The following is a 72,089-nucleotide window of genomic DNA, read 5'->3' on the forward strand; positions in this document are numbered from 1 at the left end:
GGATAAGAGAAGGGGGGAAGAGATAGAAGGAAAGGCAGACTAGGGGAAGGGTTATTTCGAATGCATGCCATCTTGGGGTGGGTGGAGGGGCATGATGGGGTGAAAATTTGGAACTCAAAATATTGTGGAAGTAAACGTTGAAAACAAAAATAAATAAATAAATAAAAATTACCATTAAAAAAAAGAATATGTGTCAATCTGTAATATTGTCTCCAGATTCCATTTTTTCATGATTCAGAACATGCCACAAAAATGTAAGATCTGTCCAGGAAATGGTCAGCTCTTCCAGGTGTTCAGAGTGACCTGAGTAAATCCTGATTATTGCTATTCACATTGTGTCTCTACTCAGGAGGACAATGGAAATTGATTACCTTTAAACTGCATGAATCCCAGGCAAACAACTATCACCTTTAAATAATGAGTTTTCTAGTTAATGATACACAGAAGAGATGCTAAAATAACAATGATAATATCATTTTTAAGCACCTAATATGTGCTAGGTACTGTGCTCAGCACCTTTATTTTATTTGATCCTCACAACAGCCCTGAGAAGTAGGGACTATCATCATTCTCATTTTATAGTTGAGGAAATTGAGGCAGACAGAGATTAAGTGATTTACCCAGGGTCACATAACTAGTAATCTGAGGTCAGATTTGAACTCAGGTCTTCCTTACTCCAGCACTCTATCCACTGTGCCCAAGGTCATACAGCTAGAAAAAGTCTGAGGATGGATTTAATACCTTGTCTTCCTGACTCTAAGTCTAGTACTTGAGCTACCACTGTGCCACATACTCCAGTGATTTTATCTGAATTCATTAGTCATTTCAGCTGACATATCTATTTGAGTCAATATAGATGGCTGGAGGCTGGATGAAGGGGAGAGACAAATAGATAGATAGAGAGAGAGAGAGAGAGAGAGAGAGAGAGAGAGAGAGAGAGAGAGAGAGAGAGAGAGTGAGAGGGAGAGAGAGAGAGAGAAGACAAGAGAATAAAGGCCTAGGATACATCCAGGGGTGTTCTGGATCCAACTTGTGCCAGCTGAAAAGAACTAATTGTTATAATATCAGTGTGAGTATTTTTAACTTGGAAATCTTTAAAGGCTAAAAATGAGGGCTTGATTTATTGTTTGGTTGACTGCCTAGACTTAAGAAAGCTATAGAGACAATGTTCATAGTGCAGATTAAACTTCGAAGTATGTTATGCATACATTTTTAAGAGAGTTGGTTGTTAATCATGTACCAACACACCCTAGACACACTTATACTGATGAGGCATGATATGGATGAGGATCCAGATAAAGGTATTTTAAGGGTAGGAATAGCATTTTATCTAAGTTTTTAAATCAATCCTCACACTTGACCAAGGTCTCTACAGACAACAAGCTGCTTAGTAAGTGCTTGTTATATCACAGGGATGGGCAGTGATCTTAATTAGTAAGTAAGTAGAATAGTAGAGTAGAAAGAGCACTGGCTCTGGAGACAGAGGACCTGGGTTCAAATTATGCTTCTAATGTGTAATCTACTTACACAAACTTGGGCAAGTCAGTTTTTCTCCACAGGTCTCAGTTTCCTCCTCTGAAAAAAAAAAAGAGGAGGATTGTACTAATTGGCCTATAAGGTCCTATCTAACGGTATATCTTAGATTCTTTGACAATGATATATGTGCTAAATAAAGGCACAGTTGCCATGTGCAAAACCTAATACTAACATGTAATTGGGGGGAATCAAGCAGTTCTGGGGTTTTTTCAGATGATAAGAATTACTGTGTTTCTACCTTGGCTCCATATAAGATAGACAGTGGCCAGTCAAGGGTTCATATATGTATTCTACATTAGTGTGGATTCCCTAATTAAGTCATGGCTCAGCCTCTAGCCTGCTTATAGTTCTTCCTTTTTTACATCATTAACTGAAAGATTTAATCATAGACTTTAGCATTATTCTTTACTCCTAATTTTCCTTTACCCCCAAAACCCAATCAGTTGGCAAATTTTGCTTCTCCTCACCCACTTCTTTTTCATGAGATTTCTTCTCTCTACTCACACAGTCCAGGCCCTCATCAGTTCTTCCCTAGATTATTATAATAGTCCCTGAATTGGTTTTCTTACATCAAGTCTGTCCCTGCTCCAGTGAATTTTTCACATAGATGTCAAAGTTTTTTGTCCTAAGTATAGATTTGATGATGTTACTTCCCTACTCAATAAATTCCAATGGCTTCTTATTGGCTGTACAATCAAATATATATATATACCTTTGTGATGCTCTTGAAGCTCCAATCAACCTAGTCCCAACCTAGCTTTCTAGGTTGACTGAAAATTATTACCCTTACTCAATGCAGCAGTCCTGGCCTCTTCTCTGTTCCCTATAAAGATCACCATTTCCCATCTGCACACCTTGGCACAGGTTATCTTCCCCATGCCTGGAAAGCATTCTCTCCTTCCTTCTGCCATGTAGAATCTCTATCTTCCTTCAAAACATAACTCAAGCACCACCTTCTAAATGAAGCCATAGGTGACTCCCTCAACTGCTTGTGCCTTCCCCTTATTTCACTCGTATATAATAACTTGTTATTTATTATGTATTTATTATCCATATGCTTATTTATGCATTTCTCTCTTGTTAAAATATAGGCTTCTCAAGAATGGGGACTGTTTCATTTCCTCGACAGTAGGTACTGTTTCATTTTTTCTATTTTTCATCTGTGACACCTAGCATTCCTGACATTAATTGGCACTTAATGAATGCTTGTTGATTGAGGATTGATCATAATACTGACTCATAATGAGCATAGAATCCATTGAAAAAACCCAATTTTTTCCTAATCATGTATCACTTATCCTTTACATGTGTTCTCATTGTCTTGCCCTGGTACATGCCAGTTCCTGTAGTAGTGTACTATTTCCTCCCCCAGTTGCAACAGTGGCTAGAACAATGGGCCTGGAGCAAAGAAGTCCTGAGTTCAAATCTTGCCTCAGATACTTACTAGCTGTGTGACCCCACACAAGTCATTAACCTCTGTCTGCCTCCATTTCCTCAACTGTAAAATGGGGATAATGTTAGCACCTACATTTCAGGGTTATTGTAAGGATTAAGTGAGAGAATATTTGTAAAGTGCTTAGCATACTGCCTGGCACACAGTAAGTACTTAACACATGCGTTTCCTTTCTTCCTTTCCCTCCTCACATTCAACTCAGTCTGTCCCTACAGCTTTCTACAGGTCTATAAGAAAGTTCCAGGAAATCACATAATCATCTAAATAGATGCAGAAAAAGCCTTTGACAAAATACAACACCCATTCCTATTAAAAGCACTAGAAAGCATAGGTATAAATGGAGTCTTCCTTAAAATAATAAATAGCAGCTACCTAAAACCTTCAGCAAGCATTATATGTAATGGGGACAAGCTAGAAGCATTTCCATCAAGATCGGGGGTGAAACAAGGATGTCCATTATCACCACTGTTTTCAATATCGTACTGGAAACATTAGCTTTAGCAATAAGAGAAGAAAAAGAAATTGAAGGTATTAGAATAGTCAAAGAAGAAACAAAGCTATCACTCTTTGCATATGATATGATGATATTCTTAAAGTATCCTAGAGAATCAAGTAAAAAACTACCTGAAATAATAAACAACTTTAGCAAAGTTACAGGCTATAAAATAAACACTCGTAAATCATCAGCATTTATATATGTTACCAACAAAGCCCAACAGCAAGAGATAGAAAGAAAAATTCCATTTAAACTTACTGTAGATATTATAAAATATTTAGGATTCTACCTCCTGAAACAAACCCAGGAACTATATGAACACAATTACAAAACACTTTTCACACAAATAAAGTCAGATCTAAATAATTGGAAAAACATCAGTTGCTCATGGGTAGGCCGAGCTAATATAATAAAAATGACAATTCTACCTAAGCTAATTTACTTATTCAGTGCCATACCAATCAAACTACCAAAAACTTATTTTATGGAGTTAGAAAAAATAATAACAAGATTCATTTGGAGTAACAAAAGGTCCAGAATATCAAGGGAACTAATGAAAAGAAATGCAGGGGAAGGTGGCCTAGTCATTCCAGATCTTAAATTGTGTTATAAAGCAGCAATCATCAAAATGACTTGGTACTGGCTGGATCAGTGGAATAGGTTAGGTATGCAAGACACAGTAGTCAATGGCTATAGTAATCTACTATTTGATAAATCCAAAGACCCCAGTTTCTGGAATAAGAACTAACTCTTTGACAAAAACTGCTCGGAAAACTGGAAAAGAGTATGGCAGAAACTAGGCATTGATCAAAATCTCACACCACATACCAAAATAAAGTCAAAATGGGTTCACGATTTAGATATAAAGGCTGATACTATAAGCAAATTGGGAGAGCAAGGGATAGTTTGCCTATCAGATCTATGGAGAACAGAAGAATTCATGACCAAACAGGAGATAGAGAAATGGATAACTTTGATTACATTAAATTGAAAAGTTTTTTCACAAACAAAGCCAATACAACCAAGATTAGAAGGAAGGTAGAAAATTGGGAAAGAATTTTTACAACCAGTCTCTCTGATAAGGTCCTCATTTCTAAAATATGTAGAGAATTAAGTCAAATGTATAAGAACACAAGTCATTCCCCAATTGATAAATGGTCGAGGGATATGAACAGGCAGTTCTCAGATGAAGAAATTAAAGCCATCTATAGTCATATGAAAAAATACTCTAAATCACTATTGATTAGAGAAATGCCAATCAAAACAACTCTGAGGTACCACATCACACCTATCAGATTTGCCAAGATGACAAAATAAGAAAATGTTAAATATTGGAGATGTGGGAAAATTGGAACACTAATGCATTGTTGGTGGAGTTATGAAATGATCCAACCATTTTGGAGAGCAATTTGGAATTATGCCCAAAGGGTTATCAAAATGTGCATACCCTTTGACCCAGCAATAGCACTTCTAGGCCTATATACCAAAGAGATCATGCAAATGGGAAAAGGACCCACATGTACAAAAATATTCATAGCAGCTCTTTTTGTGGTGGCAAAGAATTAAAAATTGAGAGATGCCTATCAATTGGGGAATGTCTGAACAAGTTGTGGTATATGAATGTAATGGAATACTATTGTGCTATAGGAAATGATGAACAGGCTAACTTCAGAAAAACCTGGAAAGACTTGTATGGTCTGATGCTGAGTGAAATGAGCAGAACCAGGAGAACGTTGTACATAGTAACAGCCACATTGTATGATGACTAATATTGATAGACTTAACCCTTCTCAGCAAGACAAGGATCTAAGACATCTCCAAAGGCCTCATGATGGAAAATGCTATCCACAAAGAAGAGAGAACTATGGAGTTTGAATGCAGATCAAAGCACACTATTTGCAATTTTTTTTCTTTGGTTTTGTTTCCTCTTTCTGGTGGGTCCTCCCATTGGTTCTAATTCTTACTTACATTACTAATTTGAAAATATGTTTAATAGGAATGTATATGTATAGCCTGTATCAGATTGTGTGCCGTCTTGGGGAGGGTGGTGGGGAGGAAGTGGGAAAAAAAATTTTAAACTCAAAAGCATATGGAAGTCATTGTTGATAAATCAAAATAAGTTAATTTAAAAAATGTAAAAAAAAGAAAAAAGAAAGAAAGAAAGAAAGAAAGAGAAAGAAAGAAAGAAAGAAAGAAAGAAAGAAAGAAAGAAAGAAAGAAAGCTCCAGGCAATGTTCATATACTGGAAGCTTGAAAGTCACAAATCTAGCACCTTGAACAGGGAAACTGCTGTGGCTAGGATGCTCTCAGTTCCCATTTCTCCTTAGGGCATTTATAATCATTGTTTATGTCAGTGTTTGATCTTTTGGGGAAGGATAGTTCAGGATCTCAGAAGCATCTGCTGGTCGCTTTGGAGGCACTGACTTCTCTCTCCTTGAAAAGCTGCTGAACTGGGAATGTCTCCAGTACAGGCCCTGCTGGCTATTGGGGGTGGGGGAGATTCTACATCATTGCTCTTAAAATTTAAGCCTGGCTGGGGCTGGGGGTGGGGGGAGGGAGGAGTCGGAGACAATTGAGTAATTACCTAATGACTGGTTTTTTATATGAAATGGAGAGGAGTAGTCTACAAGCACTTAGGAAAAAAAAAATCAGTCAATACTCATTTACCCAAAATTCAACCACTAGTCCAGTACAGTGATAATTGATATCAATAATAGTGAACTGATGAGCTTGTAAGATTTTGAAGGAATTGTACAGCCAGACTCTTTAAGTTGTCTCATCCTATTGAAGCCATAAATAGAAATTCTTTCTTACACTAGGGGCAGATGTGATCAGAGGTTTCATTGGATGAAAGGTAGTGTAGAGAATGGTCCTGTAGTCGCATATGATTGGGAGTAGAAAGCATGGATGGCACAAAGGATGGTTCAGCTTACAAGTGAGGCAGCAAGATAATACAATTTTGAAGTTTTGGGCCTGGAGTCAGAAAGATCTGAACCTTTACGTTGATAACATAGGTTACTCAAGGCTTTTCACTCCTTCTCTATTCAGCACTCCAAACCCAATTAAATCCAGTAGATATTTATTTACAGGAATACTATTTACAAGAAGCAAAATGGTAGTTGGTATTAGCCCTATGTCCCACATTCTCATGATGGTCTTTCTCTAACTACTCTCATAGTGGGTTGAAGGTGAAGGGTAATAAAGAAATTGTGACTTCTATTATTTATCTCAAGAAATATAATTGCCCACATGAGTTCAGGAAAGGGTAGGGGAGTAGACTGATAGAGTAATACCAAACTGAACAAAGGTCCGGCAAGATTATTTTTAAGCCTTCTATCATTCTCTCTCCTTCAAATTCTCCCTTAGAAATGCTTCTTTCCAGTCCTCACAACCCTTTCCTCATAACTGTGGCTTTTAACTGACATTCCCATTCCTAAGCACAGAGTCCTTTCCATAATTTCTTCAGGGACATGCCAGAAAGGTTGATGGAAGAAATCTGCACACAACCTTGGCCTCCAGAAACAAATTTTCCTTTGGGTCCTTTCGAACCCTTAAGTGATCACCATTTGTATCACAGTCAAATAATACTTAATCTATATGTAATCATAATCTAAAATTGGACTTGTGCAATGGAATGTACACTCCTTGAAGGCAAGAACCATTTCATTTTTGTCATTATAGTCTGAGGGTCTATCAGAGTGCCCAGCAAATAGTACATGTATGATAAATGCTTTGTGATTTACTGATTGACATCAAATTTAATGTATTATATTTTATTTTTTAAAGATATATTTTTGTAAGGGAGAGCTTGGTCCAATGGGTAGAAGTTATAGGGAGACAGATTTTGACTCAATATAAGGCAAAATTTCAGAATAATTGGAACTCTTCAACAATAAGCTAGGTTTTCATTGAATAATGAATTTTTCACCACTAGCGGCATATAAATAAAGCTTGGGTTGTCACTTTTGGGGTTGCAATTGACAGGCTTAAAAATTGGATATGGATTGAACTATATACATTTTAAGGCCCAACTTCAACATGCAATGGCACATTTAGTGTTTTATCAAAAAATGTTGCAAACCATTGACTCAGAAGTATATGGTACATGTATATGCATGTGTCTATGTATTTCTGTGTATCTGTCTGTATCTATATCCATTTATCCATACCTATACCTTTGCCTCCATATATATTCATGTCATATGCACACACATATGTATGTATGTACATATATATATATGGAGAGAGAGAAACAGAGAGAGAGAGAGAGATGCTCTCAGAATATTTAGGAAAACATTTTACCTCCTTCAACCTCAGTTTAATCATTTGTAAAATAAAGGAGAGGCAGCATGATGATACAATAATCAGAGCACCTGCTGTGGAGTCAGAAGACCTAGGTTTAAATCTTCCCCCTGTTACTTATTAGCTGTGTGACACAGGGCAAGTTACTTAACTTTTCCTGGGTCTCAATTTGCTTATCTGTAAAATGGGGGCCTTGAACATGATGGTCTATGAGGTCCCTTTTCACCTTAGATCAATAATCAAATCACCCTGGATAAATGGAATTTCATTGTACCTAGAACTATTAATAGTGCTATACTTAAAAGAATACACAATTGCACACACAAAAACATGAAAAAAATAAAAATGGTAGAAAAATGCTATAGACTCCACTGTAGCCAAGTTATGGATGGGCACATCACTCACCTCTAGAAAATACCTAAAGAACTGGAATCACTCAAAACAGAAAAAAAGCTTGCATTCAGAATGTATGTGGTAGCCAAATATGGCTCCTTTAAGGAGCAGTTTCTTTTGTGAAAGAGAGATGGTGGTATTATAAAATATATAGGACATAGATGTCTACTTTATAGAAATAGATTCTCCAAACTCACCCAAATTTAATTTCTGGTTTTAATTCTCAGTGGAAAATAAACAGATATCAGAAATATCTAGTGATTGTTTTAATTATATGCAATTTAAAGATTTAGACAAACAGTAGCAGACCTTTGAGAGGTCAAACCTTTCAGATTTTGAGAAAAATAGGTATGGCTTAAGGGAAAAGATTCAGTTCTGTGACAATTTCAATTATTAGATTTTCCATGGTATATGTTATTCGGGGGAATTTATGATTTCATCTGTGTGAGTATCTTCTCCACTGATGTAGTTTCCACAATATCACCTCCAGTGGAACTCTGGTTCATTCTTTACCAGCTAGAAGCCCTCCTCTCAAAGGTACCAATATATTGCTGGGGTTATCCATCTGTTGTCTCCCGTTATGTGATTGGCCCAACTACATTTCTCTCATGTGTATCCTAGTTGACGTCTTTTATTCCTGGAATTTCACACCAGGTCTTCTAATTCCATATTCGAGGATCTTTCCACATTACCATCTGTCTAATGTTCAAGCTTCTCACTAAATTTTTACAAAGACGTGAGGAGTTGTGAGTCAAAATCGACCTGATTTCAAATCCTACCTCTGAAACTTAGTACCAGTGTCACCCCGGCCAAATCATTTAATTCCCTGAAATCTCAATTGCCTCATCTTTAAAATGGTGTTAACAATAGCATTCACTTCATAGGTTTAATAAAACACAATAAGATAAAGTATTAATTGTTTGATATAAATGTGAGATACTCTTATTATTAATGTCTTTGAGTGCTATTAGGGAGATCAGGGACCATCAAATATATGCAAATTGTTATATACAATATGGTGCTCAGTGTAAATTATGAAATTAGAAAATATTGGTCAAGTAAATTGATGAAGGCAAGGACTTGATGTTCTGATGCCAGTGGGAATAAGGCCCCAAGCACCTCAAGGTTAGAGCCCTGTGGTGTTCACCCATTGTTACCTGGAGTCATAAATACAGAATTGGAAGGTACCTCAAAGGGCATCTAGTCCAATCCCCATTATTTCATGTGTTGAAAACTAAGGCCCAAGGTGATAAAGTGATTCTTCTAAGGTCATTCTGGAAGGAAGCATCAGAAGTAGAATTTGATCCTAGGTTCTCTGACTCCAGAGTCAAAGCTTTTTCCATCACCTCTAACAGTGACATTGCTTGTGGCCTAAGGAAAAGAAATATGTATATATATATATACATATATAAACACACACATATATGTATATATACACACATATATATGTGTATATATATATGTATGTGTATATATATATATATATATATATACACATTTTTTCAAAGAAAATTTCTTGAGACCATCTAGTCTGCCTTTATGGGTCCTGTACTAATTTAGTGGGTCTTTCTAACAATGATAAGATTCACCTGGCACAATTTGCTGTTCTTAGTCCCAGAACATCCATTCCTAATTATCTCATTATCCTTTAGATGACTTCTTTTAATATTTATTCAATTACTAGGCTAACAATTGAAATGGGACTTGGTAAAAGTTAATTTAATTGCCTTTATTTCTCTTACCTATTCTGAAGATAGGTATATCTTTTGCTTTGTTTTCTTTCTGGCTTCCTCTAGACCATGGTGAAGGCCCAATATAAAGTGTGCTGCTATGCACTTTTGTCTCTTCTATGCACTGTGGTGGCTCATGTAAGACCTCTTTTTCACCCAAATACAGAAATTCTAAAGATAGTGCTGGCCTACAACATTTTGACATCATGATGGATTTCCCCTGTGATTCTCCTTCCACTGAGACTTTCTCCCATCTGTGCCTTTTAAAAGTCTTAAATAACTTTCAAGACCCACCTCAAATGCAACTTTTCCTACAAACCTTTATGTATTCATTGAAAAGCTAGAAGATTTCACTTTCCTCTGGGAACTTGACTTATGTCTCATATAGTACAAATCACAGTCTGACTTATACCAATGTTATTTGCCTACTTATTTTACCTTATCTGCTAGATTGTTAGCTTCTTCAAAGCAAGGATCTTGTCTTGTTCATAATTACATCCTCCCAAGTACAGAACACAGGGCCTTGAAGATAGTAGATGCTCAATATCTGCTAAATTGATTTATTTCAAACACTAAGAGATGGTATGTTTCTTCTCAATCTATAAGATATATGAAGGTAAAATTACCTATTCCAGTACCTGGCATATTGTAGATCCTTAATACAAGTTTGTTGATTGAAGGTCTATTATACTCGAATTATTTATGATCTCCATTTACCTGATGAGGAACTTGGGGCTCAGAGATGTTAAATGATTTGCCCATGGCCATCCAACTGATAAGTCTGTCAGGTAGGATTGGAGCCCAGGCCTCTCTTGACTTGGCCAGTACTCTTCTATTACATCACAGTGTTTCATTTTTCAGCATCTTCTATTTCTGAAACTGTCCTTGCCTATTATCTTGTTCTCCTCCTTTTCACCAAATAGCCATCCAGTACCTTCATGCTGCTCATATGGCTGGCCATTCCTCTGCTGCCATTCTGTTGTTCTACATTTGCCTTTTTACTACTCATTCTAATACTTCATGTTAGAGATCTTATCCTTATTTTAAAAAAAAACTTTTCTATGTCTCTTCTTTAATAGATAAATGATAGATAGAAAGATAAATGGAGCTAGATAGTAGAGACAGAATGGAGAGAGAGATGGAGGGGGGAAGAAAGAAGGGGGGAAGTGATAGCACATTTCTTATGTTTTTACTACAAATCAGGCACTGTACTAAGTGTTGGGAGTGAAAACACAAGCAAGCAAGACAATCTCTACCCTCAAGGACTTACATTCTAATACTGAAAGACAACATATAAAAAGGAGTTGGAAAAGGGGAGGAGGACACTTGTAAGGGGGAAAGACCATTGGTGAGAAGGGGGAGGAGAATTAAAAAAAAATCCAAATAGTTTGGTCATAAATGAAGGGCAGCATGACTGAAACCCCTTCTGAAATAGTAGTCTTGGAAGACAGTCACCAATCAAGAGAAGAGAGTCTCAGGTTAAAGGTTTTTTTCAGGGGCAGAAGAAGAAAAGGAAGGAAGAGGAGGAAAAGGAAGAGAAGTTCCCGCTTTACTGTAAAGCAATTTGAAGAAATAGCCTATTTTGGGATTAATACCTGGAAAATTTTGAGTGTATTAGCCCTCTAGCCATATTTGCATTTGAGCCGGGGACTACTACTACTGGGGAAAGGCTTGGACCTAAGGAAAGAACTACTCACCATTAATGGAGTACCAGGCAGCAATTCTTAAGAAATCTTATAAGTAGAACCCTCTAGGACTGCATGCCTAAGGTAAGGGGGAGTGGAAAGCTTTTTAGTCCCTCTCAAATTAGATCATGAAAGGAACCAGTTATGACACTTTCTCAATATGTGATCATGGGCAAGTCACTTGCCTTATCTGAACCTCAGTTTCTACAACTATAAAAGTAGAGTAATGCTACTTACCATGCCTACCTTATATGTTTGGAAGGGAGAGTTTATATGGAAATCATACCTTATGACACATACCTTATAAGACTATGTAAAGGCCAATTGTTGTGAATGTTATTAGGTCACCTACACCCCAGCCTAGCCTTGTTTACATCCATACAGGTCTACACACTCTCACATTCCAGATTAATTCAAAATAAAAAAATTTTAAAAATAATTTAAAATATATGTGATGTATATATATATATATATATAATTTTCTAATTATTCCAATTTATTTTCTTTGTCAAAGACAGATTTTTAAAATGTGTTCAGAATATCAACCATTTTGGAGTCATCATTAATGTCATTTGAAAGAATGTCTCATCAGCTTCACACTTTCCCTTTCTCTTATTGCACTTAGAAATACTTTTTAAAAAATTCCTACAATTCTACCAAGGGAGGTCTAGCCCATATTACATATTATTATTTATCCAATTCTAAAAAAAAAAATGGCAAGATGGGAGCATGATTGTTATAGTGACTACAGTTATGAACAAGAAAGCCATGAAGAGGCATTAGAGCTATGGACAACAACCTGTCTCCTTCCTGGTATTGTTCTTCACTAATTCTTTATCAAGAGAATGCTAGTTTCTATCCAGCTTCTTCCATGTTATTCTGTTGGCAATTATTGTTCCACCAATCTGAACCCAACCCAGCTTGCATTTGGGCATTTCAGATCCTGAATGTTACCTCTACTCTGGCACACAGACTCCCCCAATCCCATCTCTTAGCTTTCAAACTATCTGAATTCTTTCAGTACCAACTCCAGAAGCCCAGTGCTCTTCTCTTTGGTTTGCACTTCCAATGCCCTTGTGTATTACAATTATCTATGTATATGTCAACTTTCTCTGGTCAATTATTATTTCCATGAGGGAAGGGACTCTGCCTTATCTAAAACTGATCTTTCCCAGTTCCTAGCATAGCACTCTCTACAGAGTTCACATATAATACATGCTTACTGAATTGGAGACTCAACTCAATTCAATTGAGTAGAGTTGAAATTATCATGGCTAGACATAAACTTCACAGTTAGAATCAACAAATCATAGATTTTTGAGCTGAAAGGGATCTTGGAGGTCATCTAGTTTTCATTATTAGCACTTATATAAGTAAGAAAATCAAGGCTTATAGAAGTGAAGTGACTTGCTGATGGTCACACATCTAGTAGATGTCAGAGGTGACATTTGAACTCGGGTGTTCCTCACCCCAAGTACAGTACTCTATCTGCTGTTCCTTTTTTCTCCCACCCATCATTACTAGGGCACATATTTGGGGTTTTTCACCCTATAGATGGGATTTTATACCAAACACCCCCAGAATCTTAGCCAATCCCATTTATGACCAATGGCATACATTTGAGAAATGAGTATCAGAGATTTAGAGTGCACATCAGAACCAAGTGACCCTTGTGGACATCAAATACATAACTTTTACTTCCTTGGTAGTGTGGCAAGTGAAAAACAAAATGACTGGGGAAACAAAGGTTCGATCTTCCAAGCACATCAATTTATTAAGCAATGCATGTCAATTGCCTAATAGAGTGGGGCCAGATCTCCTCAGCTTAGGGCTGGACCCCAAATATAGAGGGAGACAGATTTTTATGCATTAAAATCAATTAATCAAATAAGACCAATTAATAAAAAAAATTACCCTGGATACAAAATTGGATAATATGATTTCTTATTGGAGGAAAGATTAGGGACTGTCCAAGTTGGGAGGGGGAGAGCAAACAGGTATAAATCCATGACATCAGAAAAAGAAGTGTCTCACTCCCCTCAAGTGACTGTACTCAATCAAAGGAACATGGAAATTATAATTGATTGATCAGTACAGGGCCAGTTGTCAGAAAGATGTATGGGTTTCTTGAAATGTAAATTGTCAGAAAACTCCTTCCATCTTTGCATATGATTGGGTTTCTGGTCAGCATAACCTGGGTCCTTAGTTAAGGGTTTCTAAGCAGCAAGCAGAGGTGGTTCAGCTTCTCAGCTACACCGGGTGAGGTTCAAACAATGAAACAAAGTTTTCTTATAATTCCCATAATTGGATAAAGTTTCCTTACAAGATAGAAATTGGACTAGACCCATAATTGAATAGAAAGGGAACTGAGCTAGCTCCAAATTGAGTCACAAGATAGAATCAGTGTGGTTCTCCCAATTCCCACTGTCACCTGCAGTTCTAATCTTCTCAGTTCCCTCAGCATTAGACACCAAGCAACAGAAAACACTCTATCTAGGCAAACAATATGGAGGTCTCTCTATGTAGATAATGAAACATCTGTCTAAACATTTTTAGGTGAAGAAGCTAGACTAGTTAAGATCTAAAAAGTCATCACTGTCTGAGAATGAATGTTGGATGGACTCCTCATAGTCCTAATCAATATTACTAGACGTAGGAAGTTATTGAGGAAGTATTAATAGGGGGTGATACAAAAAGACTCCAGATAATTTCATGAAAACCACCAGGGTGCAAGAATAATCAAACTAAAATAGAGGCCAAGTTATTGTTGTCTAATTTCATATTTCAGTACATATTCTGGAAGGCCAGAGGTATCCACACTTCCTTATGGATTCCATGGTTTGTTGGGGCTGAAAGAAGAGTATTTCCTAGAGCACGTACACACCCACACACACACACAGACACACGAAGTTATTGAGAAAGGGGACAGCCTCCAGAGCAGGACATGTGCTAAGTCCCTCTCTCCCATTCTCTTGGGGATGCAACAAGTAATCTTTTAATACTTCAGAAAAGCCTGCACACTTTCCTTCCTCTCCTCACCCTTGCTTTTTAACTCATGTACAAAATCAATTGGAACAAAGATTTCCTGGAGGCAGGATTTCAAAGTATAATAAGCACCTCTGATCTCATTCTCCATCATTCCTAGACCTCAGATTATCCCTATTACTTGATCATTAAGGGCTTCTCTCTCCAGGTTCTCATAGTCTTGTAGGTTTTCTATACAAATTATAGTAACCAGTTTTCAAGAAAACTGCAAGGAAGTAATTAGTAATGCAGATCATCGGACAAGTTTTGGTATGAGCTATTCAGTAATTCTCACTATTACTTTTATATTTCATTTTCTTCATTACTGGAGAGTAGCTGTCAAATTTATTCCCATCTTAGGGAAGGACTACGGGGGAGACAGAACATAGCATGGATAAATGTGTATAAGCTCTTTAAGATAAAAGTGCCATGGACATCCTGGTAATTATGCCTTTAATTCAACAAACATGCATTAAGTCCTTTTTTGTATCTGAGAGGCAGGCATAGAGTAGTGGATAGAAAGCTAGACTTGGAACCAGGAGGATCTATGTTCAAGTCCTGCTTTTGATGTATACTGACTGTATTACCCTAGGCAAGTCACTTAACATCTTAATACTCTACAAAATTCTCTAAGACTATAAACTAGTTGGGACAGTGGATAGAGTTCTGAGTCTGAAATCAGGAAGACCTGAGTTCAAATCCAGCTTCAGACACTAATTAGCTATGTGACTCTGCGTAACTCACTTTACCCTTTTCAGATTCAGTTTCCTTATCTGTAAAATGGGAAGGATAGCAGCATGTACCTCCCAGGGTTGTGAGGACAAAATGAGATATTTGTAAAGTATTTTATAAATCTTAAAATGCTATGTAAATGCTAGCTATTTATTAAAAGATGTCAACCTGTATTGGTCAAGGGGGCTTCCTCACCTAGAAGTTCTCTGTACTAATGCACTCAGAGTTTATTTCCTAAACTTTGTAGCTGAAGGTTTGCTTATATACATTTTATTAATCTATAAGCTCTTTAAAGAAGGAGATGGAGCCCCTTAATTCAATTTTTAATCTCACTCCATGCCTAGTATTGGGCATTTAAGCATTTAAGAAAATGTTTACTTCTTGAAGCAAATAATAAAATGTATACTTATTAAAGCATGATATTCCAAGATTTAAATTTAGTCAAACACTCATATTAAGCACCTGTTGTGTGCAATACAATATTCTAGGCACTGGTAGAAATAGAAAGTTTAAAGAGGACACAATGTCTGTTCTTATGGAGTTTTCAGTCTAAGATGAGGATCTTAGATTATCAATTAGAGCCAGAAGAGAATTTAGAGGTTATCCAATCCAGTTCCTGTATTTTCCAGATGAGTTAGCTGAAGCCTAAAGAGATTATGTGATTCATCCAAAGTGAGTAGCTCATCCTAAAACTGGGATCTGCACATGGGTCACCTGGAGTCCAAATACAACAGCTTTTTGTTTTTTGTTTCTACTAAGGCACAGACACAGATGAATAGAATACAAAACAATATTCAATTAAAAAAAGTTGAAAGCTTGAAAAGGTTTTATGTTGTGCTGGCCACACAAGCAAAAAAATAAAACAAATGTGATGAGGAGGGGGAGACACAATTACTCTGATGCTGGAGCTTGGCTTTATTTCTATGCCTCTCCACTCTCCAACTGCTATAGATATTGCTCTCCTGCTCTCAATGGAAAAGTGGAAGGAGTTTTGGAATTGGGAGAATATGGTACCAAACCCCAGAACCTTCTCAGTTTGTTAGGAGGGCAGCCAAAAAGTCTTACAGAGTGTGATTTGGTCTAGTCTAGCCATCAGAGACAAATAGAGAGGTACAGGAAATGTCAGCTCAAAAGATAAACTTGAGTCTAAGAGCATTAGCTATTTAGCTAGACACGATCCTTATCTATCTTCTTGAGAGCCTGATGCCCAGAACAAAGAATCTCCAATGGGATATGAAAAATCTGTTCTAGCTAAGACTTTGAAAGGAAGATCCTGACTTCTCCTTGAGGAATAAAAAGCTAGAAAGTTTATCTACTAGTACCTTCCCCACCCCAGTCAAATGATTTGATAGAGAAGTAGGATAAAACCAGTTAAAAGTGGAATCCTTAGGTCATTGAACTAAAAAAGCATGACAGAGGCCACTCTTCTAATGAGAAGAGAGCACTCTACTTAAGAACTACAGTTGAAATCAAATGTTAGAAGAAGGAAAAAAACTCTACAACTTTGTGTCCAATGGCCTTAGTCCTTGGGACAGCCACTAATGGCCATAGGACTAGTGGGAATGCTACTGTCAGAAATTTATTTAGAAGAGACCACACATATCAATAGCCTATACATCCTGGTGAAAGGTAAAAGGAGAAAAGGTCTGGCAGGAGCAGCCAGACGACATTCTCAGGAGATATCAGCCTCCCTGCTGCAGTAGAGAGATGAATTTGCCCCTTCATCTGTATGTGCCCCTCCATGTATGTACCTGAGCTAGGTATGCTCCCTGCCGTTGTAGCTCTCTATACTTGTGTCCTACATGTGATCATTCTTCCTACTATTAGTAAGCATATTTATAAGAGTGTTCTCCAGGCTTCTGTGGAAAATATTTTATTTTTAATTTTCTTTCTATATTATTTCAGTAATGCCTTTGCTTTGAAGTAATTGTATTTCTATCTGACTATCAAAGGTAAAATGGGCAGCTAGGTGGCACAATTGCTAGAGTGTTGGTCCTGGAGTCAGGAAGGCTCTTCCTCCTGAATTCAAATCTGGCATCAGACACTTACCAGCTGTATAACATTGGGTAAGTCACTCAAACCTGTTTGCCTCAGTTTCCTCTGTAAAATGAGCTGGAGAAGGAAATGGCAAAACACTCCAATATCTTTCCTAAGAAAATTCTGAATGGGATCAGGAAGAGTCAGACATGGCTGAAAAACAACTGAACACATTAAAGGTAAACATGTTGTTGTGGGCTCAAGAGCTATGTTTTTGAGTAGGTATAGACCTACAGAGTTCACTGAACCTATGGTAGCCTTTTATTTAGGGTCTTCCCTGCAAATGGGGAATGGGAATGTGCGCTTAGGTGATACACTAAAAGTATGTTGAAAAGATAGAAGCAAAATTGTGTTTAGTGAGGTAAAATGGAGGAACAAATGATTATTATCAACTGGGAGGATCAGGGAGTGCTTCATAGAGCAGCTGCCTTTTGAGTTGGAATTTAAAAGATGGGTGGATCATTTAAAAGGGAGAAGGAGAACATTATAGCCTTAGTGAATATCAAGAACAAAAGTTCCAGGGCAGGAAAACAGTTTCCTCAGGAAACAAAGGGTGGCATGATTTAGCTGTAATACAGAATAGGTATGGAGAGTGAAGTAATATGATATAAGGCTTGAAAAGTAGGTTGGCATTGGATTGCAGAAGACCTCAAATGCCTGGCAAAATAATTTGAACTTTACATGGTATGCAATAAGAAGCCATTGAATATTTTGGCCAGGTACACATTATCAGATCTATGAACAAAGAAGATTCGTTTTCAAGCTATGTAAAAGACAGATTAGAGGGAGAAGAGAGATGGGAAGATCTATTTGGTGATTAATATAACTAATTCCTTACCATGTGTCAGTGATTATACTAGATGTGGTGAGGGATACAAGGAAGTACAACACATAATTTCTTCCAATAAGAGTCCATGATAGCACTGAAAAGAAAAGGTATATATAAAAATGACTCAAAAGTAAGAAAAAGCAGTGGAAATATAATACAAAGAGCACTGGACTTGACTGAGTACAAGGCCTGGCCCTGCCACTAATTGGCTGCTTCTTCTCTTTGAATCTCACTTACATTATCTCTCAAGTGAGGATCTTGGGCTAAAGGTAAGTAATAAACGATCCTTTTTAGCCATGTTGGGGACAAGAGGAGAATCAAAGAAGAAAAAGGAGAATTGGAAGGTGATGTAAGATGAGAAAGAAAAAAAAGGCAAAAGGGATGATCTTTTATTTCAGTTTTGTTTTCTCTGTCTTTCTCTTCAGAATGCAAAGGATAAAATGAAAATGGTTAATGTACAGTTTAATACTAAGAGAAACAGGTGGGAGGATGATAAGAGAGAAACTAGCTGACCTCAATGAGTTCAGGTCACTAGGCCCACACAAGCTGTACTTCCCAAGTTACTGGGTAGATGTGATCACTGAGCTGCCTTTAGTGATCTTTGAAAGACTGTGGAGAAGATGTATTGAAGAAAAATGGCCAATTCTTCAGTTTTCAAAAAAGGGAGAGGGTGGAATTTGAACAATTAAACTAAGAAATTTTAAACATCTCTGTGCAGAGCACTATGTTAGCCACTGGAGGAGATACAAACTTTGGATAAGATACCTGTTTCTGCTTCAGAAATCTCCTGATATACTGGGGGTTGACCAATTATGACATATACCTAAATCACTATAAAACAAACTAACGTATGAGTCCATAAAAAAGGAATAAAGTTCTATGTGAATTGAGGGGTAATGGGTAGGAATTGGGGTGGAAGAAAAGTCATTGCTGAAGAGGTGAATCTGCAAAATGTTTGACTTGGGTTAAAATAGATTGGTAACTATTTAAGGGGATGTCATCAAGGCACAGGGGATTGTAGGCATATAGAGAGCAATCATGAATCAGCAAACAATGGGCCACTGACTTGCCCACCATTTCAGATAAAATAGATCATTAAAATGGTGGCTTGTGAGTAAAGCTCTTACAAAAAAGAGAGATCTCTTTGGGGATTTGTTTTCCTTGAATAAGTATATGATTCAAGGATTTTGCTTTTCTTTCAGTGGGGGAGGTGGGAGAAGAAGACAATAAATGCGCATTAACTTTAAAAATAAAAAGAAGCAAAATAATTTTAAAAAGAGAAGCATAGATCTTTTCAACACGTCTCTATTTTCTGACCACACCTGAGAATTTTGAAGAATAGTACAGAACTGAAACTAATGGGAATACCAGACAATTGCCATGTTGATCAATGAGAGCTCTTTAAACAGACATTCTGGACTGTCGGGAGGTAACATACCATAGTCATAATAGATCATCATAAATGTCTAGACAACTAGGAGACAGAGACCACCACATGTTGGTTATGTTGCCTGAGAGAGGACTCCTTGTTTCTCATGCATCTGGGAATCAGAGGCTTCAGCCTCCCAGGTTGCTGGAATGAGAGCTGCAAAATTCCAGAGCCAGACAAAGGAGAAGCTGAGATGTCATGTCGAGACAATATATTTCCACCACTCTATGGGACTGGAGGGAAACGAATGATAGCTCTCCTCTGCCAACAGCTTCAGAAGTTCCCTTGGGGGAAATAAATGTGTGATCTCAGTCATTAAGGAATTATGAGTGGTGCTGAACATGGAGATGCCTGACCCTTCTAACTGAGTCTTAAGTAGCCCCTTGGGGAGTCTCAAGATGATGTTTTATTGTCTTTCTATTGTATGTAGTAAATGTATTTAAAATCATAATGTGAGTGTGTTTTCTTTTGGGTCACAAAGAGTCAGGTTAGTAATCTCAGTGGGAAATGAGACACAAACTATACCTAAGCTATTCCTGGAATTTTTTTCTTGAGCAAATTCCAGGTGAGAGCAAAGACTGATAAGTTTATGACATATTACATTAACAAAAAACAAAAAACAAACAAAAAAAACTCTAGTTCTAGACTAAAAGAACCTGGACCAAGGTAGGAGGATAGCTGCTGACTACAATTAATATATGGTGTTCCAAAGGTTTTAGTTATCAAGAGCCTTAAAATTTTTATAAGTCTTAGGTTTTTTTTGGAGCTTTAATAGTTTAAAACTGCACTAAGACTTTTGGGACAACCTATACAATGTCCTAGATTACCCATAATTTGTTATTAGTGAGCTGAGGAGTGATCAGAAGAGGGCAACTAATGGATCTGTAATTATACAAAGACCAGTTAAGGAATTTTGGATATTTAGCTTGGTTAAGAGGTCAAAGACAACATTTGGAGATGTCTTGAAGTTTTTTATAAGACTGTTATGTGAAAAGGGGATTAAGTGCTTGCTCTATTTGTCTCTAGAGGAAAGAATTAAGAGCAGTAAATGAGCATTGCAAAGAGATTTGGGGCAAGAAAACTTTCAGATATTGTAGAATGAGCTGTTTTATGATGCAGTTTTTCTTCACTGGAAGTCTTCAAGTAAAGGCTACTTGATAAATTATGAATAATCTTCTGGAAGAAAATGTTGTTCAAGTATGAGTTGGGCTTCTGAGGTGCCTTCTAATGGTGAGATTCTTTAACCCCAGAACTAGATATTCTCAAAGGTCTATTCCAGTTTGAACAATGTCTGAATCTAAGTGGTTTTTTTTTTTTTGGTTGGGCAATGTGGGTTAAGTGACTTGCCCAGGGTCACACAGCTAGTAAATGCTATGTGTTTGAGGCTGGTTTTGAACTCAGGTACTTCTGAATCCAGGGTTGGTGCTCCAACCACTGTGCCACCTAGCTGCCCCTGAATCTAAGTGTTAAATGGTTTGTATAGACAACAAATGATCTGGGACTTTAGTAGAAGAGAGCACTCATAATGAGAATAATTAAGGATAATACTAACTAAATAACTTTATCAACAGAAAAGTGTTTTACATATGTTATCTCACTGAGACTTCACAATAAACCTATCATGTTGGTACCATATGTATTCTTGCCCCTTTTTTAAAAGTGAGAAAAGCCAAATGCCAGAGAGGTAATATAACTTTGCCTCTGTAGGGGTGGACAGTGGAGGCAAAAAAATCAGAATATTGTGTAAATGTAATGATTAATCTTGTCCTTGAAGAAGAGAGGACAAAATGACCTTCCCACTCTTCTTTACAAGCTGAAGAAAAATGCATATAGAAATATATTATGTATATATATAATATATACATACATATGCATATATACACATGCATAAACAGATACATACATACACATGTACATACACTTATACAAATACATATACATGTACATGTATACATTACACATTAATATACATTCATATATTTACATATGCATTATGTATACATGCATATATTATATATATTGTATGTATATATTTTATATATATAACATGTATTATATACATATAGTATATATAATATCCTAATGTGTATATTGTATGTATATATTATTTATATATAAATATATTTATGTATGCATTATGTATATATATACATATACATGTATATGTATATGTATTTATATACATATACATGTATATATACTCTGTGTGTGTGTGTGTATGTGTGTGTATGGAGAGAGAGAGAGAGAGAGAGACTCAGTTGGCATGTTGGTTAGTTTTGCTGAACTGCTTCTCTCTATCTCTTTGTCTCTGTCTCTTTTTCTTCTTTGTTACAAGGTGTGATTCTCTGAGGAAGGAAGGGAGGGAGGAATATATGCCTCTTTTTCTCCATTCACACAGCCAGTACCCTAGTTCAGGTCCTTATCACCTGTCTGCTGAACTGTTGCAATAATTTGCTGTTTGGTGTCCCTATCCTAAATTTCTCCTCACTCTAATCCATCTTTTACTCAACTTCCTAAGTGATTTTCTAAAGCATAAGCCTAACCATATCATCCCCTACTTAATAAACTCCATTGGCTCCTTATTACCTCTGGGATCAACAAGAAATACCCTTAGCACTTAAAGTTCATTGTAACTTAGCTCCTTCCTACTGTTCCCATTTTTCTTTTGCTGTACTTTCCTTCACACATTCTATGATTCAAGTACGATTCCTCACACAACACACTCTATCTTACATCTCTATGTCTTTTCACTGGTTGTTCCCATGCCCGGAATACTCTCCCTCCCCACCTATAACCCTAGTTTTCCTGCCTTTAAGTCTCAGTTCAAATTCTACCATCTGCAGCAGGTCTTCCCTTCTGAGATTTCTTCCCATCTCTTTTGTATGTATCTTCCTTGTATCTAGTCATTTATAAGTCGTCTCCATTAGAATGTAAGCTCCTGGCAGGCAGAGCCATGTTGGCAAACTAGAGAAGCAATACAGCCCAACTTTTCCAACATTGCCCTCCAAACAACTTTAAAATAATACCCCAAATCAAATTCTGGAGTGGCACAGCCAACAAAAGGTGAAGGTGAAACATTTTTCCAGCCAAAGACAACTTAGGAGATTGGAATGAGAAGTCTATGACACAGGGGTGGTGGCTGGCCCTGAGTGCAAGTGGCTGCAACACCAGCTATATGTAGCAGCAACTTTGGGAGCTCTAAACATGGAGACAATAAGGGTATTGGACATTTGGTCAGAAACAGATTATAAAGGAACCCTGGATAGGCACTGGACACAGGATGAGACTGTTTAGATGCTTCTTTTCCCATATGTAGTTCCAGGTCACAGTTCCAGGACAAAGAAGAATGAGTGCAGTTGCAAGGAGCAGGGGCCCTTGAAGCAGTTCTGGGGCAGACAAGATTGATAATGGTTGTAGCTATAAGGTAGCAGGGATTCTTCTTGCAAAAGAACCTGGAGAGTAGCGATCATATGTCTCTCTGGATCACACCACTTTGGAAGAACCAAAAACTTACAGATCCCCAGAATTAGCTATGAAAATATAAGTGTATAAAAACTTGAAGCTTGAAGCAGTACCCCACCAACCCAAGGTGAGTAGAGTCCAACTTTAACGTAAAGTTAAAAGTCAAGAAAAAGTCTAGAAAAGAAAAGTCAAGGAAAGTCAAGAAAGAAAAAATTGAGCAAACAGCAACAACAACAAAACAAAAACCTGACAATAAAGGCTACTATGGTGACAGGGAAGACCATGATGCAAATTTAGAAGACAATAATGTCAAAACATCTATAAGCAAAGCCTCAAAGATAAATGTAAATTGGGCACAAACCCAAAAAGAATTCCTGGAAGAGCTAAAGAAACAGCAATGAATAAATAAATAAATAAATAGATAGATAGATAAACATATAAATAAATTAATTAATTAATGAATGAATGGATGAATGGATGGATGGATGGATGGATGGATGGATGGATGGATGAATGAATGAATAGATAAATGAATGAATGAATAAACAAATAAACAAACAAATAAATAAAAACTAACTAAATAAATAACTGAATGAATGAATGAATAACCAAATAAAGGTGATAGAGGACAATTGGAAAAAAGAAATGAGAAAGATGTAAAAAATTTATAAAAAGAAAAAAAATACCTTGGTAAAAAAAGGCAAAAATTCCAAAGAAAATAACACCTTATAAAACAAAATGAGCTAAATAGTAAAAGAAGCACAAAAATTCACTGATGAAAATAACTCCTTAAAAACAGAATTGGCCAAATAGAAAATGAGATTCAAAAGTTCGCTGAAAAAAAATTCCTTAAAAATTAGAATTGGATAAATGGAAGCTAATAATACCATGAGACTTCAAGAAACAATAAAACAAAGTCAAAAGAATGGTAAAATAGAAGAAAATATGAAAAACCTCATCAGAAAAAAAAATTCACTTGGAAAATAGACTGAGGAGAGATAATTTAAAAATTATTGGGATACCTGAAAACTACAATGAAAAAAAATCTTAGACATCATATTTCAGTTAAAAGCAGCATTGAAATACCCTGTTTCTAATACCTTACATTCTTACAGGTTTTTAGCTGCATACCCAATACATGCAATAAGCTGGGATGTATTATTATCTTTAATGCATATTTTATCTGAATCCAGGAGAAGCTGGCTTTTAGATTAGGTACCCCCTTTTCTGTGGAAGGATCTCAGTGTTTTGAAAATCAATAGAAATTAATTTCTAATCTCATCTGACTTCCAACCTCCTGGATATTTGCTACTGAAAAAAATGGGTTTCTGTAAATACACAAGGCAGAGATTAGCAGCCGGGTCATTCCACCTCACAAATTTTGGTCAGAATTTCTCATTTCTCATTCTCCTTTTTATTCTTCATTTTCCTCATTGTGGCATAACAGTTGTCTAACTTGTTCCATTTCTGTGGACAGACTCTCAAATAAAGAGGGAGGGTGTGAATCTAGCCCAATATAGATGCATTCCCATGTATTCTTTGGCATTAAAGTGCTTTACACATTCCAGTTATTATCATTTCTCTCCTCACTTCCAACACATTCCCCTTGTGTCCAAATCTTTTTTCCCTCCTGCTTTCTTTGTTGTTCCTCACTGTGATTTATATTGGTTCATCAAGCAGATTTAGTTTGAGCTTACAGTTCTTCTGTATAGTTGGTGATGAATTGACACAAGGGCTAGGAGATAGTTTTCTTTTGAACTGGGTACCCACTTAGTTTTAGAAAGTGAGATGCTTGAGATGAACTTGACTCATTTGTGGTCCATTTGTTTGTACTTAGATCTGATACTAGCTATGAGACTACAAGAAACCATGAAACTGTTCTGAGTCTCATTTTCCCATAAAAGAAAATAAAACAATAAAAGGGAGATAGTACCCGTAGTACCTACCTTGTGAGAAGTGAGATGCTATAAAGGAAGGTAGGTTGACTGGTCTTAAATCAAGAAGACCTAGGTTTAAGTCCTGCTTCTGATAAATTGATTGTGTGACCATGGACAAGTCACTTAATCTTTCAGTGTCCTAGGCAACTCTTTAGGATTAAAAATAATATATGATATATGGGCCACATAAGTGGGTGTTCCTTCCCTGAATGAAATAACAGTCTACTTTTCCCTCTTCTCCAAAAAAATTCCTATCTCATAGAATCATTGTGAGGTAAAAATGAGTTAATATATGTAAAATACTTTGCAAACTTGAAAACTCTATGTAAATGTTAGTTATTAGTATAACTACTTCCCAATATTAAAAAATACTCCTTTTCTTAAAATCATAAAGTTATGAGTACCTGTATAGTCTAGTAGAAAGACTGGTAGGCAAAGAGTCAGGAGTTCTAAAAAATCTAGCTCTGCCTTTGGTTCACACTAGTTATATCACTCTGGACAAATAAATCTGCCTCTTTAGGCCTCAATTTCTTTGAAGAGAATTTGGAACTTAAAATGTAAAGAGAAAAATATTAAAAATAAAAAATAGCATTTTTAAAAAAAGAAAAATGCTCTCTGTCAGTTCATATAATTTAATTATTGACACTTATATGAAGCTATAAAGTTTATTTTTTTACCACTTTTAGTACTACTATTAATAAAAATACAGACAAGTATACTAAGGCCCCAAGAGGTGAATTGACTCATCACAAGTCATACAGCTAGTACATGTCAAAGATAGAACCAAAGTTCTCAAAACTCTTGACTCCCTAACCACTACTATTTTTCTTTTAGTTGAGAATGTTACTCACATCTGCCTGATTCCAACACATGTTTTTTTATGTATGTATTTAATAGGTCATCACAATCTGAGAAGAGTGGAAATTGTAGGTGGTAAGTAGAACAAGGAAAAGAAGTAGGGTGGGTATAAGTAGGCAGTAACATATAGTAGTAGTCAATAGATCATTAAGTTTATATGAAGCATTTACTATGAAGACACCAGAGGGTACCTGTCATAGGGACATCTTGTTCTATGGAGTTTAAAGCAAAGTGGAGTGGGTAGAGATCCAATTTCTGTGCTCTATAAAAGAAACATGTTGGAAGGAGTTTGGGACTATAACATCCAGTTTTTCAATCAGAGGGGAGAGGAGGTCAACTTATACCTAGAAAAGAATGCCTTAAATGGTATCCCCATTAAGTGATCATCCAGCCCTGCCTAAAGATCTCCCAGGTCACCTATTGCAATTTTGGATAACCTTGACATTTCCAATTCACAAGTTTATTGGAAAGAAAGCATATTAAAAATCTTATTATGCTACATAAACACAAATTGATGTTCTGTAGAGCAGTATATTTCTCAAAAAAACACAGGAAGATTCTCTACATGTTGGCTAGATCATCTTTAGATGATTTACAGAAAGGTATAAACAAGATGGACATGGGATGAGAAGGTATATTGGGATTATGATTATATATATATATGCATATATATGTATGTATGTATGATGTATATACCTGTGGAGGGAATAGCCACAGATTACAAGTCCATCAAAGCACAGGAATTACATTTAAAAACAGTGTATTTTATTGTCTTGCCTTTAATCAGTCATTTCTGGAGGAAGACTCCATACCATCTTCCATTGAAACCTCTCTTGCGACAACAACAAAAAAAGTAAAAATATGCAATATAGTGACTCCATATGACAGAGCATATATTTTGTTCCATTATTCCCTTGGATTGCTGCTGTGAGGAGGAGATATGGATGTTTCTTTATCTGTTCTCTGGGACCATCATTAATAACTCATAGTTCACCTTTAATAAGTGATTTTTTTTCATTTACATTGTTGTGATTCTGTATATTGTTCATTTGGTTCCTCTTACAGTATTCTGCATCAGTTCAAATAATGTCAGTAAGATAGTCAACACACATTTATTATGTATTCCCTATATGCCAAGTGCTAGAGATACAAATACAAAAGTGAAGACAGTCCTTGATCTTAGAAAGTAGTAGGGGGAAACAACACCTTTAGGGGAGTAGTGACCAGGAATGGGGTGTTTTGATACAGGAAACTGTAGGATGGGGAATAGGGGAATTGCCCACAGGGAAATAGATTGGCACACCCTTTCCAGTAGCAATGGAAACATTGATTTGAGTAGTTTGAGGACTGGAAGGGAGATAGAGGTAGGGGAGAAGGGTACACATTCATCTCAGAATGGCTGGTGAAAAACAATTCCAAAGAATTTATACTGAGAAATGCTATCCACTTCCAGAGAGAGAGCACTGATGGACTCTGAGTGCAGACCGAAGTATATTTTTTCACTTTATTTTCCTCTTTTTTCACAATGTGGCTAATATGAAAATATGCTTTGTGTGACTTCACATTTATAATTGATATCATATTGCTTGTCTTCTCAATGGGTGGGAGAGAGATGAGAGAAAGAGGATTTGAAACTCAAAATTAAAAAGAAATAATGCTAAAAATAAAAAAAGAATGGCTGGTGAAAAGATGACTAGGGACTGAAGTGAAGCATGGTGGGGCCCAAGCACAGACATAGTTGTCAACTGAGGCAACTGGCAATTGGTACAGCAGGGCCTCAGAGCAGGAGTTTCCAGAGTTGGAAAGACGAAGTCCTCTGGGATGTGGTTTCTTATCCAGGAGGCAAAGTGGATAACAAGATGACTGTAGTTTGGGAAGACAGGTAGTTATCAAACTATGAAAAGCTTTAATTGCTCAACAGAAGAGTTTATGTTTTATCCTAATGGCAATAGGGAGCCACAGAAACTTTTTTGAGCATGTGAAACATGTGGCAACACAGTGTGGTAGATTAAGTAGAATGATGGAATTGGGAAGACTTAAAATCCTGACACAGACACTTATTAGCTTTGTGACTAATAATTTCTAACAGGGTCCTAGAAGAGTACTATAGAAGGGATCAATGGGGACTTTGCTACAAGATTATGGTGCTAGGAAGTCATACAATCACACATTTGAGCAGAGAGGGACTTTTAAGGTAATCTAGTCCAACACTCTTATTTTGGAGATGAGGAGACTAGAAAAAATACAATTATTTGCCCAAAGTCATAGAGATAGTGAGTAACAAAGGCAGGATTCAAACCCAGATCCTGTGACACTAAGTTTAGTCTTCTTACAGTGGGCTGGTTATCACTCACCTGGCTTAGGTTAGAGTCGTTGTTTCCGGTAGGGCAGGGAGTTCCTTGAACCTTTCTGAGAGGTTAGGCCCAAATGAATTAGGACCACTCTTAAGCTTCTAGTACGGCCACTGCAACAAGGGCTTAAGTAACAACAGGGAGAACAACGATGTCTTAGAACTAAGAAAGGAAGAAGTGAGATGGTCTCTGTCTTGGTCTGCATGTCTGAAAGTCATCAAGGGTGAGGCCTCCATTTAACTAGATAGCTCTAAAACAGAGGTGGAGAACCTGTGGCCTCTAGGTCCTCAAGTGCGGTACTTTGACTGAATCCAAACACAGATGGATTCAGTCAAAGGACTGCACTCTGCTCTAAAACATCCCTTAGGAGGCAGAGTGAGGGCCTAGGAAACGGTCTTCATATGTACACATTACTTCTTTTTTCCAGAGGCTTAGTTGAGAGGACCTGTTGAGAGATGATGTCAGAGAACCAAGAGAAGAGTGAAGTCCAGGAGGATTTGTTAAGAACTTACTATGTGCCAGGTACTGTCCAAGGTGCTAAGGGTACAACAGAAGGCAAAAATACTGCCCCGTCCTTGAAACCTTAAATTATAAGAGGGAGACAGCATGTAGACAACTAGAGCATTTCAGATGATGTCATCAGCCAATGCAAAGATGGATGGAGGATAAAAAGTTAAGGGAATATGGGTTACCAGGCTTATAGGTCAAGTCAAGTAAACAAGCATTCATTAAGTACCTACTATGTGCAGGAACAGTGTTAAGCACTGGCAAGATGCCTGGCACTTAGTTGGTACTTAATAAATGTTTATTGATTGATTTATGCCAAGTGGTAAGATGGGCAATGGGTCCATGGTGTATCTTGGAGAAGGCAGGGATGGTACAAATGTCCATGCCCATGTCCAAGGAGCAATTGGCAAAAATAATCTCTTGTTCCACATTTCAGATTAAGGTATTTTGCTGAGGCAACTCTGGATGGAGGCTACTTTCTGAGTCTTCTGTCCTGAGCAGATTGTCAATCAATCAATAAGCCTTTATGAAGTGCCTGCTATCAACCAGGTCCTGTGCTAGACTCTAGAGATACAAAGTCAGAAGAGAAAATGTCCTTGCTTCAAGGAGATTACCTTCCATTGATATAAACTCAAAAACTTTCCAGGGATTAGGATCTCACTGAGATCCCTGAGTTACAGCAACCTACCAGACCCCTAAGCTTTTTGCCTCCCTGAGTTTTAGTGTACTCATCTGTCAATGAGGATAATAGTACCTGCCTTATATACCCTTAACTAATTTTGACAGTAATATTGCAGGATACAAAAAAAATGCTCTGAGAATCCTTTTATTCTATATAAAAGTATAATATTAAAAATGGTTCAAAGTATAAGTCCTACTGACAGTGGATAAGTAGAATCATCCTGATCAAGCCAGAATAATATGTTAAGTCCAAGTTCTCAGACTGTTTAAAGCAGCTGGCACCACCGGTGGCCTTGAGGCCACAGGTTCTCCACCTCTGTTTTAGAGCTATCTAGTTAAATGGAGGCCTCACCCTTGATGACTTTCAGACATGCAGACCAAGACAGAGTCCATTTCACTTATTCCTTTCTTAGTTCTAAGACATCATTGTTCTCCCTGGCACCCAGATAGAACACCAGGCCTGGAATCAGGAAGAACTGAGTTCAAATCCGGCCTTAGCCACTTACTAGTTGTGTGACCTTGGGCAAGACACTGTTTACCTCAGTGTCCTCATCTATAAAATATCAAGTGAGATAATGAATGGTGCCTAACACATTATAGGTGCTATATAAATGTTCTCCCCTTGCTGGTCTTCATATAGCAGATCAGAGAGTAGGGTAGAGGTGAGAGTGGGGAGATCAGTGGATATGGAGTAAGAACCTCAATTTTGCCATTTAGTAGCTGCATGACACTAGACAAATCATTTTCCTTCTCTTGGTTTTAACGTCCTCATATGAAAAATGAGGTAGTTTGACTAGATCAGTGGTCCCCAAATGTTTTGTTCTACATGTTTAAAAATTATCGAGGACCCCAAAAAAGGGTTTAGGGGGGTCACATCCAGGAGGATGCTGGTAAATGTTGAACAACTGGCTCTCCAGAAAAAAAATAAGTAGTCAGGGACACACTTTTATTAAACATTTTCTCAATTACTTTCTTAAGTCCAGACAATCAACAGAATAATAAATCAAAGCCTGATTTGTAGGCTTTGATGATTTCTGAGATATAAATGTTCAGACTGAAAATTTAACAATTGGCTAGAGCTGGTACAAGCTGGTTCTAGCACACTTCTGGATATTCATCAATATTGACCATATCAAAAATTAATAAAATTTAATATTTACCTATTTATTTATTTAGGATAACAAACCCATTACATATTAACACAAATAATTTATTTTTATGAAAAATAATTGAATTTTCAAAAAAAATTAGTAAGAAGGGTGGTATTGTTTTATATATATATTTTTGCAAATCTAATATCTGGCTTAATAGAACATAGCTATATTCTCATATCTGCTTCTGTATTCATTCTATTGGAATATGTTATTTTGCTTGAAGTATATAAAGAAAATCTGTCCTTACATGTATATGCATATCTGGGAAAAGGAGGAGCATTTTAATAGCTAAATTATATCTTATTGTTATTATGAAAATAGTTTTGACCCTGTGGACTCCTAAAAGGGCCTTAGGGAATCCCAGAGGCCTAAGGACCACTTTGAGAACTTGAACTCAATAATCTCTAAAGCCCCTTTCATCTCTAAATCCTATGACTCCCCTAAGGAATAGATTTGATTATTTTAGTATGATAAACAGCAGTCAAGGCATTACAACATTCCCTCCTTCAGAATTCTGAATTTACTGCATAAAGGATAATACCTCCTGATACAGTTTATGATGTCTCTCCTTTACTATATAACACACAGCTATATTGCCTACCATTGACTAATTCAGATGACATTTCCAAGCCAAATGATACCTGCTGAATTTCAAACAAACCTTCCTTCCTATGTTGCATTATACATTTGGGAGAAATATACGCCATCCTAGAGTAGCCTTCTAAAATTGCATTTTCTGAAGTTAGTAATCTTAAATTCAATCGAGGGAGAATTTCCTTGGTATGTGTGATCTAATCCCTATAGAGATGACCTCTCCCAGAAATCCTTGCCCAATTGCTGTAATGCTGCAAGTTTTAAGTGATATTCTATTTCCTGAGGCTTGCAAATGAATTGGAAACAGGGGCTTTTTATTGACCTTGCAAAGACATCTGATAGAGCTACTTCTAGCCCAAGGTAGGGAGAGTCTGACTTCCTCAAAACCAGAACACGGCACACTCAATTTATTTATGTTCAAGTAAAAGTTGGTTACAGCAAATCCTGTCTGCTGGGGTTTTAAATAAATTGAAAGGGAATGCAATTGTGTCTTCAATCTTTGTTGTTTACTGTGCATATTAAATCCTGCAGAATGAAATCAGAACTTTGATTCTGGGCTCTTTTTTAAGACAATCCAATTCTCTAACAAAACTATAACCTACCGAGCAAGCAAAATCCGTTGCCTTCACTCATCCTAAATGTAACTGCATTAATCCTAGCCCAAGACCACACATGTACAAAGTTGATGTCATCTCCTAACCAGCCCATGAGTGTACTGTTTTAACAACTTATTCTTCTCAGCTTGACAAATATAAACATTTAGATTCCAAGGTAATTTAAATTTAAAATCCCACGCCAGCAGCTGATAGGGAAGATGGAATATTGAGTTTCAGTACATAAATAAGCTTTTCCTGAAGAACAAAGAGTATTCTGGTAATGGCTTTCATTTAGATAGCATATTTCACCCATAGGGAATCTGCACTAGTGTGGTTCACAAAGGAAATTTGAGAAATATGTGTTCTTTATAAATAAAAAATTATAGCTGCTCACTCCTTTGTACCACATACCCTAGTGATTTCACACAGTTCAGCCAGACAGAGACAATTAGTTGACCCACATTCTGAGTTCTTGTTTCAGGAGGTGGGGGTGGGGTGGGAATTCTTATAAGTAGATTTTACATATAAGTTTATGAAGCATGTGGTAATAGACTGTTAGAGCTGGAAGGCACCATCGTAATCATTTTACTCCAACTATCTCATTATGCAGATGAGGAAATTGATGCCCAAAGAGCTTGTGACTTGCCCAAGGTCATAAAAGTAGAAAATGGCAGAACCAGGGCTAGAATCTAGGTCTCCTGAGATGAATTTTAGTGTTGCTTCAATTAAACCACTACATCCATATACACACACTCCAGTGCTCCAGTAGATCTCTGATCTCATCTATGTTAGCATTCCCTCCAAAGATGGAGGCATATTGCAACTCATCTATGCCTTCCCAACATGGGCAGCTCTGGATCATATTTTCTCATAAATTCAACAGAGTAGGTCCACCCAAGGTGCTGGAAAGAATTCCTCAAGTTCTCTTAACATTGTGTGTATATCTATGAACAATAAGGGCTCTCTTTTAGTATCACCAGATGATCAAACTTTTTTTCCCACCAGGGACACATTTTTTATGACATCCTTTATACAACTTCTATCTATCTATTTGTTTTTAGGGAGGAGAGGGTATCTACCCCGCCCAGGTGCAGGTTTCCCCCGGCAGAATGAGCAGATGAGAAAAATTTGTTCCAAGGCCTCCTAGTCTAAGTAGGTGATAAGGAAGGCCTATAATAGGGGACAGTGGACGTGGAGAAGAGGGGAAAGTTGTTATAGATCATGCAAAGGAGGCAGTCAGTAGGACTCAGGAACCAACTGAATATGTGAGGTGAGGAAAAGGAAAAAAGAAAAGACAACCACAAGGTCCTAAACTTGGAAAGTAGAGAAACAGCAATGTCAAACATGAGGGGAAAGAGAATTATCTTGACATTAGACATGTTCAAGTGGAAATGCTGGTGAGACATACAAGTAAAGAAGCTAGGCAGCTAGAGATCACAGGATCATAGATACAAAGCTGGAAAGGACCTTAGAAGTCATTCTAGTCCAATCTCCTCATTTTATTGATGAGACACTGATGCCCAGAGAGATGAGGGTACAAAGCAAAAAGTGGTCTCTTTGAAATTGAGTCAATCATCTCTGTCCAATAAGAGACACATTATTATGAGCTTATTCAAAACCAATGGAAAATCAGCTCACTGAAAGAAGAGTACTAAGCAACACAAATGTGAAAGTGTCTGATGGAACTCCATCCAACTACTAAAACAATTTTATGCATCTACTATGTGCAAGGTATTGTAGTAGGTGCTGGGGTTACAAATCAAAAAGTCCCTCCCCTGAAAGAGTTTTTGTACTATTTGGAGAAGGAGAAGATGAGACAACTGACAGTTAGATAAGTGGAATACAACAAAAACTGAAGAGACAAGAGACCACTAATGACTAGGAAAGGTTTCATTTATGTAGGAAATGGCAACTGAGCTGATGAAGAATGCTAGATCTTCTGAGAGGTTGAGGGGAGAAGAGAATACATTCCATGTCTGGGGACCAACTTTGCAGGGACAAGGAGGAGGGAGATGGCAGGCCAAGTTAGAGAAAGGCAAGCAGGCTAGTTTGGCTTAACTGTAGAGTGCTCAAAGAAGAATAAGGTGAAGTCTGGAAACTATGTTGGAGCCAGATGGTGGAGGACTTTAAATGCCAAGCTAAGGAATTTGTATGTTACAGAGCTTTAAAGAAGGGGGTGATATGAGCAGACCTATTCAAACAAAACAGTTAGTAAGAAGGGAACATAGTGATAATCAGGTATATCAACCCATTTTGCAGATGAGGAATGGAAGATTAAGGAGGTTAAATAACTTTTCACAGTCACACAGGTTGCGACAAATCCAGAATTAGGATGGAAGTACTCTAACTTCAACCCACCAATCTTCCCACTAATCTTTCTATTAACCATATACCTCTGTGCTTGAAAGGCATGGAGACTTGCAGAAGTTCACCTTGCTTATTTAGAAATGCAGGGAAATATTTTCCAATTGGACAGGAGGTAATTTATCCTGTGAAATTGAGGCCAGAACCAGCAATCCCAGTAAAGTTTCATTCCCAAAAAGATCAAATCCTGAGTATGTGTTATAATATAAACATAACATAAATGATAATGCCACATAGGAACCAGCCAAGACATGTGATTTCACTGGGGTGGAGAATTCCCTAATGAGGTAATTCCCTCCTGCTGCATTTTTATGGGTTCTTTGCTATTGACAACCTTAGAGAGTTGCCTGAGGGCACTGAGAGATCTCGGGACCTGCTCAGGGTCACACAACCACTACGTTTCGGAGGAACTTTCATCTATGTCTTTCTTACTTTGAGACTGGCCCTCTATTGACCACACAACATTGTACCTCATAAAAACACCTGTAATATCAACCTCACAAAGTTGTTGTGAATATCAAATGAGATAATGCATGCAAAGAGCTCTGTCAAACTCAAGGCACTGGATAAATATCATGTTATATTATAAGATATAAAGCCATAAATAATAACTAATAATAAAGTTTATATGTAAAGTGCCTTAAGTTTTGCAAAGCTCTTTGCATACATTATGTCATTTGACCTTCACATCTTTGTGAGGAAGGGGGAAGGGAAGAGAATAGGTATTTATTGAGTAACTACTATGGGCCAGGTAGTCTGCTAAGTGTTTTACAAACATTATAACAGTTACTGCAGGTGGTGTAGTAGATAGAATGCTGGACCTGAAGTCAGGAAGAGTCATCTCCCTGAATTCAAATCTGGCCTCAGACACTGACTAGCTGTATGGCCCTAGGCAAGTCATTTTACCTTATTTGCCTCGATTTCTTCATCCGTGAAATGATCTGGAGAAGGAAATGGTGAACCTTTCCAGTATCTTTGCCAAAAAAAAACCCTAAATGGGATTGTGAAGAGTCAAACATAACTGAAACAACTGAACAACAACAACACGGGTATTATTACCTCCATTTTACAGATGAGGAAACTGAGGATCAGAGGGAATAAATGAATTCTCCTGAGTCTCGCAGGTAGTAAAGGTTGAGACTCTAACCCAGGTTTTCCTGACTCCAGGTTTAGTGCTCTATCCAATACAATGCACTGCCCCTAACATATACTTAAGTGACATGAAAAATGCAAATTAAGTATTGTTTCATGCCACACAGCTTTTAAGTGGAGTATGTTGTCAATGGGATAAATCTTCTTCTCCATTTGTACTCATACATATATTTAATGACTAAAACCAAGGCCAGGGATGATGTCTGTAAACAGAGAAGAACAATCAGTTCAGTTATTCATTAATGTGCTGCCAGTGAAGGATAATCATTCGTTGGCTAAACTATCATCCCGGGCAGGATTACAGCTGTCATCCTCTGCCTTATACAGGTGCACCAGAGAAAGGGGCTGGGATGCTGGTTGGAGGGAGTTGCTGTTCAGAGTCTTTTCCAGGCAGTTATGCTTTTTATGATTCTGTAGAGTCTTTCTTCACTATGCAGGATTTTATTTTGTTGTTTGTTTTTGGTTCAGATCTGTGCTTTGATCAATGGAGACCTTCCAGTATAGAAACTCCCTTCATCAAAGTAGATTCTTAACTCCTCCATGACTTATGGTCTTGGGGTTACCGAGGGCATTCAGAGGTTATGATCTTCTCAGGGACAGACAACTAAAATCAGAGATGAGACTTGAATATCTAGGTTTTCTTTAACCCCAAGTCCAGCCCTCTATCTAATATCTTTGAGTAGAGTCAGAGGACCTGCTTGAATTTAAATTCTTTCTCTTCCAATTACTTCCTTTATATCCTTGGGCAAACACTTCACCTTCCTCAGTTTCCCCATGTGTAAAATGAAAGGGTTGGAGAGAAAGATAGGCTAAGGTCCAGGGGATAAAATGAGTAGAAGTTTCATCTCCTTTTGAAACATTCCCCAGACCAAGATGATGACAAGATGTGGCACCTGCCCAACTCATGTTCATTAGTCTTGAATGTTCTACTTTAGAAAGTGGTTTGGGGGCAGCTAGGTAGTACAGTGGATAGAGCACTGGCCCTGAAGTCATTAGGACCTGAGTTCAAATCCGGCCTCAGACCAAACATTTGACACGTACTAGCTGTGTGACCTTGGGCAAGTCACTTAACCTCGATTGCCTCACTAAAAAAAAAAAAGTGGTTTAGATGAAATCTTTCACTATCAACTCCATGCTCTTGAAATGGGCTCTCAGGTTTTCTACTATAACCATTCAAGAATGGTTAATTACTATGAAAATGCCCATTATTACCAGGTTACTGCTGATATGGTCCTTCATGGAGCAATCTGCCATGCTTCAGTTTGATCACATGTATACTGGGGACTCAAAGCCCTTGGTGAGGTGGTGGATAAGATTAATAGCTCACATTTCTACAGTACTTTACAATTTTCAAAGCAACAACCTCACAAAAGAAAGTCAATCTGATGTTGTGAATAGAGAGCTGTCCATGGAGACAAGAAGACTTGGATACAAGTCTTACCAGACACATCCTGCCTATGTGACCTTGGGCAAGTCACATTTCTCAGTTCTCTAGGCAACTCTCAAGAATAGGAAGCTTCATATAGGAAGTTTTACCATCTGGGAGTTTTCTATATTAATGAAATTGCAGGTTTAGTCATTAATCCTTGTCTTCACAACCCAATGAGGTAAGTCATGCAAATAATATCATCCCTATTTATAAATGAGAAGACTGAGGCTCATAAAGATGTAATATGTTGCCTATTATCCCCTAGTAGGTAGAAGAGATGAGCCTCAAACCCATCCTGTTGCTGAGTTCACAAATTTATCATCATGAGAAGGGACCTTCAAGACAACTTAGTCCAACACTTTCATTTAAAATATGAACAAATTAAGTCTTTAAGAAGCAAAGAGACCTGCCCAAGTGATACAGATAGCATATACCGCTGCTAGAACTAAGAACCAGGACTCCTGCTTCCTGGAGCTGGGCTCCTTTTTCTTTGAAATTCCACTTTTGAGCTGGCTACTACACAGGTGAACCTGCTCATCAGTGTTATCATCATTACCCAGGCATTGACTAATTTTCCTTCTAATTACAGTCAAATCAAATGCAATTTGGGGACAGATAGTCCTTAGCCATCATCATTTTGATTTTATGTGCAAAAAGATACTTTTTACATATTTGTTTTGGTGCCCCTGTCCCCCACTTTCATTATCCTGAAATGGATAAAAGTCTTTTTCACCACTTCAATGTAATTTGGGACTTTATCCTCATAATAACCTCAAAACATTAATCTGTGTTTCTTCCACATTTCCCATTCACATGCTTTTTTTTGTTGTTTGGTATAATTGCAGAAAATACAGAAATCAGATGTGCCCTTATTACCAGGCCCCAACTTTCTCCCCTTCCTGCTGCCTAATCAACTTAATACAGGTTTCTTTTGTATGTGTGTGTTTTAATTGTATTATTCTTTTTTCATTGCTCTCAAATGCTCACGGTCCAGACCAAACAGAAAACAGCCAAGACTGAATACTTTTCTCTTCCATGCTAATTATGTGTCACTCATCAGCAAGGCAGCTAATGTTCAGTTCTGATGCCAACTGGAGCCTAGTCAATGCTAAAAAGAGAGTTTGGTTTGATTCTCTTATCTGATACTTGTATAATTCCTTCAGCAGGCTGTTTGGCTGAAAATGAAGACAAACTCAGAGAAAGCTTTATGTGGTCTTTTTTTCAGAGCCTCACCTCCCTTTCCCCCTAATGCAGAAAATGAATAAAATCCCCTACCTCTGGAATGCTTCTTTTCCAATCAATTAATCAATTAATAAACTTATATTAAACACCTACTACATGTCAAGTTCTATACTCTAGGTACTAGAAACAGACATATATGAAATGGTCCCTGCTTTAAGAGCTTACATTCTATTGGAAGAAAAAGAATGTACATGTATGTGTATGTATGTATATATATATTTTGCATATATAATATATATAATATATATATTTGCATACATAATATATATATAATATACATACATTTTGCATACATATATATAATATATAATATATATAATATATATATTTTGCATACATAATATATATATAATATATATATTTGCATAATACATATATTTTGCATACATATTACATAAAGATGTAATATGTTGCCTATTATCCCCTAGTAGGTAGAAGAGATGAGCCTCAAACCCATCCTGTTGCTGAGTTCACAAATTTGTCATCATGAGAAGGGACCTTCAAGACAACTTAGTCCAACACTTTCATTTAAAATATGAACAAATTAAGTCTTTAAGAAGCAAAGAGACCTGCCCAAGTGATACAGATAGCATATACCGCTGCTAGAACTAAGAACCAGGACTCCTGCTTCCTGGAGCTGGGCTCCTTTTTCTTTGAAATTCCACTTTTGAGCTGGCTACTACACAGGTGAACCTGCTCATCAGTGTTATCATCATTACCCAGGCATTGACTAATTTTCCTTCTAATTACAGTCAAATCAAATGCAATATAAGGTAATTTCAAAATATAAGGTAAAATATAAGGTAATTTCATAAGGGATGCATTAATAACAGGGAGAATTAAGAAAGGCCTATTATTGAAGAAGATTAAGCTGATATTTAAAGGAATCTAGGCACTTATAAAAGGCATGATGTCTCTGGCTTATGGCTTGTTCTAGTATGAGACAGACATACAACCAGTAGTTATTTTTTGTTTGGTTGGTTGTGGGTTTGTTTGTTTGTGTGTGTATGTGTGTGAGAGAGAGAGAAAGAGAGAGAGAGAGAGAGAGAAAGAGAGAGAGAAAGAGAGAGAGAGAGAGAGATAACAGCTCTTTATTGAATATAACTTGGTGGGCAAGTGGGAAAAGTGGGTGATGTGAAAGTGAAGACATATATGGTGGTCAGGGAGCTTACTACGAGACACAGAGGAGGTAGAGGAGAGGGGAGGATTTTCTGGAGAGCCTGGAGGATTGGGCCCAAAGGCGTCAGTAGGGCTTGTCTGAGTGAAGCATCCAGAAACCTCTTTATATTAGGGAGGTGAATAGGGTTCTTGGACCCGGATGACGGCTTATGGTGGGAAATTGGAAGCCCATAAATATTTTTCCCCTAGTGAAGGCTTTGATAGGCTTGCAGAGCAGACCATTTCTATGAGAGGGCACCCCAGAAGTAGAATAGATTCAGGAAGGTAGATGGGATCACTCTTTAGAGGGTTCTATCTGTGTCTTAAGGCGCAAGGGTGAGGAAAGAGATGAAATCCTAGAATGGGGGGTGGGGACAATCAGTACAAAAAATGCTGGAATATTTGCCACTTTGCCCTGTGGATAGAACTTTGAACCTGAAATCAGAAAGATCTGAGTCCAAATCCAGTCTTAGATACTGAATAGCTGTGTGACTCTGGGTAAGTCACTTAAGCTCTGTCTGCCTCTGTTTCCTCATCTGTAAATAGAGATAAGATCTCCCACTTTTTTGTAAGGATCAAATAAGATAATATTTTGAAGCTCTTGTAAACCTTAAAGTGTTAAGTACTATATAAATGTTATCATCAGTATCATCTTCTTCATTCTCATCATCATCTCATTTTTATTGTTTTGTTTTATAAGCAAATATTACGCCCCTAAATTAAAAAGTAAGTTCTTTTAGAACAGATGGAATATCTTACACTGCTTAGCACAGTATCATTATTCCTAACACAATGTTAGGAACATGCTAGATGCTCAACAGAACTCTTTTCAATTCAATGTAATTCAATTCCCCAAACATTTGTCAAATATACTACTTGCAGCAGATTAAACCAAGCTCTAAACTATGTATGTCATTTAGACAAGAGGCAGCCCCAGCCCTCATGGAACTTACATTTCAGTTGGGAGATGTGTCATATACACAAATAACTATAGTACAGATAAGACCTAACAAATGTAAGAGAGGCAGCCAGAGTACTAGGCTGATAAAAGAAGCAATGCCCAAATGCTACCTTTGAAACTGATTAGCTGTGTGATGCTGAGCAACTTTCTTAACTTCTTTATGATTTTGAGGATTCCCTAGGACTTACCTATTAAGTCAAAGAAGGGCTAGAATCTGTGCTTTTACAAGGAATTACTACACTGAGAATTGCCATAGCTGAGGAAATCACAAACCCTTTATAGGGTACATTAATCAAGGAAGCATTAGCAAAAGTCCACTATGGAGTTCAGAAGGAGAAAAGGTTACTACCGATTAGAGGATGGAGGCTGGTGTGATTTTAGTTAGGTTTTAAAGGATGAATAGGAACTGGACAGGCTGAGGAAGATGGGAAGGAAATTACAGGTGTAGGAAATAACATGGACCATGGCATTCACATTTGAAGTAAGCTCTCAGTTTTAATATATACTGATTCTTTTGATCACGTTATAGTTCTCACAAATAACAACTATAAGTAAAACATTAACATAACACTTTGAAGATTGTTAGAAGTTTTCATACATATATTTATACATATGTATATATATAATCTCATTAGATCCTTAAAACATTCTGTGAGGTAAAATACAATAGCTGTTTTGAATCCCATTTTATAGATGAGAAAATCAAATCTCAGAAAGGTTTTGACTTGTCCATGGTCATACAACTACTAAGTGGAGGGCATATCCTTTGATCTCTACTGATACCAGGTTCTGTGTTTTCTCCATCATGCATACTATACTGCTTCTCAAATCTCATATACTTGTAAATTATAGATTTACAGTTAGAGATCTTAGGGGGCATCAAATGCAACTTTCCCATTTTATAGGGGAAAGCGAGGCCTAAAGAACTAAAGTGTGTTTAAACAGCTAGTAAGTATCAGAGGTGAAACTTAAACCTGGCTTTCCTAACTCCAAGACCATAATTATTTTTCACTATCCCTTGCTGGCTCCTGGTTCTTTATATTCCCTCTTGAATTAAAAATACGGTCTCAACTTACTCCTTCTCTACTGAAAAAAGAAATAACTCCTCCTTTCTCCAAACCCAACTTTCTGCTCAATCCTTCTCCTTGGAAACTCATTTTTTCCTGCACAAAATAATAGAATTAAATGTCTTTTACACCCCAGTGTCAGTTTCTTAAACAACACCTAATACCATTGTTAAGGTTAAGTAGGGATGCTTCTTAAGTAGGCCTGGAAAATAATTGGCAGCTTTGAAAAGCTGTGTGTACCTCGTAACAGAAGGCACCTTCCCACGGTGGGTATGAGGAATCATCTGATCCAATAGCTTTTTTCTACAATTTCCTTTTTTCACCTCAGAAGGACAAAATCTTATTTTGGTGGCAGGTGTAGAGGCCTAGTCATCTAATTCTTCTATTACCTCCTCTATTCCCATCAGGGGGACCCTGTAAGTTTCCCACTTTGTTTTATCTTGCACCCTTCCTCAAGACTTACTTAATTCTTTATTAAGCAGCAATCCATTTTCTTGAGTATAAATTCCATGCCCTTTAACCCTTTTACTCCTTTCACACACCATTTTCTCCACTCCTCAGAACATCTCTCACCCTCTCCTCTTTTTCCCTCTTTGCTCTTCCTTCATCGTATTTGTGAGACCAAAATGACTTTAATCAAGGCCAATAAACCCTAAGAATAGTGCCAGTCATAAAATTGCGTCATGAGAAAAAAATTGGCATTGAAGTGAACTTGGACATGGTACAGGATCATAAGCTTCTAAAATTTTGGAAAATGCCAATAAGTTCCCTGAAGCATCTTCATAGAAGGCTCCAACTATAGCCCCATGCTCCTCTAAGCAAACTATTTTTTTTTCTTAAGTACCAACTTTCAGGATAAAACAACAACAAAAAAGAAACAAAAACTATTACACTCCCTATTTCTCATCCAGTATTACTATTTCACTGCTACTGTTGCAACAGCACTATTTGTATTTGTTGCTGTTGTTGAGTCCTTCAGTCATGTGCAACTCTTTATGACTCTGTGGACCATAGCATGCCAATACTGTCCATGCAATTTTCTTGGCAAAATTACTGGAGTGATTTGCCATTTCTTTCTCTAGTGGATTAAAGCAAACGGAGGTTTAGTGACTTGCCTGAGGTCATACAGCTAGTAAGTGTCTGAGGTCAGATTTGAACTTAGGTCTTCCTGATTCCAGGGCCAATATCGTATCCACTGAGCTACCTAATGGCCTTCCGTTTTCACACACACACACACACACACACACACATATGTAAAATATTATGTATTTTATAAGGGAAGGGGTATGTGTGTACATGTACATCTGTGTTTATACATATGTATGTGTACACATATATACATATATAGAGAGACACTCATATGTATATGTGTGTATATGTATGTGCGTGTGCTTGTATATGTGTGTATCTTCTGATTGTGAATGTACAAGATTACAGTTCCATTATTATCTAGATTTTATGGGCCAATCTGGGAACCTAACCAATATTTATAATGCTGTTTCCATGGGGAAATGAATTCTGAGTTCTAAACAATCAACTTACAAACAAACTTCTGGAACAAAAACTATTCATTGGTTGGGGACTAGTTGTGTCCTAGAGGATTAACACATTGATTATAAATGATTAATGACATAAGCAGGAATTAGAATATTAGATTACTTTCAGTGGCACAGATAGCTGAGAGGAAATAGGACACAATACAATTTTATTTTGAAGGTGTTCAGGGTGAGGGAAGTTTTTGAGGAGACAAAAAGTTCAGAAGTTTCTAGAAAGGAAAGAAACAAACATTTATTATAGGGCTACCATGTGCTAGGTCCTGTGTTAAGTACTTTACAAATATCTCATTTGAGACTCCTAAAATCCCTAGGAGGTAGGAGCTTTTATTATCTTCACTTTATAGCTGAGGAAAATGAGGCAGACAGGAGGTAAGTGACTTGCTGAAAGTCAGGTAGCTAATGTCTGACATCATATTTGAACTCAGGTCTTCCTGATTCCAGGGGCAGCTATATGGCACAGTGACTAGAGTGCTGGCCCTGAAGTCAAGAAGACTCATCTCCCTGAGTTCAAATCTAGCCTCAGATAATTACTAGCTGTGTGACCCTGGGCAAGTCACTTAACCCTGTTTGCCTCAGTTTCCTCATCTGTAAGATGATCTGGAGAAGAAAGTGGTAAACTACTCTAGTATCTTTGCCAAGAAAACCCCAAATGGGGTCATGGAGAGTTGGACAAGACTGAAACAACCAATCCGACCTTCCTGATTCCAGGGTCAGTGTTCTGTCCACTGGGCCACCTATATCTCTTGAAGGGACCTGAGAGATCACCTAGTCCAAATCCCTGGTTCCATGAAAGTAATCATAAAAGCACAGATTTAGGGCTAGACAAAGACTGAGAATATTAATTGGCTTGGCCAAATTCATTCTTCTTTCTGGTTAACCTCAGCTAACAATTAGAAAGTAAGCTCTTTGAGGAAAGGGAACATATTTTTGACTCTCTTTGTAATTCCAGTTTAGTATATGTCTGGCACCTAACAGACATTTAATAAATGCTCATTGACTCATTGACTGACTGACTGAGTGGGGCTGCAGAATTAAAGATTCTGAGAAGCTGGGGAGATTGGGAGACAGAAGAGCTGGGAGAGAGACTCCTGAAAAGTTAGGTAACAACAAAATTCATCCAGAGATAATCCTATACAGAGAAACATGAAAAATAATACCAAATGTCACAATGACATATTTCCATTATTGGTCATTGGTTATCATCATCATTCTTCTTCTTGTTTCTATTTAAAATATTAATATAATGAATTAAAGTTTTCAGTTTTACACATGATAAGCTCATGAGATTGAGAATGTATCATTATCCCCATTTTACAAATGAGGAAACTGAGGCTGAGTAGTTCAGTGACTTATCATGCAAATGATCACCAAACAAATACATTGAATTATAGGATCTGTGTTGGAAGGCCATCATGTTCAATCTCTATCTAAAATATGCTCTATAATCCCCTCCTCACCCCACCTTTAGCTTGAAGACCTCTGGTGACAGGTACATATTGCCTCAAAGAGCAATCATTCCATTTTTAAATAATTCTAATTGTTAGAAAGTTTTTTCAGGAAAATGATAAATGTTTCAGAGAAGATGTGGGAGGGGGCAGCTAGGTGGCTCAGCGGATAGAGCACTGGTCCTGGAGTCAGGAGGACTTGAGTTCAAATCCGGCCTCAGACACATAATACTTCTTAGTTGTGTGATTCTGGGCAAGTCACTTAACCCCAATTGCCACACTAAAAAAAAAAAATAGATGTGTGAAAATTGGAACACTAATGGATTGCTGATGGAGTTGTTAATTGATCCCACCATTCCAGAAAGCAATTTGGAACTATATCCAAGGGACTATAGAGCTGTGCATACCTTTTAATCTAGCAATACCACTACTAGGTCTGTATCCCAAAGAGATTATAAAAAAGGGAAAAGGCCCCACGTGTACAAAAATATTTATAGCATCTCTTTTTGTGGTGGCCAAGAATTAGAAATTGAAGGGATGTCCATCAATTGGGGAATGGCTGAACAAGTTGTAGTATATGAATGTAATAGAATATTATTGTTCCATAAGAAATGGTGAGCCGGCGGATCTCAGAAAAACCTAGAAAGACGTGCATGAACTGATGCTGAGTGAAATGAGCAGAACCAGGAGAATATTGTACACAGTAACAGCAACATTGTGCAATGACCAGCTTTGTTAGACTTAGCTCTTTCCATCAATACAATGATCTAAGACAACTCCAGAAGATTCATGATGGAAAAGCTATCCACATCCAGAGAAAGAACTATGGAGTCTGCATGCAGATTGAAGCATACTATTTTCTCATCTTTTTAATTTTGTTTTTTTCTTCATCATGGTTTTTCCCTTTTGTTCTGATCCTTCTTTCACAACATGACTAATTATGTTTAGTAATATTATATGTGCATAGCCTATATCAGATTGCATGCCATCTTGGGAAGGTGGGGGGGATTTAGAACTCAAAATCTTACAAAAGTGAATGTTGAAAACTAAAAATAAATAAACAAATTTAATTAATATCATCCTGCTTTAAAAAAATAAATCTAATACCATTTTCATATAATAGCCCTTCAAATAGCAGCTATCATGTCTCCCTTACATTTCTTCTACAGGCTAGATTTGCTTGTTTCCTTTTGTGGATTTTCATATAGAAGATGTAGTGGATAAAAAAACTGAACTGAGAGATAGGAAGACCTAATGCTGCCTCATGTATTTCCTAGCTGTGTCATCCTGGGCAAGTCACTCAATCACTTAGCCTCAGTTTCCTCATGTGCAAAATGAGAATGATTACAGCATCTGCCTTATAGGCTAGTCCTTGTAAGGTGCATTATATCATTGCCCAAGAGCCCATCCTATATTTTAAGCAGTGATTTGGATATCTAAATCCTGTTGTCAGAGACAGTCTTTTTAATAGGCGCCAGCTAACTTTCCTGCATGAGGTTGCTGCCTTCAATTAATAGCAGAGAAAAAAAACAACACATCTTCCCTTAATGTCTTCAATTTCTTACTAAGGCCTTCATAACCTTAGCAATGTGCTGTCGATTCTTTCCAAAACTATTTATCCTTATAAGAATTACTGAGAATGAGTAGTGGTTGTAAGATTTGACAAGTCTTAGGTATCTTTCTCCCACATTCTGTATTCCCCAGAAACAGATCAGACCTCTCCATTGTTACTGTTAGATCAACAAAAGACTATTTTAACACAATCAGAAGGAAATCACCAAACCTACCAGCTCATCACTTTTTCCTCTGACTCTTCCTGGTTGATTCCTTTCCCAGTGCCATCTGTGGATTCACATCATTATTCTTTGGAGTGCGAGTTACTACTTGCTCTTCAGAAAGTCTAGCACCTTCACTTTATTTTGTGCCATAGACCCTTGGAATTCTTGTCATATTTACCTAGAGTTTTAATCAAAGTAAAAATAATGATAATGATAATAATAAGGTAGGTAATACTAATGAAAAAATACTAGCATTCATTTAGCACCTTTAGAGCATGTTACAAATATCTCAGTTTTTGCTTACAAAAACTCTGGGACATAGGTGTTATTATTATTCTCGTTGTATAGATAAAGAAACTGAGGCAGACAGGGGTTAAATATCTTTCCAGGACCACATAGTAAATGCATGAGGCAGGATTTGAATCAGGTCTTCCTGATTCCAGCTCCAAAATTCTGTCCACTGTGCCACCTAGCTCCCTTTCCTAAGCCATTTCTTATATATTGAGTTTGTCTATTTGCCTATAAATTTTCCACCTCTTAATCCTAGTTATGCACTTAGAATCCATACTGAATAAGGCTACTCTCTCCTCCATGTGACAATACTTCAAATATTCAAAAACAAAAGCTTTCAATCTTCTCAACCCATTCTTCTCCTCAATGGGTTAAGCATTCCTTATTCTAAATGATACTCAAATGAGGTATTCTTTGTCTAACCTACCTAAAATAGTATCATGCACAATTCAGTGCTTAGTAAATGATTTCTTTCCAATGAAGACCATAGTCTAGTTAATCAAGTGCCTTGGGCTTTTGGCAGAAAGCTGCTAATTATCAGTTAAAAGCAATTTAAAAATCTCTCTTCATCTCGAGAGAAAAGATAGAAGGAATGCTATAAATAAATAAAGATTTGCTTAGGATCCACCAATGACTAGGCTTCCAGTTATGTAAATAGGTTGGGTCAACATGTGCTTTGTCATACCAGTCCCTCACAAAAGTTATTAATAAGAATCAATTGGGACTAAAGATGTTTGGTCTTGTGTCATTGTTATTATCAAATTTAATATCATCATTAGTAGTAATGTTTAATATAATTATTAGTAAGGTTAATATTTTTATTATTGGTATTGTTATCAAAATTAGAAATGTCAACTAATTGTAAGGGCTGCCTGGTGAGGTAATGATATCCTTAGTCACTGTACATGCTGAAGTGGAAACTGATTGACGACTGGAGGGTTGTATAGAAAAGAATCCTTCACTACTGGTGCCAAGATGGTGAAGTAAGAAAGGAAACCTCTGAAGCCCTACAAAACTTCTCTCCAAACAACTAGAAAATCACCTCAGAATTGATCTAGGAGCATGGAAGCAGATTACCAGCCTGGCAGGAAAGGTCTGTCTCACTGAGGTGAGAGGGGAGCAAGGTCCAACAGCAGTAGCAGCAGCCAGCCTCATCGCAGGGGGCCTGCAACAAGGCTTCAAGCCTGGGGCATTCTACCAGTGAGGCCCTACCCAGCTGCAAACCAGTAGTCCTCTAGGCAAAAGAGCAGTCTGTTCAGCAGGACAATGTCCCACCCCAGGGATCCCACCCCCAGCACTAGCCACCAGCAAGGCTTTGATTCTACTGCTGACTAGTGGTGAAGCCCTGTCCCAGGGCTAGCCAACAATGAGACCATGCCCCTAGAGCCTGCCAACGGAGAAACCCTGTTTCCATAGCACCAAGCAGCAGGGCCCTAACCCTGGGAAAGACCAACAACAAGATCCCTCCTCCATACCCAGCCACCAAAAAGATTCTGTTACCATAGCAATGCAGAAGAAACACCAAAGGGAGGCCAACAAGGAGGCCCCACCCCCCAGCAGAAACCAGGATAGCCTACCCTCCAATGAAAGCAAACAGCTAAGCCCTGAAGCCCAGTAAAAGCCAACAGTAAGATCCTGAGACCTAGCACAAAAAGCTTGGGACAATGTAGACCAGAGCACAACTCTCACATGAAAATACCAAGTAACAAAATAGGCAGAAAGAAGTTAGCAAAAAAAAACAAACCGAAACAAACAAACAAAAAAAATTGACTCTAGAAAGTTACTATGGTGACAGGGAGAATCAAGGCATAAAGTTAGAGGAGCATAATAGTTTCAAAATGGCTACATGTGAAGACTCAAAGAACAACGTAATTTGTTCTCAGGCCCAAGAAGAATTCCTGGAAGAGCTTAAAAAGGGATTTTAAAAGGCAAATTAGAAAAGTAGAAGAAAAATTGGGAAAAGAAATGAGAATAATGCAAGAAAATAATGAAAAAAGTCAATAGCATGGGAAATATATATATATATACATATATATATATATATATATATATATATATATACTTAAATTGCTAAGGAAAAAACTCCCTAAAAAATAGAATTAGCCAAATGGAAAAGGAAATACAGAAACTAACCAAAGAAAATAATTCCTTAAAAATTAGAATTGAGCAAGTGGAAGCTACTGACTCTATGACACATCAAGGTACAATAAAACAAAAGAAAAAAAATAGAAGAAAATCTGAAATTTCCCATTGGAAAAACAACTGACCCAGAAAATAGATTCAGGAAAGATTATATAAGAATTGTTGGACTACCAGAAAGTCATGATAAAAAAAAAATCCTGGACAAATCTTTCAAGAAATTACCAAAGAAAACTGCCCTGATATATTAGAACCAGAGGGCAAAATAGAAATTGAAAGAATCCACCAAACACCACCTGAAAGAGATCCCAAAAGGAAAACTCCAAGGAACATCATAGCCAAATTCCAAAGCTCATACATCAAGGAGAAAGTACTGAAAGCAGCCAAAAGGGAACAATTCAAATATCATGGAGCTTTAGTCAGGATTACACAGGATTTGGCAGCTTCCACATTAAAGGACCAGAGGGGTTGGAATATGTATGCCAGAAAGCAAAAAAGTTAGGATTACAACCAAGGATCATCTACCCAGCAAAATCAAATAAAATCTTTGATGGAAAAAAAATGTATATTTAACAAAATAGAAGACTAGAGCTTTCCTAATTAAAAGACCAGAGCTGAATAAAAAAAAATTGACCTCCAAATATAAGACTCAAGAGAAATATAAAAAGGTAAAAAAGAAACAAGAAAGAGAAAGCATTAAGAAATTCAATAAGGTTAAACTGTTCATATTTCTATATGGCAAATTAATATTTGCAACTTTTAAGAACTTTATTACTAAAAGAGCAATTAGAAGGAGTATATATAAACAGAGGGTGTGGATATAAGATGACTTTAATGGGATGATACCCTCCAAAAAAAAGGGGTGAGAAAGGAAATTGGACTGGAAGAGGAAGGAGGGGGGAGATTGAATGGGGTAAATTATCCTATATAAAAGAGCCATGAAAGAGTTATTATAATGGAAGGGAAGTGAGGTGGTGCTGGCAGGTAAAATTTAAACAGCGATGGGGAAGCTGCAGCCTCAAGGCCACATGTGGCCCTCTAGTGTGGCCCTTTGACTGAATCCAAACTTCACAGAACAAATCCTTTTATTAAGGGGATTTGTTCTGTGAAGCTTGGATTCAAAGGGTTACAATGGAGGACCTAGAGGGCCACATATTTCCCATCCCTGGTTTAAACCTTACTTTCAACAAATTGGCTTGAAGAAGGAATACCATACACACTCAATTGGATATAAAAGTCTATCTTACTCTATAGGGAAGTAAAAAGGGATGGGGATAACAAAAGGCATAAGGAAGACCGATAAAAGGGAGGGTAGGTTGGTGAAGGTTGTAATCAAAAGTAAAACACTTGTGAGGAGGGAAAAGGTGAGGAGTGAGAGAAGGGGGTAAACAAGGGAAAAATAGCATGGAGGGAAATACACAGTTGTCATAAGTATAAACATGAATGAGATAAACACCCATAAAGAGGAAGTGGATAGCAGAATGGATTAAAAGCCAAAAGCCTACAATATGTTGTTTACAAGAAATACATTTGAATCAGAGAGATACACACAGAGTAAAGGTAAGGGGCTGGAGCAGAATTTATTATGCTTCAGGTGAAACAAAGAATGCAGGGGTAGCAATCTTGATCACAGACAAAGCAAAAACAAAAATAGATCTAATTAAAAGAAATAAGGAAGGAAACTATATCTTGCTGAAAGATACCATAGACAATGATGTCATATCAATACTAAACATATATGCACCAAATGGTATAACATCCAAATTTTTGAAGGAGAAGTTGAATAAGGTATAAGAGGAAATAGATAATAAAATTATACTGGTGGGGGACCTCATCTTTCTCCTCTCAAAACTAGATAAATATAACCAAAAATAAGCAAGAAAGAAGTTAAGGAGTTGAATAAAATTCTGGAAAAGTGAGACATGATAGATTTCTGGAGAAAATTGAATGGGAATAGAAAGGACTATGTCTTTTTCTCAGCAGAACATGACATATACACAAAAATTGACCATGTATTAGGACATAAAAACCTCACAACCAAATTTATCTCTTTCAAATTATAGTGCAATAAAAATTGCATTCAATAATTGACAATAGAAAGAGAGATTAAGAATTAATTTGAAATTAAATAATCTAATCCTAAAAAATAAGTGGGTCAAAGAATAAATAATAGAAACAAGTGATAATTTCATTAAAGAAAATGATGACAATGAGACAACATACCAAAATTTATGCAATGCAGCCAAAATGGTACTTAGTAGAAAATTTATATTTCTAATTGCTTACATCAATAGAATAGAGAAAAGGTAAATCAATGTATTGGGCATGCAACTTAAAAAAAGACTAGAAAAAGAACAAATTAAAAATCCCCAAATGCCAAATTAGAAATCCTGAAAATCAAAGTACAAAAACTACTGACCTAATAAATAAAACCAGAGGCTGTTTCATTGGAAAAACCAATAAAATAGGTAAATCATTGGTTAATTTGATTTAACAAAAAAGGAAAGAAGAGAACCAAATTACTAGTATTAAAATGAAAGGGGTGCATTCACCACCAATGAAGAGGAAATTAAGGCAATTGTTAGGAGGTATTTTGCCGAATTATATGCCAATAAATTTGACAGTCTAAATGATATGGATGAATATCTACAAAAATATAAATTACCTAGATTAACAGAAAAAGAAATAAAATACCTAACCCAATCTTAGAAAAAGAAATAGAATGAGCCATCAATGAACTTCCTAAGAAAAATCCCCAGGACCAGATGTATTCACAAGTGAATTCAACCAAACATTTAAAGAAAAATTAATCCCAAATACTATATAAATTATTTGGAAAAATAGGCAAAGAAGTAGCCTTACCAAATCCCTTTTGTTCCTTTTATGGTGCTGATACCTAAACCAGGAAGAGCCAAAATAAAAATTATAGACCAATTTCCCTAATGAATATTGATGCAAAAATTTTAAATGAGATACTAGCAAAGAGATTACAGCAATATGTCACAAGAATCATACACAATGACCAGGTGGGATTTATACCAGGAATGTAGAGCTGGTTCAATATTAGGAAAACTATCAGCATAATTTACCATATCAATAACAAAACCAACAGAAATCATATGGTTATGTCAATAGATGCAGAAAAAGCCTTTGATGAAATACAACACCAATTCCTCTTAAAAATACCAGACAGCATAGGAATAAATGGAGCTTACTCTAAATGATAAATAATATTTATCTAAAACCATCAGCAAATATTATCTGTAATGAGGATAAGCTAGAAACCTTCCAGATACAATCAAAATGGAAGCAAGAATGCCCATTATCACCTCTATTATTTAATATTGTACTAGAAATGTTTGGTATAGCAATAAGAGAAGAAAAAGAAATTAGAGTAATTAGAATAGGCAACGAGGAAACAAAACTATCACTCTTTGCAGATAATATGATGTTATACTTTAAAAATCTTAGAAAGTCAAGTAAAAACTACTTGAAATTATTAACAACTTTAGCACAGTTGCAGGATACAGAACAAACCCACATAAATCATCAGTATTTCTATATATTACCAACAAAGCCCAGCAGCAAGAGATAGAAAGAGAAATTCCATTTAAAATAACTGTAGACAATATGAACTATTTGGGAGTTTACCTGTCAAGGCAAACCCAGGAACCATATTAAAAAAAAAACAACAACAACTGTAAATACTTTTCACACAAATAAAGTCAGATCTAAACAATTGGAAAAAATATTAATTGGTCATGGGTAGGCTGAGCCAATATAATAAAAATGACAATTCTCTCTAAATTAATATATTTATTGAATGCCATTCTGATTAAAGTATCAAAAAAGATTTTAAAGAGACAGAAAAATAATAACAAAATTTTTCTGGAAGAACAAATGCTCAAAGATATCATGGGAATCAAATAAAAAATGCAAAAGAAGGTGGTCTAGCCATACCAGATCTCAAACTTACAAAGCTATAATGATCAAAACAATCTGGTACTGGCTAAGAAATAGAGTAGCAAATCCATGGAATATATTAAGTACAAGTTACATTGTATTAAAAGGTCATGGTAATCTAGTATATAATAAACCCAAAGATTCAAGCTTTTGGAACAAAAACTCATTATTTGACAAAAACTGATGGGAAAACTGGAAAACAGCATGGCAGAAATTAGGTCTATAGACCAACATCTCATACCATATATTAAGATAAGGTCAATGTGGGTACATGAGTTACACATAAAGGGTGATAACAATAGGCAAATTAAGAGAGCATGAAATAGTTTATCTGTCAGAATTATAGATAACGGAAGAATTTAAGACCAAAGAAGACATATAGAGCACTGCAAAATGTGAAATAGATAATTTTGATCATATAAAATTAAAAAGATTTTGCACAAATAAAACCAATGCAAATACAATTATAAGAAAAGCAGAAAATGGGGAAATTTTGCAACAATTATCTCTGATAAAGACCTCATTTCTCAAATGCATAGAGAATTGAGTCAAATTCATAAGAATAGAAGTCATTCCCCAATTGATAAGTGGTCAAAGGATATGAACAGGAAGTTTTCAGATAAAGAAATCAAAGTTATCTATAATCATATGAAAAAATGCTCTAAATTACTATTGATTAGAAAATTAAAATTAAAATTAAAATAACTGAAGGCTCATCCCACACCTATCAGATTGACCAATATGACAAAGAAGTAATATGTTGGATGTTGGAGGATATTGAAAAACTGGGACACTAATGAACTGTTGGTTGAGTTGTGAACTGATTGAACCATTCTGGAAAGCAATTTGGAATTATGCCCAAAGGGTTATAAAACTGCATACTCTTTGATCTAGCAATACCACTGTTAGGTTTATATCTCAAAGACATTTGAAAAAAGTGAAAAGACCTATTTGTACATAAATATTTGTAATAGCTCTTTTCATGGTGGCTGAGATTTAGACATTGAAGGGATACCCATCATTGGGGAATGGTTTAATCAACTGTGGTTCATGACTGCAATGGAATATTATTATGCCATAAGAAATGACAAGCAGAATGATTTTGGGAAAAAAACATATAAAAGCTTACATGAACTGATGCATAGTGAAGTGAACAAAACCAGGAGAATGTCATACACAGTAACAATAGTATTGTTTGATGATGAACTTAGACATTCTTAGCAATACAATTATCCAAGACTATCCTGAACTGTCTTATTTGAACACAGACCAAAGCATGCTATTTTTCACTTTTTTCTTTTATTCAAATCTTCTTGTACAAAATGACTAATATGGAAATGTTTTACATAATTGCATATATATATACATATATATACATATATATGTATATAAAACCTATATCTGATTGCTTACCATCTCAGGGAGGGCAGAGGGTTGGAAGGGAAGGAGGGATTGAATTTGGAACTCAAAATTTTAAATAAAAATGTTTAAAAAAAAGAAAAGAATCCTTTCATAGTTTATAAAGTAATCCTTCATGATCTCTAAAGTATGATCCTTTACAACCAATGAGAGTCACAAGAGAACAGATGATGAAGCATGACTCTCTTTATGGAAAAGAGAGAAGACAGAAATAAGATAGAATGTTAGATGGATTGTCAGCTGTGGCCACTCTTTTGGGTGATTTTATTTGTTTTCCCTTTTTTATAAAGAAAGATTCAATCTGGAAGGCTTTTCTTTCCATACATAGCTGTTATGTGAACATAAGTCAATAAGACATACACTAAATAAATTAATGAAAATGCTGATTAATGAGATGGTAGATTTGTGAAAAATTCTGTCCAATTTTAAGATTCTATGAATGGATGGCCTTATTAGGTAATGTCTCAATCATTAGAAATGTTCAAACAGAATCTCCTTAATCATCTAGTCAAGATGTTGCAGATTTCTTTATTGTAAGAGAGATGAGAGAATATTAATCTTAAGGTCTCTTTTGGGTCTAAGACCCTATAATTCTAAGACTCCAAATGTAGGTATCTGGTCCCTTTCCTCTGGACAGACATGCATGGTAGGTCCAGACAATTCTTCTTATTTTTTTCAGGTTTTATGATTTAACCTTAAATATTTGTCATTTTGTTGATTTGATTTTTACCTCTTCTTTTTAATTAGATTCACTAAATGTTTATCATTTTTATTAGTCTTTTCAAAGAAAGTTTTTAGTTTTATCATTTTTGTTATTATTTTTTCACTCCCAGTTCATTTATTTCTCCTTTAATTTTTAATATTTCCTCTTTTATTCTTATTTTAGGTTTGTTTACTTGTTGGCTTTCTAATTTTCAAATATACATGTATGATATATTTGTATATATACACATATGTGTATATGTATATTTGTATGTATATAAAATGTGTATATATTAATACATTTAAATATATACATTTATTCAAATATATGTATAGACATATACATATATACATATATTCAGTTCATTAATCTTTTACTTTTCTTTTTTTACGATAATTTCATATTTTATTTTCCCCAATTACATGTAAAAATAATTTTTATCATTTATTTTTTAAAAATTTTGACTTCAAAATTCTCTCCCTCCTGTCTTTTCCTCCCCCTCCCAATTGAGAAGACAAGCAATTTGATATTGGTTAGACGTGTGCAGTCATGCAAAACATATTTCCATGTTAGTCATGTTAAGAAAGAAAACATAGACAAAAAAAACAAGAAAAATAAGGGAATAGTATGCTTCTATTTGCATTCAAACTCCCTCAGTTCTTTTTCTGAAGATGGATAACATTTTTAGTCATAAGTCATTCAGAATTATTTTGGATCATTGTATTGCTGAGAATGGATAAGTCATTCACAGTTGATCATTATTGCTATTGCTATATGCAATGTCCTCCTGTTTCTGCTCATTTCACTTTGTATCAGTTCATGTAAGTCTTTCAGGGTTCTTTTAGTCATTTCTTAAAGCACAATAGATTACAACACAATCATATGCAACTTATTCAGTCTTTCCCCAATTGACAGATATTTCCTCAATTTCAAATTCTTTGCCACCATGAAAAGAGCTGCTGCAAATATTTTTGTACATATAGATTCCTTTCCTTTTTTGTTTTTTATCTCTTTGGGATACAGACATAATAATATTACTTTGTCAATAAGTTTTATAGCTCTTTGGGCATAGTTCCATATTTTATAGCCCTTTGGTCATAGTTCCAAATTGTTCCCCAGAATGATTGAATCAGTATACCACTTCACCAATAATGCATTAGTGTCTCAATTCTCCCAAATCCTTTCCAACATTTGTCATTTTCCTTTTCTGTCATATTAGCCTATCTGATAGGTATTAGTTGTTTTAATTTACATTTCCCTAAAAAGTAGTGATTTGGAGCATTTTTTTTCATATGATTATAGCTAGCTTTGATTACTTTGTCTGAAAACTGTCTGTTTTTATCCTTTGACCATTTATCAATTGAGCAATGGCTCTTATTTCTACAAATTTGACTCAATTCTTTATATATTTGAGAAATGAGGTCTTTATCAGAGAAACTTGTAATTTTTTTCACCATTATGATGGCTATTTATTTCCTTCCATCCCATTTTCCCTATTTATCCCACTCTTTCCTTTCATCCTATCTATTCTCAGAAGTGTTTTGCTTCTCACTTTTACTTCCCTCAATCTTCCCTTCCTTCTATCACTCCCTCCCTTTCTTTTAAAACTTCCCTCCCACTTTCCTGTAAGGTAAGATACATTTATACACTGAACTGAATGCATTTGTTATTCCCTCTTTGAGCCAATTGTGATGAGAGTAAGGTTCACATGTTCCCCATTACTTCCCCCACCTTACCCTCCACTATAAACATTCTTTTGCACCTCTTTCTATGTCAGAAAATTTACCCTATTCTACCTCTCCCTTTCTCCTTCTCCCAGTACATTCCTTCTTTCTATTCCCTTACTTTTATTTTTTTTTAGATAATCAAAACATTGTATTCAACTCACAACCAGGCTCTTTGTCCATGTATATTTCTTCTAATGTCCTAAAAATAAGAAAGATTTTAGGAGTTACAAGTATCATTTTCCCATGAAGGAATTTAAATGGTTTAACCTTATTGAATCATTTGTGATCTCTCTTTCCTGTTCACCTTTTTATGCTTCTCTTGAATATTGTATTTGAAAATCAAATTTCCTATTCAGCTCTGATCTTTTCATCAGTATTGCTTGAAAGTCCTCTATTTCATTGAATGTCCATTTTTTCCCCTGAAGGATATACTCAGTGTTGCTTGATAGTTGATTCTTGGTTGTAATCCTAATTCTTTTGCTGTCCAGGATGTCACATTTCAACCTCTTCAATCCTTTAATGTAGACCCTGCTAAATTTTGTGTTATTCTGACTGTGGCTCCAGGATACTTGAATTGTTTCTTTTTGGCTGCTGGTAATATTTTCTCCTTGACCTGGGAGCTCTGCAATATTTTAGAATATTCTGACTGTAATATTCCCGGGAGTTTTCATTTTGGGAGCTGTTTTAGAAGGTGACCAGCAGGTTCTTTCATTTTATATTTTAGCTTCTGGTTCTAGAATATCAAATCAGTTTTCCTTTCTTGAGATGATGTCTAGTCTCTCTTTTTTTTAAAATCATGACTTTCAGGTTGTTCAATGATTCTTAAATCATCTGTCCCAGATCTATTTTCCAAGTTCATTGTTTTTCCCATGAGATATTTCACATTTTCTTCTATTTTTCAACCTCTTGATTCTGTTTTATTGTTTCTCGATGTCTCATAAAGTCATTAGCTTCCACTTGCCCAATTCTAATTTTTAAGGAATTATTTTCTTCAGTGAACTTTTGTGCCTCCTTTTCCATTTGGCCAATTCTTCTTTTCAAGGCAATTTTTTCCTGTCTGGATTTTTGTCTCTCATTTTACCATCTGGCCTCTTCTATTTTTTAAAATGTTATTTTCTTCAGTGTTTTTTGTGCCTCCTTTATCAAGCTGTTGGTTCTTTTTTTTTCATGATTTTCTTACATCACCCTCATTTTTCTTCCCAATTTTCCCTCTACCTCTCTTACCTGATATTTTGAGCTCTTCTCTGGCCTGAGATGAATTCATATTTTTTTCTTCTTTGAGACTTTGGATGTAGCAAATTTAACTTTGTTGTCTTCTTCTGAGTTTCTGTTTTGATCTTCCTTGTCACCATAGTAACTTTCTGCAGTCAGGGTCTTTTTCTGCTATTTGCTTATTTTTCCAGCCTATTTCTTGACTTTTAACATTAAGCAAAAACAAAAACAAAAACAAACAAATGAAAAAAACCTTTATGCTAAAGTGGGGCTCTGCTTCCTGAATGGAGAGGGCATTGTCCCATGGCTGTTTCAGAGACAGTTCTAGCGACCTGTAAGTTTTTGGTTCTTCCAAGATGGTATGATCTAGGTAGAGGTGTGTTTACTACTCTCCTGGTCTGTGTTCTGGTCTAAGAGCAACCACATGCACTCTTTTCTATCCTTGAAATAAGACCAGAGTCTCAGCTCCCTTGTGGCTGCAAGCTCTGATATGCTAGTGCTCCTTCTTGTCCTCGGACTGAGACTCATATCCAAATATGGGCAATGCAACAGAATCCTGTCCCTGCTGCTATCAAAGGGACCCTTTTAATCTCCTTCTGACCAGTTGTCTGACTTCCTTACTATATGTGGATTGAGACATCTGGAAAGCACCTCTACTACCACTAATTCAGTAGCCTCCAAGGCCTTCTGCAGTAATCCTGATCTATATTTTGCCACTGGACCCAGATAGCTCTGCTCTAGAAGAGAAAATGAGGCTGGTGACTTTGCACAGCTTTACCTTACTTAAATCCAATTCACTTGCATGTCATGCCATCACCTCCCTGGTGTCATGGTCTTCTTTGAGAATGAAGAAAAAAACAAAAATAATGCCTCCAAGGCCTACTGCTGGTTTGCTGGAGTGTGGCCTTCACTGGACTGTGCACCATTCTCACCCCAGTGCAACAGACCTCTCCTGCCAACCTTCTAAATTGTCTTTGGCTGCAAAATTGTTTCACCTTGTCCTTTTATGGGTTCTGCCACAGCAGAATTTGTTTTTAGCCAGTATTTAAAGTTTTTGAAGGGTTTTTAGAGAGAATCCAAGCAAGTCTCTGCCTTTTCTCTGCCATCTTGGCTCTTTACTTTTCTATATTATCAATGTGTGCTTGTAAGGATTTGTTTTTTATGCTGGAAACTAGTGGTACAGGAGGTAGAATACTGGCCCTGGAGTCAGGAAAACTCAAATTCAGATCTGATCTCAGGCATTTACTAGTTGTCTGACTCAGTTTCTTCAACTGTAAAATGGGGAAAATAACAGCACCTACCTCCCATAGTTGGTGTGAGAATCAAATAAAACAATATAATAAAGCTCTTAGCTCTTATTATGTCCCTGGCACATAATAGGAACTGAATGTGTTTATTCCCTCTCATTCCCCTGCCCTATAGCTACCCAAGAAATTTTGATGTTTTGTTTCATAATTATAAGTTTTACATATTTATTGTTACTTTGATTTATACTTTGACTTACTTATTATTCAGTGTATTATTGTTAGTCTTCATTTGGGTATGTATCTTTTTTTGTACTTCCTGAACTGATTAGTATTTTTATAACACTATAGTCTGTAAAGGATGTGTTTGCCATTTCTCTTTTTATATTTATTTACAATATTTCTGTTCCTTAACATATGGTTAATTTTTGTAAAAGCTCCATGTGATGTTGAGAAATATATATGTGTATGTGTGTTCTTGATCAGTCCCATTAAGAAGAGGCCACAGAGGGGCATCTAGGTGGCACAGTAGATAGAGCTCCAGCCTTGGAGTCAGGAGAACCTGAGCTCAAATCCAGCCTCAGACACATGACACTAACTGACTGTATGATCCTGGGCAAGTCACTTAACCCTAATTGCCTCATTGAAAAAAAAAAAGGCCACAGAATTTTTTTTAGTTTCTCCAGTAATTTATTTAATTTTATATTTCCCCTTTTGCTTATCTTTATGTCAAATTTATCCAAAACATACAGATGGACATTGAAATTTCCTGCCACTATTATATCTATACCTCCTGGTAATTCAGGGTTTTGTTTTGGTTTGGTTTGGTTTTTTACCTTTTTTGAAATTACAATGCTAAGGCACTTGGAACATATAAGTTAAACATTGAAATTGTGTTGTTCTCTATGGTTCTTTTTAGTATAATATGTTTTTCTTGTTTATCTCATTTTGTCTCATTGTATGTTATGGTTGCATTTTTTTCTGATATAATGATTACAACTCTTACTTTTTTTGGATTTAGCTGAAGCATAGTAAATTTTGTTCTGGTCTCTGATTTATTTTCTATGTATGCTTTTATTGTTTAGTCTTGTTTTTTGTAAGGAAACAATTGTACAATTTTGTTTTCTTATCCCATCTGTCACTTTTTAAAATTTTTATTGGAATAAAACACTCACATTTAAAGTTTAATGATTTTTTAGTTAGATTTTTATTTTCCTCCACTTTTCTCTAATATTTTTGTTGTTGTTGTGATTTCTTTAGCTACTTTAAGGTAAACTTATTTCCACTGGCTCTTTTCCTTTTTCTCCTAAATTCCTTTTTCTCCCCACTCCTTACTTTGTTGAGGGGAAGGGGAGGGAATTAATAATTTTTAATGTGGCAGGGACTTTGCTAAGAGCTTTACTATGTTATTTCATTTGAACCTTACAACAACCCTATGAGGTAGGTGCTATTATCCTCATTTTACAGTTGAAGAAACTGAGGCAGAGAACATTAAATGCCTGAAAACAGATTTGAACTCATGTTTTCCTCACTTCAGGCCCAGTTCTCTACCTACTGCACCACTACTGCCAGCTCTTAGGGGAATCAAGTTCAGATAACTTCTTACTTTTTAGAAGAAAAATCCTTTTCTCTATGTTTGGAGCTTTGCTTAATTTATTAGCTCCTTTTTATTTTTTATTTTAGCTACTTATCTACTTCTTCCCTTCTTTTCTTTTCAGATAAGTAGCCAGATAAACATCATCTTCCCCTTCCCTTCAATTCATTTTGTTAGTTTTAAATATTCATTTTCTGCCCTTATTTCTAAAAAGAATTTCTTTGTTCTGTTCTCTTCATTATTTTTCTTTCCTTTCTATCTATTGTAGACATTTTTCTTCAATTCATGGTCCATATACTTATTTAGTCTGTCTTCAGTTACTCTATTCCTGATGGAATTAAAGCTTTTAAATTACCTATTTTGTGTTCCCTCTTCTAAAAAGTTTCTTTATTATTGCCTTGGAGATCTTGCCCCTGACCTTTTTTTTCTCTTGTGCCTCACTCTGAGAGATAACAATTTCTGCAGGCTATAAAAAGGATAGAAGCATCACTCTATGGTATAAAATTTCCCACTTCCTTTCTTGTATAATCCATTTTCTTTTTTCTCTTCACATGATAATTTTCTTCATTTGCCATGAAATCATCTTGCTGGGTACATACTCTCCCATACTTTTAGGTATCAGTTGTCCCCAAGATCTCTGTTACTCCTTCTCCAGAGGTGGGGTGAATGATCTTTCTAAGAACCAAATTCCTGCAGATTATATCTATTGTAAGGTCCCCATCTTCTTTTATAGTATATCTGTCTTCTCTCACAGAAGGATTCTTCAGTCAGACCTCCCTCTCACCATTGAAACAAGACTTCCCCCTTTCTTTTCTCCTATTTCAATCTCTCCTTTTGCCTCATCTCTTGTAAGCCCTCTTCCTGAGAGACTATGGGAGTTGTTGTTTTTTTCTTCATTGGTAATTTTTTACTTGATAATAGTACATCACATATTTCCCTCTATTGCTTTACTTTCCTCTCCCGTTTTATATACCTTCCCATTCTGCAATCTAGTTCCACAAAAATATTGATTAACCTGTTGGCATGGAGTTGTCAGGTATAGTCCATGCTTTCTTTGCCAACTTATATTTGACTTCTGTTTTCATCCCAGCCTCTTTGTGTACTTCTAAAAAGATGTTTCTTAATGGTTTCTCTGTTAGTTTTTTTTTTGTTATTATCCTTAGTTGTATTTGTTTACCTTTTATGTATTTCTGTTGTCTGGAATATTTGAACAGCAAATCATTTGCTCAGGTCGGTTTTCTTTGTATTGATTCTCCAAATTAAATTATATATGGTTGTGTGAGTGTGTGTATCTTACAACATTTTTCATTAATGGTTAGGTTCAATTTAGCAGGGTATGTGACCTTGTGTTGCATTTTGAGCTCCTTTACTCTTTGGAACACATTATTTTCTTCTGCAGAGCAATCATGCAGAACAATCTTAGGTTATTTGAATTTCTTTTTAATTGTATTTGAAGTTCTTCCTCCTGTTCTCTCAGTGTAGTTGAAGGTCTCTCTCACTTGCAGAATCTGTTGCTTATCATTGGAATTGTTGAATTTAAGCGATGTGTGTCTTGGAGTTTGCAGTATAGTTTTATTGTTATTTTCTGTTGTTATTTTGTTGTCATAGAGATGATTGGTTGATTTTTTTAATTGGTAATTTGCTTTCTGTGTTAAGAAATCCTGGGCACTTTTATTGTATTATTTCTTGCATTATGGAGTTCAGTTTTTTTTTGTTTGTTTTTGTTTTCATTTGTTATATTTTCCAGGAGACCTATGATCCTGAAATATCTCTATGCATTTTTTCTTTAGGATTAATATGTTTTGCTTCTATGGAGATTGTATTTTCTTTTAATGTCATTGCTATTTGCTTCTCATCTTCCAGTTTATCCTTCATTTCTGTGCATTTGCATTCCCAAACAGTTCTTCTCTCTTTTGTATCTTTAGTGAGGTTTCAAGTTTTCCATTCTGCCATTTATGTTCAGATTGTAATTCTTTCATAATTCTTCTTTTTCTTTTAAACCATTTGGGAACATCCTGCTATGGTCTCAAGTTCTTTTGCAAATCTACAGAGACTTTGTCAGGTATTGATTTATTTTTCTTGTTTGTACAATGTTTATTCATAGATGTTTGGACTCTTGTAGCTGATCTGGAGGCTATGTTACCTTCTGTTATGAACATCTTCAGAATTTTTTAATTAAGTTTTCATCTATCTGTGATCTTTGGTAGTTTCAATCTTTTTTCCCCTTGTATTTCCCTATTGCTTACTTTCTGATACCTCTTTCTTTGATTAAGGATTTTCTGGGGGCTGGACCCCAAAGCTCCATTAGCCTCCTCCTACACTGGAGAATTTCAATTTCCCTGGCTTCTGTCTCTGATCCAAGTTATTTGGGGTAGGGGAGAGGTGAAAGAGAGAATTGGCCTCAGTCAGATGCAAATTGCCCTAATTCCCCCTGTTCCTCACTTCTTTAGCTGAGTACTGCTTTATGACAAAGGACTGACACAACGTAGTCCCAACCAAAGCAAGATTCTGTTTTTTGGCTTTCTGTGTAATTAGGGTGAGGGAGATGGAGGAAGAGGTGGTGTGTGAGCGGCATTTGAATACCCCTTCCATATCTACACTTATAGCTTTGCTAGCCCTTCTATGATGGTCAGTGGGGATAGTGAGTGAGTGCATTAGGATTCAAGGATTAGTTTTCTCTGCTTTCAGTACAAGAAATTTTGTATTTTGTTAGAGTTCTTGGTGTCCTAGAACCATGGAAATAGCTGAAATTGCTTTATTTCTTGTACCTAATTCCTATTTTGGAGTGGTTTGAGAGGTTGTGAGGATCAAAGAAACTATCTACTCCTCTATCTTGTTAGTCCCTTAAAGCACAGATCAATTAATCAACATACATTTATTAAATGCCTATTGTTTGCCAGGTACTCTGGGGATAAAATAAGATGGCAAAAGATAGCCTAGCACTCCAGAAGCTTTCAGGCTAATAGGGGGGAGGCAACACATGAAAGGAACCTGGGGATGGTGAGTTTGAGTACTCATGTAAGGACATGTTGGCAGTCTGGAAAGTCAGAAGTAAAGCCAGGGGGGAAATGAAGGTTGGCCCTCCTGGACCCCTCTCCAAGATAAAGGCCCCAAGAGGAACTCACCTGTAGGAGAAGGGACCAGCATGGTGGAGGGGTGTTCCAGAATGTTCTGCCCTGTAATGATAGAGGAAGTTTCGTCATACCAATAAAATCACAGTTCTATGACCTATCCATAGATTCATAGGATTTTACAACTGAAAAAGTGACTTTGTAGGTCATCCAGTCAATCTCTTCATTTTATCAGTTCAAAAACTGAGATATAGAGAAGGAAAATGATTTAGCAAAGTCACAAAAGTAGTTAGCACCAGTTAGTTCCAGAATCATAGGACTTAGGGTTAGGAATGGTCTTACAGTTTTTCTAAACTCAATCTAATGTGATTAGGTGGAAAGCACTGATTTAAAATCCAACAATCTGAGTTGAATCCAAGATCTTTTATTAGCCTATATGACCTTGATCAAGTCATTCAATCTCTCTAGGTTTCATTTTATCATCTATCAGATGAGGTTAGACTAGGTAACTTTTGAGGTCCTTTCTAGCTCTTTATCTATGAACCCCTCATTTTATAGAAGAGGAAAGTGAGATCTATGCAAATGACTTGCCAAGGATCACATGGGGAAAAAGAAGCAAAGGAACCAAATGCTCCAATTCCAAATCTAAAGCCTTTTCTACTAGCTGAATACACTGTTTTTGACCACCTAGGAACTCCTCCCAAGTCTTATGACTCCTATCCTATGCTCTTTTCTCAAGGTCACAATTTTCTAGTTTCCCTCAGGTCTCATACATGAGAGCTATAAGGGACTTTGTAGGACAGAGGTGTTAAATGCCTCTTGTAATACTCCTGATTACAATATAATTGGAACATTTTTAACAAAATAAATACAAATACAATAAAACATATATAATGTTAGTGTGTAGTTTTCTAAGTCAATATACAGCCTTACAGGGATCCTGATAGACAGATTAATGGCCTCACCAATGTAGATGATTTTGTCCAACTTGTGTCTCCCTCTGCCTCTCACCCTAATCCCTCAAACCAAGGAACAGAGAGGTTAAAGGGCTTGCCCACAGTCACGGAGCTTGCTAGTGGTTCTGTCAGGACTAGAAGTAATTTCTACTGTCTGATACCCTTTCCACTATACCAAACTGCCTAAGTTTTATTGTTGTTGTTGTTGTTTTTCTATATGAGTGTCTGTTCTGTCTTCCCTACTACAGCATAAGTTTCTTGAGGGAAGAAATCTTACCTTCTGTTTCCTTTAGATCTCTTCACTAGTACATAGGACATACATAGGCTTTATGGTTGGAAGGGACCATAGATATTATCTAATCTAGAAGCTCTACACACAGTGGATGCCCAATGAATGTTTCTAGCTTGACATTTTCTTTCCTAAAGAAAGAAAAAAAATGGCACTCATACTGTGAAGAGATCAGGCATATTCACATTGTTTGGGGATCAAGGTAATTTTTTAAATGTTTCACAGAGAAAGTGCTACTCTGGGCTATATTCCTTGCTTCCACAATTGTGAGACCTGTCTGTTTGACAAGCTAGAAGAGATGTGATGAGCAAAATCATACAAAGCAATTTCAGGAGGGTAGAGAGCTGTTCCTACCAGTCCTGTTTCTGAGAGTAGGTACAGTGACACACTTTTTTTTTTCACATTTCTTCAAAAGATTAGGGGGAGCTGGAAAGGAGGAGAGGGAAGGAGAAGCTTATTTAAATTGTTTTCTACTTTAAAAGTTTGTGTCTCAGCAGAATAAGGGCCCTATCTAAAGCAAACTGACTCACACAACATCTCTTTTCATAATTTACAGTTGCCCCAACAATATTTGCACATCACATGGTCAGAACATCCTTCCAGAGAGGCAAAAAAGAGGCCTATGTGTATGATATCCCAAAAGTCAGCTCAACTACCACTTTCTAGACAAAGTCTATCCTGAGTTCCATAGGTGCTTATGCTTCCCTGCACTCATAATTACCTTATGTTTATTTAGTGTGGAGCAGAGTGATACAATCTTCCACATGGAAGAGGCTGAAGAGATTGCTTCTTCTGAAAAAGCATGGGGATATATAAGGGAAGCACACTACTTCCTGATTTTGAACATGAGCAGACATTTTGAAACTGGTTCTGGTCTTCTAACCAAATGATGAGAATACAGACTGTTGATTTGCTATCTAACTGGATCGAGAGTCCATTCAAAAGACACTGATCATCCAGGGACTCTTGTTCAGTCTTTTTCCTCTCTAGTTGCTGTTCTGGTAGGAAAGAAATTACATAATGGAAGAGGCCTTGTGCCCTCCATTCAAGGCCAGCATGCAGCCCATGAATATGGGCTTCTGCTATTTGCTTCAGTGCTTATTATTTCCATTTTAAATGAAAAAGGTTGGAGATGACTGAACTTTTAAGTTTTGAAATGTTAGGAAAGGAAGCTACCAGAAGCTGAGGAACTGGAGACCCCAGGATTTGAATAGCAAAAAGGCAGACTCATTTCATTTAGTAATTGGCTATTTTGTGTTTGAAGGTGAACTTGATGGGGCAAATGTTATGGAGAAATTGAGTCAAGTCTGAATCCATTCTCCTCTTAGTAGAGGTGGTATAGGATCAAGTCTGTCCCCCAAGTGTTGACAGGTTTGTGTTTCTGTTCTTTCTATATCTGTGAATTAAATATCACTTTGTAAAAGCTAATCAATGTTAATTGGTTAAAGGGAACTGGGACACAAACAACTGGAGACCAACAGGGGAGAAAAACTGGTATTGTGACTGAGCCAATAGCATTAAAGAAACATAGGAGTAACCTAGAACCCTGAGGGAGAAGAGTAGCCAGCCTTGTTCTGAGGGAGTGAGGTCATCACTACATAGATCTAGATAGATACATAGATATGTGTGTGTATCTTGTACATACTTTTATATATTTCTGTTGGTCTCCTCTGGTAGAATATAAGCTCCATGAGAGCAGGGACTATTTCACTCTTGTCTGTGGGTCCCCAACACCTAGCCCAGTACCTGTCACAAAATAGAGCTGAATTAGCTTTAAGTATCTTCAATGACTCTCCTTATTCAGTATCCTTATGTGCTATGGCTAAGCTTCATTCCAGACTTCCCCTATGATTCCTCAGAATACCCTTCATCTTGGAATCTCCTCCATCCTGGGATTCACACATTGGAAGTAGCCTCCTCCCCTAAATGCTCTCCCTTTGATTGGATGATTCCACCCAGAGCCCAGTAAGGCAACCGGTCAACCATCTTTTGCTCTTCATTCACCAGGCTGCACTCTGGACTTTCTCTATGATACCTCCTCACTGGTACCTTTGACTCCCTGCCTCCTTCCCCTTAGCTTCCTTTTATGGGTTTTCTTCCCTCATTAGAATGTAAGCTTTTTAAGGGCAGGGACCCTCTCTTTCTTTTTATATTTGTACTCCCAGCACTTAAAATGGTGCTTGGCACATAGTAAGTGCTTAATAAATGCATGTTAACTGACAGATTGATAATTTTTTCTTGATTGAGTCATCTCAGAGGTTCCCATGACTATAAATTTATACCCCCAAGTGATATGTAGGATTCCATAGTTTCCATCCATTCATTAATGAACGGATTAATTCATTAATTCACCAGACATTTATTGAGCACCTGTTGTGTGCCAAATAATGTGTTAGGCACTGGGGATACAAAGCCAAGAGTGAAATACCTCCTTTCCTCAAAGAGCTCACATTGTCCTGGAAAAATACAGCATATGAGAAATAACAGAATGTAAAATACATGCAAAGTAAATCCAAGGTGATTTTAAAAGATAGAGACCACTAGAAATACAGAACTGAGCATCATAGAGTCAGCATGAGAATGAAGAGTTCTTGTGCTGCCTCTGATTCAGAGATACATGCCCCACAACAAAATAAGGCTCCTCTCAGAAGCCCAGGAGACTCTTTTAGATTGGCAGGGGTAGAGAACTACATTGGCAGAAATTTTCCTCAAGGCAGTTTGGCTGGTTCCTATATAATCTCACACACACACACACACACACACACACACACACACACATACACACAGGAAGACAGAGACAGAGAGGCAGAGACAGAGAGACAAAAACAGACACAGAGAGTCAGAGACAGAGAGAGACAGAGGGACAGAAGGAGAGACAGAGAGTCAGAGACATAGAGAGACTCATAGCAGAGAGAGTGGAAAAGAGAAGAGAAGGGGGGAAAAAGAAAGGAGAGACAGATAGGGATAGACAGAGATAGAGACAGACTCATAGACAGGGAGAGAATCAGAGACACAGAGAGACAGAGAAGCAGAAAGAGACAGAGTGGCAGAAGGAGAGGAAAATAGAAACAGAGAGTCAGAGACAGAGACAGCAATAGGAGAGAAGAAGAGAGGAAGAGGAAAGGAGAGAAGAGAAAAGAAAAGAAAAGGAGAGGAGAGAAGAGCAGAGACATGATGTTTCATGGAGGCAAGGGGCGCTGCTGCTGGTCCCTGCCATCACCTTTGCATCCAATCATGTGAAACAGTTTCAACCACAGGGGAAAACTGAGAAAGGGATGAATACCAGCAGAGTGGTCATGGTGGGAAGAGATTTCAAATGTTCCAGTTCACCTTGAATAACAATGAAAGTGATATATTGTTTGCTGTAATGACGACGTAACTGTGATATCAATGTTAGAATGACACTGATGAACCTCTTACCTCTCCATCTCTTACTTTGCTCTCTCTCACTAAGACTATATCCCATTTTTTAATTTATTTTTCTTCTTTTTAAACTTTTACTTTCTGCATTGGCCATGTATTCTTGAAAGAAACAGGCTTCTCTAAGAGGTGGTTCATTGACTATATGTGTCCTGGGGGAAGGGAGTGGATTTTAAGAAGCAGGGAATTAAGAGGCTATGGTCCCATTGGGACACAGAGAGAAAGAAAAAGATTATTTTTCTTATTATTGGTGTTTTTATTATTTTTTTTTTACCAAATAGAGCCTCAAGGAAAAAAGCCCTATTTTTGTTGATACTTATTATTATAACTCCCTCAAAGTAAGGAAAAGAGCAAAAGAATCCAGACTTATCTAGACCCAAAAGGAGCCAGTAGTGCTATGGTAGGAGGAGGCTTGGTGAGCAGAGAGCAGGGAATGTCCTGCTCTGGCAGTCACTTCAGTCAACTCTCCTCTTCATTTTTCTCTTCATAAGCAAGTGAAAGAGTCTCATTACCTTCTTTTGCCTCCACACATTCATGAACTGAGTTGGGACAAAGCAGTGACCAAGAGAATAGTTCTACCCAGGGTTAACTTAAAGGGAGAATCTGGGAAAGAGTGGCTCTGCCTACACAGAGTTGGAGACTGAAGAGAGGGGTGCCATGTGTTCTTCCTTAGCCAACAACTCTATTCACCACCTCTGTTAGGTATTAAATAAGATCAGAAAGGAGAGTGCTAATCTCCTTAGGACCTCAGTATTAATAGTGAATGTAAGAGTAAACGAAGATTAAGAGCCTAAGTAAATGAGAAGCAAAACACAGGGGGTCTGGAAATATTGGAAAGTGTATCCAGAGAGAGAGAGAAAGTGTTCAAAGTAAGAAAGTTAGAGGCCCAAATATAGCCAATGCAGACTGTATATTGGCACAGTGGATAGAGTGCTAGGCCTGGCATCAAAAAGACCTGAGTTCAAATCTGGTCCCTGAAACAAGTTGTGTAACCCTGGGCAAGTCCTTTATCTCTGTTTGCCCCAGTTTCAATGGTAAAATGGGGATAATAATAGCACCCACCTCCCAAGGTTGTCAGGAGAATCAAGTGAGGTGATATTTGTAAAGCTCTTAGTACTGTGCCTGGCATATAGTATTTCAGTATTTCATGCCATTATTTCAGCACTTTGGAAACTCAGTGCTAGCTGTGGGAGTCACACAGGAAGGTCACATTTGTATTCATTCTTTTTCTATAGGAGAGAAAATCTAATGGGCTCTTGGTTCCTTAAGGAGTCTAAAAATAATTCCACATCGAATAAGAAGTATGCTAGTCTTAAGAGCCATTCACTGAAGGAGAAAAAGAAAAATGGCTTCAGGGAAAATTAGAACTCTAATTCTGTGGTGCTGATGGGTGCCCATAGCTCTCAATCCCTGGTGAATATTCTTACTTTTCTTCTACCACTCCACCACAGTTCCTCTGATAATCGTAGTCTGCTATTAATTCTTGATTACTCTCTCCCTCAACTACATAGAATTTGATTCACTCAACACTCAGGTCCTAGGGTAGGCCTTGTGGTGAACCCTTTTATACGTATTCTGTCCAGGTCAGTGTCTTATTTCAGCCTTAGACTCAATGGCCAGAGACATAAAGAATTCTTTCCTTTGCCCTCCCTTTGTCTCCAGGTGAGGAAAGCCTTACTCTCTGTAGTCTTCCAAGCTCTCTTCTCTCCCACCCTGCTCCCAGCCTCAAGCTACCTATACCTGGAACATGATAAACACTTAATGTTATTAACTTATTAATTGATTCTGTGAGAGCTACATGTTGGCCAGCCAAGAAGACAAAGAATACTACTGTAGCATTTCTTCCAGGATCACTTCTGCCTCCTCCAACTCACACTAGCCTTGGTAGGTTGGATTCCCCGGAAGGCCAACTGATACTTTAGGTTAGAGAGGTAACCATCTGGGTGGTTATCCTTCTAATAATGTAGCTCACAAGCCCTTACCAGTATGATTCCCTTTAGTAATTAGCCAATCACTCAATTCGCTTTTTAGGGAAGACATTTACTGGAGAGGCAAAGTGGAAACAGCAATTACAAAGCATTAAAAAAAAAGCCTGAGGTATTTCATCCCACAAATACACACAAAGTATGTAGGGAGAAGAGTGGCCACGTACTTTAAAATACAATGTTGGTGAAGTACATCTGTAGGGAGCATATGTAGCCAAGGCAACTCACAGTATTGGAGAGTCCTCATGAAGTTCACTAAGGAGTGGGGTGATGATGCTGTTGATAGAGAATTTATAATGCCATATATAACTGGGTTAGCCCCCAGCAGGGTGTGTGGTATATATGTGTATTGGATCAATGGCTCAGTGGAGCTTGTGTCATCTCTGCTGGGTGGATCAATCCTCTCCTGGGAGGGGTCACTCCACTGCTAAGTTAGTGGTTTGTAAGTTTTAGTTTGTAAGTAAGTTTACTGGGCTTGGCTGCAGATTTGGCTGTCCTGATCAAGGTCTTTCAATCCCTTGGCTGTCATGTAAGCTGGGACAGACAGAATACTCAGCCACTGGACTCTCTGCAGAGTGCGTTTCTCTGCTGGACTCAGTTTTCAATGGATAACCACAATCTTCACCACCTCCAGCCTCAGACTTTATTGGGTACTATAACGTTCTTTTAAGCTGGGGTATCCCAATGCTCTTTTCAACAAGAGCAACAACACTCAGCCTAGGCCTGGAAGAAGGCTCTCCTCTAGGATCCTTTCAGAGTGTTGGGTATGAAGTCTTTACATTCAAGGAGATGAGGGTGATCTAACATCTCCTTCGGGAGACTCAGTATACCGATTTCACAGTCAAACCCTTTGCTCCTTTTAAAGGCTCTGACTCAGGCCCTGAAATTTTTTCTTCTACCACAGCTCCTGACAGATAGTAAGCACTTAGGAAATTTCTTTTGATTGTTTGATTAGTAAGTATTATTCCTTGATCAGAAATAAGGATTCCAGTTCCACAACTTTAACTGGAATTGAGTGCTTATCTTCAGAATCCCAGGCAAGAAAATTCAGCTCATCTTTCATATATAAACATGGAGATTTTGTTGTTAATGGGGTGACATTTCATACTGTTTGCTTGTCTTAGAAGACAGTCATGCATCTGAAAATTCTGATGTTCACTAGTCAAAGCTACTTGTCTTCCATATAGAGTTGAATTCACTTGTTCTGTCACATTTCTTAATCAATCCATTAAATACAGATAAATAGTAGAGACAATTGAGAGCCACTGAAGGACACACACATATATTTATACATACATATGTTCAATTATATATATGTAATATATTATATTAGATTGTTGTTACATTATTGTGTTATGTTATGTTGCTTTGTATCATATATTATATACTACTGTATATTACATAATCAATATATACACATATACATACATATATGTACACACACACATATATCCTATACTATCTTGAATTGTCCAGAGATATCAAAGAATTTTAGGACATAATCCTTGCCTTCAAGAAACAGTTGAATATAATTGTGATAATAAGAAGCAATTGAAATAATATATAAAATAATACAAAATAATAGAGCTGAAAGGGAGCATAGGATCATAGAATCTAACATTGGAAAGGACCTTAGAGATTACCTAATTCAAATCCCTCAGTTTCCAGATGTGGGAAATGGAGGGCAAGAGAGGTTAAATGATTGGTCTACATCCCACAGGTAAGTGGTAGAACTAGAATTTGAACTCAGGTCCTCTGACTGCAAGTTTAGCATACTTTCCCTATAAAAGTACTAATTATGTGACATAAAGTCCCACTAAGAAATAGTGTGAAAAGAGTAGTGAAAAGAGCCTTAGACTAGGAGGCAGCAGTCCTGTCTTCTAATTCTGGTTCTGCTACTAATTAATTTTGTGGCTGCCTTGGGTGATTTCCTTCCCTGTTTTGCACTTCTGTTTTTCCTCTGTAAAATAAATGGGTTGAAGTATAAGATCTCTAAGGTTCCTTGAACTTTAAATTTTGAGGGGGGAATTAGTCTTGCTATTTTTAACATCACCTCCATTTCTGAATATATCCCTTCCTGTACTCAAAGCCATTCCTTATATCAAAGAATAAAAAAAGAAAGAAAAAGAAATGATGCA

This window comes from Vombatus ursinus, unplaced genomic scaffold (assembly GCF_900497805.2).
Source record: "Vombatus ursinus unplaced genomic scaffold, bare-nosed wombat genome assembly UNPS02014973.1, whole genome shotgun sequence".
In the NCBI taxonomy this organism is placed as follows: domain Eukaryota; kingdom Metazoa; phylum Chordata; class Mammalia; order Diprotodontia; family Vombatidae; genus Vombatus; species Vombatus ursinus.